The sequence below is a fragment of the Rhipicephalus sanguineus genome, chromosome 2 (assembly GCF_013339695.2).
Source record: "Rhipicephalus sanguineus isolate Rsan-2018 chromosome 2, BIME_Rsan_1.4, whole genome shotgun sequence".
Classification (NCBI taxonomy): domain Eukaryota; kingdom Metazoa; phylum Arthropoda; class Arachnida; order Ixodida; family Ixodidae; genus Rhipicephalus; species Rhipicephalus sanguineus.
Genome location: NC_051177.1, coordinates 121,849,733 through 121,921,821, shown reverse-complemented (window position 1 = coordinate 121,921,821; position 72,089 = coordinate 121,849,733). Strand labels below are relative to the sequence as shown.

Genomic DNA, 72,089 nt, shown 5'->3' with positions numbered 1-72,089 from the left:
GGGCGGAGCTCTGAGACAGCAAGACACCGGATTGGTGGGAGCTACTGTCACCGCTTCCTTAGTGCCGCAGTGTTAGCTGACGCGAGGCTATAAAAGCTGAAGACTTTTGTGCAAATGCTATATCCCTCTTTCTTGTGATTATGTAAATAAACCACTGTTCTCTTTTATGCATGCGCTTTAAAAGATGGACCATGCATGGGAACGATGGCGGGGGCCAGCTACCGATGACGAGACCTGCCGGATTCGACTCCTAACAATACCAATGATGTACTCACCTTAGATGTGGACAACCCTGTACCTTATCTGTATTATTGCTATGATCTCAATAATAAAGCACGTTCCTACTCTTTTCGCTGCATTAAAACTAAACTCGGAATCCCGCTCGAGAACATTACAGTCAAAGGTCCTTTTTCACAAACCCTTTCTCTTTCGTTCTTGTTTTTCTGTTTGTTTGTTTGTTTGTTTGTTTGTTTGTTTGTTTGTTTGTTTGAATAAAGCTTGAATATAGTTAAATATCCACGCCCAAAGCCTTGGCGTACGAGGGCGGGCCCAAGATTCGGGAAAGCTTCTCAAAAGTAGCACCGTCCGTAAAAAAAAGAAAAAAGAAAAAAAGAAACACGTTGTGAAAAAACTACATTCGTATTTTTTGTCGCGCTGGGAAAAGTCACTCATACAAGAGAGGATATGACATCTATATAGTTTTCTGATCGAAACATTCGCAAATATTTTCACCGAAAGGTGTGGATTTCTATTCAATACAAAACCTCGCTTTCAGTTGGTGTTAAAGAAGAAAGAAGAAAATACATTATAGAATCGGGAAGTGGGAAATGCATGCGACGGGGATAACCCTGCATAATCGAAAAATATTTTTTTTTCTATCATTTTAGTTCGGAAGAGAAAGAACACTGCGTCCTGAATCGCCGTTAATGCCGAGGAACTGGCAGCGACTTTTTCTTTATTGTGTAGACTTGCTCCGTTAGGCGCTGGCTCTAAATCTGTGTTTTTCTTTATTATCGCGTCCTTTATCAGGAGCTGCGTAATATATTCAGTGAAACTGGATTTGAGGGTCGATTTAAGACCTCGGTGTAGCACTTCCACGCATCGCAGTTTGGCCCGAGATAACGTAATTAGAGCTTTTTAAAGGACCGACAACGAAAGCAGTAATAAAAAAGTAAGGACTAAATAGGGCACAGTGCACGCTCCGTTACTCGCCTAATTAGAATGCGTTCGCATCGCGCTATACGCTAAATCAGCGCTGCGCGGCGAGTTAATGCATTAGAGTCGAACTCACAGAGAGCGATTTCTCTCAGCTCATTAGGCGGGGAAAGCAAATTCGAGAAGACGGCAAACGTCGTCAGCTCCTAAATCTCAAAAACCATTTGCGCTTCTCTATATACGTCTACGTTTGTCTGATTTAGGAAGGGAATTAGATCAAATAAACGGAGCGTTGGTTCACTTCTGAATATTAGGGCACTGCACATTAAAACGTTCTGAACTGCGTATTTCTATCTGTTATGTTTATCTTACGTATACTCTGCAGTGATAGCGATGAAAGCTATTTCGGGCTAAGATAGCGATGGTGTGGAGCTGACGAAATGGTCTTGTCTTTAAGTCTAGATAAATGTTTGTAGAAATTAGAGAGCTTGGTGTACATATTCTGCGATATGCAAGTGAAACGTTTTAATAAGCGGCGCAGTGTTTACACAAGGGGGGTCGACGAGTGTTAACAGCCTGCGTTTATTCAGTTATACTGTAACCGACACTCCATAAGCATAAACAGAACAGTCGTATGTTAACTTAGCTGTCCCTGCTGGTTTCGAGAGTTACTACGCGCGTAAATGAAAGAGCCGCTGGTTGCCAGACTTACTCATTGACCGAACACTACTTCTGACGTTTATAGGAGCGCCACGGTCCTCACACGATGGTATCTTCCGTACGGTCATTTACGTAATCTGTAGGCGTAATAGCCCTATTATGCCTACAGATTACCTAAATGACCGTACGAAAGATGTCATCGGGTTTCCGCCGATAGCCTTATGCCTACAGGTTACCTTGTTATGCCTATACCTATTATGCCGATACCCTCATTATGCCTACATATTACCTCATCACATGCCTACATTGCATAACGTTGCAAAAGAACGTTTAAAGCCTATCTGCTTGGTAGCGCTGCTGTAGTCGCGAGTTTTCACGGCAATCACTGACTACATGGACGACTCGACACGGTGCGCAGTATTGCTGCTGCTATATACGGTACACGGTATGACAGCTCCGAGTATGAAAGTGTAAGTTTCCGTACGTGTGATGAATCGACTACGAACAAAGATGTTGAAACCGCCGCTTACAAATGGGAATTAGACAGGATGTTCATCCGGTATCCGGAAATTAGAACTTCCGCTCCCGCTTTGCTCCAGTGTCGCAGGTTGTGCTCCCGTTGTGGATTAGGAGGCACTGCTTTACGGTGGAGACCGGGCTAAGCTGCTCGGCATGATAAGGCACTGGCGCGCATGAGCACTGTCGGTGAAGTGGTTGCGCTTCCCACCCCACTCGTCGTGCCGACGCTTTGAAAAGGACATCAGACCCTGCGGTGGGGACATTAGCGCCATTACTTTGTACAACGTCTTTGCGGCCTGAATGCGGTATTAAACTAGTTTTCGGCCCGGAGTCCAGCTCGGCCAAACGTAACAGTTTGTAGCAGCGGTGAGATGGCGGACCCCCGGGAGCTCTGCAGCAAGTGTTATGATTTACTTGCAGAGGCAGGAAACAGGAAAAGGCACTGGAGGGAACTTTCGTCATGGTTACGTGCAACATTGGGTCTGAATAGCTTGCACTAAACGTAGATTTGTTGGCCGTACACTCTAAGAAAAAGAAGTATGTGTTACTCCTCTCGGCGATTCCTGGCTTGCCACGTACGTATGACCCTCCTTAGACAGACACGTTAACTCGCTTTTGCGCCCCACGACTCTCGGACGAGAGTATAATGACTCCCAAAAAGAGTTAACGGGTCTCTTCAAAGAGAATCGCAAGTCAGGACTCACAAAAAAGAGTCAAGGGACTCTTTTTTTTTTCGTTGTTGTTGTTCTTAGAGTGTAGAAGAAAAGCTCATTGTAGAGGTTTACAAAGCTCTTCGGAAGCCTAATTTTTTTCAGTTTTCCCTAATAAGTTAGCTGCAAATAAATGTTTCCACGTATGCTCCCCAATTAGTCAAATCAGAAGTCATTTATCTATCCGCTATAGGCTCGTAGGACAACGGTTGCAGCGTATAATTTATCAGCCGCAACTAAATCAGCCGCTTCCGTCTCCTCGGGTAAGCCGTATGAGGAACTTATTCCGGCATACTTGCCGTGGCTGTTCCACAATCTGTACAATGTCTCGCTGTTCCGGTTTACTCTCTCTTTTTTTTCTTACTAAATACACAAACCTCTTATCCCGAAGACCGCGCTCACGTATGGCGAGCGAACAAACGACTCCGCAAGCTGCGCCAACGTCATAATAAATTCATACGTGCAATTGCGACGCTACCGCGAATGCACCGGCGTTTCAGAAGAACGCGCTACGCAAACTGTGCAAAAAGAAATAACGAGAGAGCTTTTATCCGGCCTTCTCGTAACGTGCGTAGCGAGAGATTGGAAAGCTTGTTTGCCAAATATCAAGTTGCTCGGCAGGAAAGCCTGTTTCTCGGCGAATTTATACACAGCGCGCAGTCACGTACACGAGGAAATTGCCGGAGGAGAAAGCCAGCGATGTTTCTGTGACGCACAACGGCGCCCTGAGTGTTTCCGTGCAGTAAGTACATACATACGAGAGATTCTTGAGGGTGGAATCAAACGTTTGGAACTAGCGGCAACTCATCCAGTAAGCACTAGGCCTAGGCCACCCCCACACACTCGGCTACACGGAGCCGCTACGAGTTTCTTGAACAGATGGTCATGCGGATATATAAACTCGTGATGGGTGACATCGGCAGGGAAAGAAAGTATTTAAAATGTTGTACACAATGCGTACAAATGCAAAGGGAAAGCCGCATACGCGTGCTTTTTATTCCTAACTTGTGTACACGTGCTTACGTTTCCTCAGCGACCTGTCCTAGGTCGATGTACTACAGTGCTGAGCAGGGGCGTAGCCAGGGGGGGGGGGGGGCTTATGGGGCTTCAGACCCCCCCCCCCCCCCCGAAATTTTTCGTGCTCTCATACACCACCAACCAGCGGCGTCACCCGGGTGGTGGGATTTATTGGGCTTCAGCCTGATTATCATTTATTTAATTATTTATCTTTTTCTGACCCTCAAAATGTTAGCAGAAGCAAGTTTGATATCGGGCTCTACACAGATGGCTCAAAAGTAGATGACACAAAACATCAACTGCTAGCTTCTCCTTAGATTCCTCCGCCATGCTATATGTTTAAGTCTATAAACGATTTTAAGCAGAAACGAAGTTTACGTGGCTTGGCTGGACAGGTACCGATGGCTTAGCTACTCAGCGCTTCAAGAGGGTGCGTTTTGCCGAGTATGTGTCCTTTTCAGCAGAAGTGAGATTGGCAAGGGCCAACATGCGCGCACTAAGGCCCTCGTATCCAAGCCATTTCAAAAGTGGAAGCACGCCCTCGAAGTCTTCGGTGCACATGAAGTCACTAAATATCACACTGACGCTCATCTGGTAGCCGATAGTTTTCTTCAAACCTTCTCAGGATGTGTGCCCAGTGTTGTTGATCAACCGGACCATGGCAGGCTAATTAAAATAAGAGAGACCCGAAGGAAGTTACAGCCTATAGTTGAGACAGTTCTCTTTTGCGGGCGGCAAGGTGTGGCTCTCCGTGGACATATAGAGACAGTGGTCCCATGAATTCAAGCGCAGCCTCCTCTACAAATACAGGCAACTTCAGAGAGCTGCTTTGCATGCGCGCGGATTGTGGCGACACAGATTTAAAAAAGCATTTGGAAAGTTGCCCAAGTAAGGCCTCATATTTTAGTCCAGATGTACAAAACCACATTATAGAATTCTCTGCTGCAATCATCAAGGAAAGCCTAGTCGCAGAAGTAAACGCTGCAGGCTGCTTCTCCGTACTTGCTAATGAAACGACGGATGTTGCTGGTATCGAGCAGCTTACTGTTTGTGCAAGGTACCTTAATAAGGATGCGAACGGAATCGAAGAAGTGTTCTTAGGGTTTGTGCCAATTCACGACCAAATGGCCGGGCCCTCGCCGACACCATCATAAGGCGCCTTATAGAAATGGGAATTCACATGCAGTATTTCCGTGGTCAAGGCTACGATGGTGCAAGTTCGATGGCCGACAAAACGAATGGTGTTCAAGCTGCTGTTCGTGAGAAATATCCAGCCGCACTCTATGTACTCACTGCGCGTGTCACTACTTTAATCTAGTTGTGTGTGCGGCTTGCTCCATCACAGACATTCGAAACTGTTCTGTGACTCTGAAGGCGACGTCAGTCTTTTTCCGTAAAAAATCTTCTAGCCGCTCACACGTTTTGCGAAAAATGATACGTTTGAGCTGTCCTGAGTCTACAAGGCAGCGCCTTTTGGGACTATGCGAAACGCGCTGGACCGAGAAGCACGATGCAGTGCTTTCATTTGTGAGCCTCTTTGAGCCGTTGATCGCAGCACTAGAGGAGATTAAGTTTAGCGGAAACGGTGAAAGTCCAGTGCAGGCAAACAGTCTAATGTTGGCACTCTTTTCACCAGCGTTCCTTGTAAGCCTGCATGTGACAGAGCACGTGTTAGCACTGACTTTGCCACTGTCAAAGAAGCTGCAGACGAGGAGTATCGACATGAGCGCTGCCATTAAAGACATAGAAGTGGTACAGCAGACAATTGAAAGTGACCGCAAGAACACGAATGCTTCTTCCTGAAAAATATTTGCACAAGTACAGGCATTGGCAGAAAAATATGTGGAGATCACCAGCCGTCGAGCCGGTGTCCGGAAGCAAAACCTTGGGAGCAATGCATTCGAAAGCGCGGAAGAATATTTTCGCAGAACCCTGTTCATTCCGTTCATGGACCAGTTAAACCAACGGTTCTAAAAGCACAGGGCACTTCTAAAGGACTTTTCAATAATTGTACCATCCGCAATACCACCAATGCAAGATGATCGGGAGAAAGGAGCAGAAAATCTCCTGACCGTTTTTGCGCATGACGTCGGAACGAGGGCTGGTTTTGGAGAACTGCGACTATGGTGGACAAAGTGGGCGAACGAAGCAGCAAACCAGCGCCCCGGTACTGGAACCGATGCCCTCTCTCATTGTGACAGCGGGTTCTATGCGAATGTGTACAAGCTACTCCTGATTCTAGTCACCACTGCCAGCGCAGAGAGAACGTTACTTAAGAGGTTACTTAAGAGGTTACTTATGAGGTTACTTAAGAACTACTTACGCTTTACGATGTCTGAGGAACGCATGGTTGGCCAGGCACTTCTGTACGCCTACAGAAATGTCGACATCAGCGTGTTGGAAGCCATTGACCGTTTCGCTAAGCTTCCTCACCGGGTCAACGTTGTCCTTTGATACCGAGCAGGACAAAAATCAGCGCAAACGAAAGGAAAAGACACTGCTGTTCCAGAATTCAGGTCAATGAGCCCGTAATTCTGACGCAATATTATTGTTCATCACCATTTAAAGCCGTGAGAATTTTGTACCTTTTAGCAGTTAACACTGTGACCTAATATAAACATAAGAATACGGGCATCAGGTGGACATTACCAGCCAATCGACAGCTTCGCCTTGTTCACTGAGAGGTCAGCATACGCGGCGTTACCAAACAAATTCAACTATTGGGAAACCATACTAGCAGCATTGTTTGTTACTTTCATTTGTCGTTTTTGTTCTTCATTGCTTTTTGAACTAGAAGCGGCAACCTTCCTTTTATATTGAGTGCACAATAGTGGTTCGCACTTTTAAAACAGTTTTGAGATAGTTTGTTTCGTTATTTCTGCGCTCTTCCTTTATAGTTCTGTCCACATGGTGCGCCCGAGACAGCAGCTTGGCCCAAGGACATATCAGTTGGGCATTATGTAGTGATCTTTGCTTAGTTCCGTTTATTGATTGCATATTTAAATGTACATTTGTGAAGTTTTGCGTAAGCATACTGCGCACTGTTTCCGGTGACATGTTTTGCCAGTATTCGAGGTGTACTTTCCCATTCTTGCTTTTCCCTAGCCGCACCATTTGTGCAAAAAGATGAACATTTTGCGTAAACAATCTACATTAAAATATTTGATCTCGTCCTGGTTATTTTGTGGACTTCATTTTTTTTTTGTTATCAGGCGCTTCTTCAGTTCAAAACTGATGCAGTTCCGAAGTTTACGTGATATTTACCCTACCTGTTACACACACACACACACACACACACACACACACACACACACACACACACACACACACACACACACACACACAAATATTGAAAAGATTGATGACAGTTATTCTAGGAAAGATTTTGCGGGCATGCCAACATAATATTTTAACGAAAAAAACACATTTCTTACTAGTTCTTAACAGAGGGCAGCATTCAAGAAGTGATTTGCAGCATCTAATACAAATTGTCACTGGTAATACATGTTAATGGTAATACCAGTAACAATGTATGTAACATGGTAATACATGTACATACCCACGCCTTTTTTTGGAAAATTATGAAACCGGACGACAAAACCACAGTCTCTCTTTGTGACACTTCTGGATCCCCCGTTGCCGATTGCGACGTTCCATCCGTCAACTCTGCATTTTGTTCCGTCTTTACTAACGAACCTAACAACGAACTTCCTGATTTTCCGCATTTTGCTTTTCCGCCAATGCCAAAGATTGAATTCAATTCACAGGGAATCGTAAAAGTTATTACCCAATTAAAGAACTCTTCGTCATGCCGTATAGATGGCATAAACGCCAAAATTCTGAAAAAATACTAAACATGTATGCAGTTCCATATTGCCAATCATTTTTCAGCAGTCACTCGACACAGGTGAAGTCCCATTAGACTGGAGAGTTGGGAAGGTCATTCCGGTCTTCAAGAAAGGTGACCGCTCATTTGCAGGTAATTACCGACCAATCTCGCTCACTAGTGTTTGTTCAAAGATCATGGAACACGTCATCTTTTCTCATGTTGCTACATTTTTATCATCCGTAAACTTCTTTCACCCAAACCAACATGGCTTTCGTAAAGCTCACTCATGCGAGACCCAACTAACATTATTCCTGCACGACATTCAGCTTCATATGGACCGTAACATCCCAATTGACACACTGTTCTTAGATTTTGAAAAAAGCCTTCGATAAGGTACCCCACTCCCGTCTCCTTTTAAAAACCTTGCGTCTAAGCCTTCATCGGCATGTTTTTAACTGGATTAAAGCATTCCTAACAAACCGTAAACAATTCGTGCATGTTAATGATCACTCCTCCAACCTCTCCCATGTCTTGTCCGGCGTGCCCCAGGGTACCGTCCTAGGGTCTCTTATATTCCTAATATACATTAACGATATTCCGCTTTCCGTTGAATCTAACATCCGTCTTTTTGCTGGTGATTGTGTCCTCTACCGCCCTATAAATAACCCCACCGATGTCTCCCCTCTACAGCATGACCTCTCACGCATTCAGCAGTGGTGTACCACCTGGTTGATGTCCCTTAATGTGAAAAAAAAAAAAACATTACTAATTTCTTTCCATCGTAGCCGAAACCACACGCCGGCTACTTACACAATCAACAACTGTGATATAGCTGCTACTGACTAGATTAAATAACTGGGTGTCCATCTTTCGAGTGACCTATCTTGGGGCGACCATATAAATCACATAATTCACTCCGCTAACCGCGCTCTCGGGTACATACGCCGTGACATTTCCATGGCACCACCTTCCGTTAAACTACTCGCTTATAAAACCATTGTCAGACCAAAACTTGAGTATGCATCTGCTGTTTTTGACCCCCACCAAACTAATCATATCGAAATACTTGAGTCAGTACAGAACCGAGCAACCAGGTTCATTGTTTCAGATTATTCCCGCTACTCGAGCGTCTCCGCCCTCAAATCCCAGTTAAATCTTTCTACCCTCGCTCTTCGTCGTCGTATTGCACGTCTCTGCCTTTTTCACAGATTCTTTTATTCAACCCCACGTGTCAACCACCTCATCCAGCCGGTCCATCAAGGTCATCGCACAAGTCATCCAAATGCTGTGATTCCGCCACGTGCCCATGCATCTCATTTCAGCAGCCCTTCTTTTTGCACACCGCCCGAGACTGGAATGACCTTCCGAGCGAAGCAGCAGTCATCCGTGATTTTGCGCGCTTCAAAAATGCCATCCAGGAAGCAGACTCAACCACATCCTAACATACACCTTCATCGATACCGCCATTTTATGACACCCACCCCTCATGTAAAGCCCGATACGGGACCTTTGAGGATATAATAAATAAATAAATAAATAAATAAATAAATAAATAAATAGATAAATAAATAAATAAATAAATAAATAAATAAATAAATAAATAAATGTTATTCATATACTTGGTCGTTCTAAAAATTCATGTGAGGAGGTCGCGCTGCAACGTGAGCCCCGCCCGAACAAAATTCCTGGCTACGCCACTGGTGCTGAGGGATGTACACAGCCTGTATAGCTTGAGTGGGGGAGATGGAAAACAGCTTTACTGTGTACTCACAGCGACCTTATCAAAATATTAAACCACCTCACGTGTAACGTCGTCCCTCTGACATACATACATACATACATACATACATACATACATACATACATACATACATACATACATACATACATACATACATACATACATACAGCTAGCTAGCCAGACAGTCAAGCCACAAAAGTGCAACAGTAACAAAAACAGTAGTGACAACTGTACGCACGTTACCAATACCACGGCCGCTACATAAAAAAAACAGGTGCGGCCTGCTGCGTCGCGTCGCCGTCAATGGGCGAGCGCGGGTCGGTTGGGCGGCAGCTGTTTTGGGTGAGGGCGCCACAAGCACGGTCCGCAAGGCAGACGCTGGTTCCTTTACTATGTGGTCGCCTCAGGATTTATGCGTGTCCGTGTGCTTTCTCGTGTCTTTCTTGTGTGATCGCGCGTGTGAGCAGCTTGCCTCATGTTTCCTGCGCATGAGTACGGTTTTATGGTGTGCGCGTGTGGCAGACGGTTTTTTTAACGGTGTGATGACGCGAACCTGTTGTGTGCCGCTGTGCAACTCGAACGTGTGAAAAGACGCTACTGTGAAGTACCACGTATTCCCATGCGATCTACAGTGTCGGGAAGCGTAATATTCTGTCACAAAGGAGTGCTAAAACAGCCGCGCGCCGCCGCATCCTGACTACAGCATCAAGCCACTGCGCTGACAGCTACCCCCAACGGGTGCGCGCAACGAAAAAAAAAAAAGACAAGCATCAAAAGGCGCCCGGGGCGAACCGCTACCCTCTCCACCGAGAACGCCGTCGCGGTCGCGACAGCCTAATAGCCACGCAGATCGGGAGAATTCAAGAAATCAAAGTGGAACCGACCGATTCCGCAGACGAACCGGCGAGACGAATCCCTTTCCCCTAGCTGTCGCTGCGCTACGTGCTACGAGCCGAACAATCACTTGGAGTGTTCGCGAAACCGGGAAGGATCCAAACGAGAGTCGACGGAGGGTAGGACGGTAGGGTGAAGTCGGCGAAAAAATTTTGTTCGTGTTAGTCGTGTAGTGCGGTCAGTTGATCTTGGATAATCGAGTGATGACACCGTGGGAGCACTGTTTAGAAGAGTGTCGCCGAATGACGGTGACCAGAGCTGGATATTGTTTGAGTGTTCCATGGAAGAGAAATATACGAGAAACGTTCGAAGAATTGTGGGCTGCACACGTTTGGTGAATATTCAAGGCCTTTAAGTGTTCTTGGATAGTTCGTAATGGATGAGAGTGCATTTGTAGCACGGTAAGTTTGTTCCTGTTGTTTTAAACACCATCTAAGTGATGTTGTGAGTTGCAATTGATACCTGCCGAGTGTGGATGTTTGCGTGGTGCTTGTACTGCCTTAACTCAGAATATATTTTGTTTGTGTTGTCAACTCCGGGCTCTAACTATTGCTTTGGACCACAACCGGCATTAGTTGGCGCACTAAAAGGACCTACATTTAAATTGTGTGTGCTTTCGTGGTGCGTTTCGGTGGACCGATAAGTCAGCCCTTGGAACTTTCCCGGCGACTGCCTGCCCATTAACGGGATCAGTGACTGAGTGACACTTTTCATTTCAGTTGAGTCAAACGGGCAGCATTCATGGAGAGTATTGAGGCCCACTCTACAAAACATTGGTACTCCAGGGCAAACTGTTCACATATGTGGGGTAATCGGCAGTTCTAATAACGACTTCAATATTCAACCTGTAATGTGCAACTATAAAACGCCTTATCTACGGCCTGATTGGAGTAAGTGTCGGGCGTACAAACGCGGCTGTCGAAGCGCTTCTCCGTGAACAGCTGGACCGTTGTGGTGGCGCCAGAGCGGGCGCAAGGAGAACTAGGCCCCGGACGCCGTTTCGGCGCCACGCAGCAGGCCGCACCTGTTTTTTATGTAGCGGCCGTGCCAATACACCTACGAAAATGACTACCATATACACAATATATGCTGATAGACTAATTCGTGAGCCATGATACTGTCGCGAAAGGCAGTGGCACGCAGGAGGCTTTTTCTTTCTCAACTGCTGGTAGAGACTATCTTTTTCGACTACTGTGGAGAAGAACCCTGGAAGAAGAATCCGAGCCGACGAGGGGAAGCCGCATCCGTATGGTCCATTTGCGCCCCGAGACCCAAGCGAGCAGGCCCACCACAGGGGGGGTCCGGGACCACCGGAGGCCGGAATTCGAGAGCGTGCGTGCGCGTCGTCGCCGCTCGCTGGAATATGCTGCTTACAGAAAGTGCGCTAGTTTTGTTGCGAAGCAGGATTCACGCGACCACGTAAACTCGTGTTGGGAATGGTTACCTTCGGCTTGCCTGATTATTCCAAGTAAGCCGATTTCCAGTGGAAAACAGTGGTTCTCCCCGTGGATACGGCAAAACTCCATTTAAGCAGCGACTCAGGCCCTTTTCTGGGTGAGCGGATTCGGGGTCCACAGCGCATCTCACCACCAGACACCAGTCGTGCAAGCCGACGGGGTATGTCATCATTTTCTACGTTTTGTATTCGTGTGTTTCGTAAACTGAAGTCGTGTTAGATGAATAAACCCCCACTGAGTGCTCTCCGAAATCATCGTGTTGACTCCTCATCGCTTGCCTGTGCGGAGTTGCTCCCACACTTCTTCGTCTCCCTGGCCTTCCGATGCGCCTAGCTTCAAACAGCTCTAACGTTTCGCTTCAGTATTGACGAAGCAGCGCACAAAAGACACATTCACACTGACATAAAGAAGCGCTTGTGTTTGCGTCTTCGTTATGTGTGTGTGAATGTGTCTTTTCTGCGCTGCTTCGTCAATATACCACAAATACAACCTCGCAACTACCATCCCCGCCCACAATTTCCCACTCTTTTAGATAAACAGTAGCTTGTCCTGATAAACGTTACCGTGTTGGCATCAAGCTGTGCGATCGCGGCTTCTCCAGGCTACGAAATCTTCCTGAATCACCGCCGTTCCGACAAATATGTGAAAATAATCATGCAGGGTGCCAGAGCATTGGGGTGCTTGTGCACTCAACACATTCACGCCAAAGCCAGCTCCACCGCGTGTTCACATAAAAATCGACAGCACGCTCAGTAGAAGCTGCATACGCGCGTCGGTTTCGCTCTGGCAAGAAAGAAGCGAGCAAAAGCGGATCGGGCACCGACACAAGTATACAGGCACTACGCGTTGTTGTCCCGGGAGTGTCGTGTCTCGGCAGCCGATGTAAACACTCACCTTCCGGGCGTGTGTATGTACTGTGCTAAACAGCGATTGACGGGCCTCTGAGCGTACTGCGTGTGTACGCTCGCGGTGAAATTCCACCGCGACCGGCTCTGCGCCTAGAAACGCGTGCGTATATATACAGCAGGGGTGTAACCAAGAGGGGGATTGGGGGGCTTTAACCCCTCCCCCCCCCCCCGAACATTTTCAGTTTTGCTTGCGTATATATACACGCACACCTACATACGCACGCACGTACATAAAGTATGAATGAACCCCCCCCCCCCCGAAAAAAATTTCTCGTTACGCCCCTGATATACAGGATCGACATTCTGAAAAGAGTAAATTTGTGTTTGTTTGTTTCTTTGTTTGCTTCTTTCTTTCCTCCCCACCATGGCACATACCCACGCTAGGGGATTGGCCAAGACTTCGTCATCTGAACATTCGGGCAACAATTTCAAGAAGACATAATAAATAAATAAATAAATAAATGAAAATAAACAAATACTGCAATTATTGCGCAATTGGCAAGCAGACCAGACAGCTGTATTAACCTGACCAGAACAATTTTAAAGGGTATAGTACTTGATTTCACCGCTTTTATTGTAGCGTTAGCTACACTGGCCTAGCCGAGCCAGTTTCGCGTGGATCCTCAAGAGGCGTGCTGCACATGCGCGACGATCAGTGATGTCACGCACCGGAGCCGGCACCTCGCGCGCACTCCGCCGCCGCCGTGCGCGACTCGCCGCCGCCGGTCAGCGCTTTCCAGAGGAGTGATGTCGTAGCCTTGGCAGACGTATTGGCGCCGGCGCGCGCGCATCTGTTCGCCTTCGCTGTGCAGTCACCGTCTGACACTGCGCTGGAGCCACTTGATAGCGCCTCTGACTGGCTTTTGCCAGTGTGGTATAGCCATGGAGAAGGAGAGCGCAAATGCTGCTCAACCGCGCAGAAGAGCGGAGAAGCTTAACTCATCGGATCCCGAAGTAGTTGCCTGGCAAAATAAATATGCATGTGCCACATAATACATATACCGTGTGTGTGTCATTGGAGCAGCAGTAAGCATGATAATCAAGCTAATCCTAGACAACCAGGAAAGCTAAGAATAATTAGCTGAACCTTTGCTAACGCTACGTTATCCTGGCATAGCCGAGCTAAGCCACTGCAACATTTTAGATGCGAAGTATCTTATGGCGGAGTTCAATCCGGTGGTGGTGGTGGTGGTGGTGGTGTGCGGCGTGACCGCCCTTACTGCGCATGCGCATACCCTCTCCCCTCCCTCTCTCCCACCCCCACTCCACTTTCCCTCTCCCCTCCCCCTGTCCACTTTCCTTTTCCACTCCCCCTCTCCACTTTCCCTCTCCCCTCCCCCTTTCCACTCTTCCTCTGAAACGCGGGCTAGACATGCCGAAATTCTCTCTTGCGCAACGCCGCGATGAACACCAGCGCATGCGCGTCCCCTCCCCCTCTCTCTCCTCTCTTACGCTGCCCCCTCTCGCACGCCTGCCGACTGCGTTCCCCGCTCGCCCTGTGAGAATTAACGGCCAGGTTAAGGGAAGACAAAACGCGCGTAGCGTTCCTCCTCGCGTTCCACGACGCGAGGTCGGTAGCATGCCCAAAGAACGCCAACGGAACGCGATCGTGCAAGTGCTCCGGCTTCGCATCGCCTCATGGTCCCCTTTAGCGGGAAATGGTGTAATTTTTTCTAATACTTTACAGGTATTTGGAAAAGTGTGTATTAAAAGGCAGTGACACCAATTTTCGAAGCTGAGTTTACTCCCTCCTGTAAATCTCCAGTGTACAGAAACCAGTCTGAGCAAGTGTGAAGCTCAGTAAATGCTGATAAGATATTTAATTTTGATATTCAAGTGAATTTTAGCGTGGCGCAGCTGCTGGAATCGACACTAGCATGATGGCAGGCAACAGTGTCAGTTCTGGGGACTTCACGCAGCAGCATGGCTAGTTATGCCAACGTCAGTTACTAAAAAACACAACATGGCCGCTTGCGTCTCACTAAAAGCATCCATAATGGCCGCTTGTGCGTAACCAACGGAGCCACACAGCGGAGCGGCCTTGGAAACGTCACGATATTTTGCGCGAGCACGTGACCAGACGCTCATACAGCGTCGTGACGTCAGGGAGCAGTAGGAACCGAACTAGCTTTTAAAAAACATGTTGTAATTAATTTTTCAGGGTGCACTCACGCTTACCAGTACATTTTCTAGGCTCTTGAGAACTGTGTCCTTCATTCGACACACACACACACACACACACACACACACACACACACACACACACACACACACACACACACACACACACACACACACACACACACACACACACACACACACACACACACGCACGCACACACACACACACACACACACACACAAAAAAGATTTGGCAGATCCCACGTACCGTGGGAATCGATGTTATGCGAAGCATGCGCAGGAAGGTGACTCTGTCGCAATTTTTCACATTGAGTGAAACGTTACGGAATGACGCTAGAGAAATGCGCAAATGATATAAGCACACACATATTTTGAAGAGTCGCACATGTATTATATAAGCAGTTTACAGCTGCTTAGCGATGCCAACAGCAGCATAGGTGTTACCAACACCAAACGCAGTAAGCTGATATGTAGTGGTTATATTCTTCGATACTTTATAGCGCGAATTCGACTAGGACATTGAAGGAAAACAGATGCACAGGACAGGCGCTACACGCAACTAAGCTTTATTCAGAAAAGTTTCCATAGATATATACACCGCCGAGTGGCACGCGCAGACGCCCTGCACATACGTTACAGTCACAATTGCAATGAAAAAATCCGTAAACAGGGGGTGGGTGCTCGAGCCAACGTTTCGACAAGTGGACTTGTCTTCTTCAAGGCTGGAACTGATTTCCTTAGCTATCGAGTGTATATGCTTTGTGCCCTCTCCAAAAGAGGGGAGAAGGGGGGGGGGGAGGGGAGGGGAGGGGGAGAGGCCACCGCGACGACTGGGTGAGTCATAAGGAACGAAAAAAAAAAACCGGGGGCGGGGGGGGGGGGAACGGGAGGGTGTACGTTTCACTGAATGATTGTCAATGGAAGCACGTGGCATTTTAACAATAGCAGGTTCAAAATGCCTAGAAGAAGGGATTAACTCTCATTCGTTTTCGTTGTGTATGTACCATATCGAATAGATTCCAGAGCCCCCTTAGAAACGTTAATGCCAGCTGGCTGGAGTGTATTGAACTTGTGAATAAGGTATGACTCTGTATATTTTCTGTCTCTTGGGGACCGGAAGTTTGACTGAAGTATGTAAAGTTTGAGATCTTCGAAGTTGTGACCTGCTACATTAAGATGCTGTGCCACTGCTTTGGGTAACTTTTTCGCTGTGTCCGCGCGATGCCCGTTTAATCTAACATTAACAGGTTGTCCCGTTTCGCCAATGTACCGTTTTTGACAATATGAACACTCGATCATGTAGATAACGTTTGAACTAGTGCAGGTAAAACTAGATTTTATATGATGGACGTAATCACTTCCGGTGCTTCTAACTATAACGTCATCTTGAAGGTGCTTACAAGTCTTACATCTTGGACGAGAACAAAGTGTTATGTGGGCAGAAGAATGAGGGTTTACTTTCGCGTGCACTAACATGTCCTTAAAATTTTTATTGTGGCGATACACGACCTTTGGTACTCCGGGAAACGCTTTTCTAAGGCGCTCGTTGCTTGCCAGTATTGGGTAATACTTACGGAGGATATTATTTATGTTTGGTAGCGCATTTGAGTATTTGGTTATAAATGCTGGCGGCTGGTTAAACTGTGCTACGGGGGCCCTTTGAGCTAGTGATGATTTCCTATCTAGTTGACATGCTTCGTTGAAGACCTTGTTTAGAGAATCTTGTGGGTAATTTCTTTTAACTAATGTTTCTTTTAGGTTGCTCAAGTGGTGAACGTAGTCGCTGTCATCGCTACAGATCCTTCTTATACGCCTCGCCTGTCCTACAAATATCCCTTGTTTGCAGTGTCGCGGGTGATGACTAGTGTAATCTAGGTATTGCTGGCTGTCTGTTGGTTTTCTGTAAAGCGTCGTCTTTAATTTTCCTGCTTCAATCGATACCGTCGTGTCTAGGAAGTTGATTTCACTGGATGAATGGTGCATGGTGAATTTAATACTAGAGTGAAACTTGTTACAGTGGTCAATGAATGCGTTTAGTGCACTTACGCCATGTTCCCATATGATAAATATGTCGTCTATGTAACGGAGATAGGTGGAAGGCTTCACTGGACATGACTCCAACAGCTCCGATTCTAAGTGTCCCATAAAAATCTTGGCGTATGTTGGCGCAAAAGGGGTTCCCATACTAGTGCCGAAAGTTTGCAGGTAGTAGGACGAATCAAATTCAAAATAATTTAGCGTCAGGACTAGTTTAAGTAACGATAGGTAAACTTCAGCATTATGTGCTTGCTTGCTTTCTATGAGTGATTTTGAGACCGCTTCAATCCCTTCAGCGATAGGTATATTCGTATACAAGGAGCAGACATCTAATGTTACCAGAATGGCCTGATCAGAGAGTGTTTGTGTTTCGTTAATAGAATCTATTATTCGAAGGAAATGAGGTGTATCTTGAACAAAAGACGGTAGGTTAGATGGTATTAAATGCGAAGCATTTCTTAGCGAACTTCTGCGAGTTTGAGTGTATCTATCTATCTATCTATCTATCTATCTATCTATCTATCTATCTATCTATCTATCTATCTATCTATCTATCTATCTATCTATCTATCTATCTATCTATCTATCTATCTATCTATCATCTATCTATCTATCTATCTATCTATCTATCTATCTATCTATCTATCTATCTATCTATCTATCTATCTATCTATCTATCTATCTATCTATCTATCTATCTATCTATCTATCTATCTATCTATCTATCTATCTATCTATCTATCTATCTATCTATCTATCTATCTATCTATCTATCTATCTATCTATCTATCTATCTATCTATCTATCTATCTCTATCTATCTATCTATCTATCTATCTATCTATCTATCTATCTATCTATCTATCTATCTATCTATCTATCTATCTATCTATCTATCTATCTATCTATCTATCTATCTATCTATCTATCTATCTATCTATCTATCTATCTATCTATCTATCTATCTATCTATCTATCTATCTATCTATCTATCTATCTATCTATCTATCTATCTATCTATCTATCTATCTATCTATCTATCTATCTATCTATCCTATCTATCTATCTATCTATCTATCTATCTATATATCTAATCTATCTATCTATCTATCACTATCTATCTATCTATCTATCTATCTATCTATCTGATCTACTATCTATCTATCGATCTATCTATCTATCTATCTATCTATCTATCTATCTATCTATCTATCTAATCTACTATCTATCTATCTATCTATCTATCTATCTAGCTATCTATCTATCTATCTATCTATCTATCCTATCTATCTATCATTCTATCTAATCTATCTATCTATCTATCTACTATCTATCCTATCTATCCTAGCTACTATCTATCTATCTATCTATCTATATCTCCTAGGCCGCCTACGACTTTGTGCTCTCCTGTGCCGTTTCGTTATCGCATGTATACCAAAGTGGTATGGGAATAAACATGACCGTATTACGACAATAAAGTGAACAGTCATAACAGGGAAAATCATGACATGCATGTCATGAACAGCACTGACTTAATTCCACGGCCTTGGGGCTCTTGCGGCCATTCGTTAGTTTCAGATATGCCAAAACTGGTATGACGTGACAGGAGTTCGTGGCGAACATAATGACAGGTCCTAACGTGCAAATCATGACACGCATGTCATGTGCGGCATGATTTACATGACATGGTTTCGGGGCGCTCGCGGCCGTTTAAATGAATGGATATATACGAAAACTGGTATGACGAGACATTTCGACATGACGAACATAACTGACACGTGGTAACATGAAAAACATGACACGCGTGTCATGCACGTCATGATTTACATTCTACGCTCATGACGCACTCGCCGCCGTTTCGCTAGGTTGATATACACCAAAATTGGTATTGCGCGATGTCACTGTATGAAGAACATGAATAACAACAGGTGGTAACGTGAAAACCATGACATGTATGTCATGTATGTCATCATTTACATGCTCATGGTGCATTCGCGGATGTTTCACTGGCTTGATATACGCCAAAATTGGTATTGCGCGACGCGCCTGTATGACGAACGTAAATGAGAGGTGGTAACATGAAAATCGTGACAGGCAAGTCATGTGCGACATGATTTACATGCCACGCTCATGATGCGCTCGCGGCCGTTTCGCTCGCTTGATATACACCAAAATTGGTATTGCGCGACGTGACTGTATGACAAACACATACGACAGGTGGTAACTTGAAAATTATGATATGCATATCATTTACGGCATGATTTACATGCCACGCTCATTTTCCGATCGCGGCCGTTTCGCTAGCTTGATATACACCAAAATTGGCATTGCGTGACGCGAATGTATGACGAACATAAGTAGGTGGTAACATGATAACCATGACATGCATGTCATGTGTGGCATGATTTACATGCCACGCTCATGGTTGACTCGCGGTCGTTTCGCTCGTTTGATACACACCAAAATTGGTATTGTGCGATGTGACTGTATGACGAACATAAATGACAGGTCCTAACATGCGAATTACGTTATGCATGTCATGTACGGTATGATTTACATGACACTGTTATGGTGTGCTTCCGGCCGTTTAGATAACTGGATATATACCAAAATTGGTATGGCATGACAGGAGTGCGTGATGAACATAAGTGACCGGTCATGCAGTGTATATACCAGAATATACGTTTCATTGGCATGGTATATACCACATTGTACATGCACGCGTGCATGGCAAACCTGCGACATATGGTGAACTAGATGCCATGGCATGAATGATTTCATTTGGCTCAAAAATAAACAAAGATGTATGCAGCTCTTTGCTGGCTGCTTCGCATTACATCGATTCCCACAGTGCGTGGGATCTGCCGGATTTTTTTTAGATAAATGATGATTTAGAAATGTTGATAGCGACTCAGTAGGTGTATTATTGCTAGATACTATATGCCTGCCCGGGATTTGCGCGATAAGCAGTTCATCTATGGATACGTTATGGATCTTCGGAAGAAGGTAGAAGCGGCCTGCTTGCTTGTTTTTAGGCATCAGGAAGCGGTGCTCACAGTGTGTGATTAATTCCCTAGCTAGAAAATCCGTGATCGTATGTTGTATGCTATTACTATATTCTTGAGTCGGGTCCGTGGCTAATTTTCGATAGTGCGTGTTGTTGCTGAGTTGTCTGATAGCTTCGTTTTTATATTTTTCTATAGGCCAGATTACTATACTACCTCCTTTATCCGCTGGTTTTATGACAATGTCCTGTTTACGGATTTTTTTCACCGCAGCTTTCATCTTCCACTTCCTGCCGTTTTTTGGAGTCACAATTGCAGTTGTTAGAGTTGCGTTACATTTGTTATGCTTATACTTATCCGTTATGACGGAGAACGCACGCACGTTTCACGAACCTGTGTGCATATGTGGAAGGGGTTCTTGGCAGTTTTTGAATAAGGTCATCATCACCGTGATCAGTGAGCACCAGCAGCTGGACAGGACTTTTCATGGGATCCGTTCGTGATCGCCGCTATGAACGGTCTAAGTGTACGAAGAAATGATCTATGATGCCTTCTGTCCTGGACGTGGCACCGAAGTCTTTTGTTATGCCCTGTTCACATCCAAGCCGTCTTTCATGCCGGCTAAGAACCAGGCGTTGTTGGGTTTTGATAAATCAATGTTGTAGTCACCGGTAATCATGAGGGACATGGTCCTCTCGGCAGAGTTAATGTAGGAAGCATTGACCCCTGTTTTTGCGTAATCCACGTGGTCGACATTGTGGACCACCTGGACGAGTGGATGGTAGCCCAGCGTCTTCCAGGGGTGCTCTGTCTTCAGCTCCCTAACTTTCCTTGCGCCGGCCACTGTGGTGTAGTGGTTACGGTGCTCGGCTGCTGACCCGATGGTCACGGGTTCGATCCCGGCCGCGGGGGTCGCATTTCGAGTGAGGCAAAATGCTAGAGGCCCGTGTACTGTGAAATGTCAGTGCAGGTTAAGGAATACCAGATGGTTAAAATATCCGGAGCCCTTCACTATGGCGTCTCTCATAATGATATCGTGGTTTTGGGACGTAAAACCCGAACAATTACTATTATTATCACTTTCCTTCCGTGTCAATGTGTATCTTCGCGGTTACTCCGTTGATTGAGACTCCGTTATCACCTGTGGCACATACCCGCATAACATGAACTGTGGTATGCGGGTATGTGCCACACGTGACTGATGGAAAGGGTTTCATGACGTACGCGACAGGTATTCTGCGTTATTCATGTCATGACCAGTGAATCGTGCTCGTCATACGCTCATCCTATGCCATGCAAATTTTGGTATATTACAAACTACGGAGACGACCGGGAGAGCGCCCAGACGTAGGAGATAGATAGATAGATAGATAGATACGTATATAGAAAGGCCCAAAGTGCCTGAGGCTTCCTAAGAAATGCTTGGCATTTTAAAAAAATGGTATGCGTTCATTCAGGAGCATCGCTCTCTGAAATGCGGCTCACGCATTTCCATCGCTATTTGCCGCTTTTCGGGAAAGCCGAATAAATAATGCATAACGTCGCAAAAAAACTGTATGTAAAAAATTCGGCAGATCCCACGCGTTGTTGGAATCGGTTTCATGCGAAGAAGTCAGCGAGTACATCTATGCTGTATTTTATGGCTTTGAGCCAATCGTTACGAGGTAGATCGACGTGTTTTTGTAAGTGTGGTAGCTGTGTACACATCGTGGGCTTATCAGGCACGTCGACAACACTGGCGTTTAAAGGGTAACACGGTGTGACGTAACGTCAGCCCTTACGTTAGAGTACATGCATCAGTATTATCAAAACTAAGGGCAATTTATGGTTCAGTCATGTGAACATCATAGGTAACTTTCGTTGATGTATTCCTCAAGGGTCGAGCAATGCTTCGATATAGCTTGCTGAATCATAGGAATACAAATCTAATGTTTATTACACTGCTATAAAAGCAGAGCCAACCCTGAAACGACAGACGTTAGTCTGATATGACGCCTGTATCGTAGGAGTACATATGTGATGTTTTTTGCTTTCTTGTAAAATTAGATAGCCAGCACCACAACCACAATTGGCATTGCATCGACATTACGCCTGCATAGGCTGTTTTTCCAAACCAGTTTATAGACCTGGCGTCGCTCTGTGGTAGAATACCTGATTGCCACGTAGAATGCTTGGGTTCGATTCCTGCTGGGATCCTGATACTTATTGTTTGCATTCGTCGGGTCAACGCTGCCGATGTCTGCTTTTCTTAACGCTCTCGCATTTAAGTTACCAATGTCTGTTCTCGCCGTTCCTGGGTAGATATAAACTGTCAATCACCTGTGGTGCATACCCGTACACCGCGGCCCGTGGTAAACGGGTATGTGCCGCACGTGTCTGGACGAAAGGGTTTGACGACGTACGGTACAGGATTTTCACGTTATTCGTGTCATGACCCGACAATCATATTCGTCAAATCTTGTTACCCTCCCATGCCAATATTGGTCTACACCAAGATAAGGGGGCGATCATGAGAACACCCAAACGTAGGCGGCTAGATAGATAGATAGATAGATAGATAGATAGATAGATAGATAGATAGATAGATAGATAGATAGATAGATAGATAGATAGATAGATAGATAGATAGATAGAAACGCTCGAAGTGCCAAGGTTCCGCTAAGAAATGCTTCGCATTTAATAATTAAATCGGTTATTACAGCAAATAGAATAAGTTCGCCTTGGTATTTCAGTGCCACCTTAGCAGCTCCTTTTTCAGTACCTCAACGATATTTGTCTGAAGAAGAAAACGAGCACACAATATTTACACGTTATCGTAACAGCATGTGGCTGAAAGCTGGCCAATTGATACAAAGAAATTATGAAACAGCGTTGCAGCGCACAAAACGATGTGAACGAGCAGAGATAAGAGAGATGATAAAATTAAAGTAACGGAATATTATGTAGATTAAGAGCAGAGAAAGACTCCAAAAACGCCCGGCGTTTTGAAGGAAGCGAATTCCGTAACGGTTAGCTTAGTAACATGTTAAAGCACGTCATCAATGGCACGTGAACCCGATAAAATAACTTATAAGGCCGTGTGTTATATTATCCGCCATAAAAGACAGCCTGAGTACAGATCGAATAAAGACGCGCAGATTTGAGACAATAACATAATTAGTAACCGTCACACGTTGCAGAGAAATGACCGCATAAATTTTCCGCTCAATCGAGGAAAAAGTTTTTCCATGACGCTGCGGTTGACGTCGACTTAACTACATTGAAACTCCAAATGTCCAACTCCCTATAGTATTATCATTGATCATCGCTAAAAGAACTGGTCGACAATCACATCAGTCCACCGAGATTACGGCTGCAGTAGCAGTATTGCTCGAGCTGGTGTCCACGCATGCAGTAGGTCTGTGCCTTGTACTCGTCAACGCGACTAATATCCTCCACCTTGATTATATTGCCAGCATTAAAGCGTACTGTGCTTTCTAAGACGACGTTGCCAGGCGACAACATGACGTCGATTAAGTAATGACTCGTGTTTCTTGCCAGATCCTCCGGCGTCGCCTGCAGCAACGTGACGTCGATCACCCGAATCAGTTGGTACTTAGCACACTTTCGAGTTTCCCGCGCTAAGAGCTCGTTGACGTCAGAAACAACCTTATGTGCCATTGCCCGTGCCAGAGTACGGGATACGGCAGCATCGCCCTGCACATTGCACGAGCACCATTTACACTTAATGGACGCGTCGACGCACGTCCTCTGCTCCGGTATCTCGTTAAGCAAGCTAAGTCCGTACGCAGTACGCGGTCGCTTACGGACGGGATAGTAGACCAGCTCGACGAACGTCGCGTGCAAGTCGAATGGCGTCGTCAGGCGGTGCTGGTTGACACGAAGGCTCCGAGCTGCTTCAGGATTCTTTTCTAGGAACCACGGTGGAAAGACGAGGAAGGCGAAAGGCTGAATGTCTTCCAGCCTCCCGATGTACGTAGTACGGATGTCTCCTTTCCGCATTCCGTGGTCACTGAAGAAGGCGAGCACTGTGTGGTTGAGTGCGCCAGAAGCATACAGAGCTTCGAGCACTTGCCGGAAGGGCTCGTCTGCATAGGCTGCGTTGTTGAGCCTTTCGTGTGTTATGTCGACGAACCAGGCGAATACGAAGAACGGTCGCTTCGACATTACATTGACGAAGTTGGCAAGATAGCCGAGAAGTTCTTTGGACTGCGTTGTGGGTCCCAAACAGCTTTGATCATCTTCTACGGTCTTGCCTAAGTCTTCCATTAGCATGACGACGTGTCGGGGGTAGTAGTCGGTTTGTTGGCGCCGGAATCCTTTGGTCGAGCGCGAAGAAAACAAGCTCAGATGCACCCATTCTTCGAACATCATGGTCCGATAGCCACGTAATGAATATTGACGCCAGACTAACCTTGAACTCAGCTTGTCGTAGAATCCGAACACATTTGCCTGGTCCGCTTCGAAGGCCTTAAGACCTGCGAGGAAGGCAACTCCGTTTGGATACGTGTTTTCCCCCACTTTGTTGTATCCATGAAGTTCGAACGCGCCTAGTTTCTCTCGCACAAACTTCGCAGTCTCCGGCAAATGCCTGTCGAAGTTCAGGTAGGAAACCGAGTCCAGACCGAGCATTATAACGCTGAGGTTGTGCGGCGTCCGTCTGCGCGCCCTTCGGCATCGCTTCTCCACGTTATTCTTGAGGAGCGGGTTCAACAGAAACTGTCTGTGAAATGAACTCTCCGGAGACTTCTTTGTGGCGCATTCTACAACGATAAACTCCTCCTTAAGAACCGTATCGAATGACAACCTCTTTCTTCTTCCTTTCATGTAATGTTTGTCTGGAACAGCTACGGATGCGTTACGGTAGATTTCGTTGTAAAAGCAGACGAGGTCCTCCGGAAGCACGTCGTGTTTCTCCAATTCCCTCGGAAGTACGGATGGAAAGCCGTTCCTGGAACATAGAAGACTTGCGTGTCCAAACAAGATAAAAATAATAGAAAGCGGAAGACTTTAGTGATCAATGGTTTAAAGAAAAAGATGTGCTCTGCAGCCTTCTACAGCGACAGTTCTTATTCAATCTCTGACTATATTTGGGAGCTTGTTGAAGAGCACAGCAAGATTTTGAACATGCCCAATGCCTAGGCACTTCTAAGCATGACGCTTCGAAAACTAGGGTAGAAGTGGGAATTTTCGGTTTTTTTAATCCTGTGCTTCTCAACTCCCCTACACCAAGCAAAAGTCTGCATAACTTTCCGCCTCGGGCAGGTATTTGTGTTCGCTCTGCGCTTCAGTCGCACTTCGAAACCAGTGATCATTGGTTGGGGGAGCGCGCATCTCAAGAGATGGCGTGCTCTCTTGCACGCTTTCTCTACGTAACAGAGCGTATGGCTCTCGAGGTGTGACATGCGATTTTATGGCACTTGAAATTTTCACGGAACATCCCGACAATGGCGAATTTTCTATTGCAATGTTCATAGACTTAAAATCGCAATACAAGCGGCCTATCGCCAGGATGACATTTCTTTGACAAAGAGAGCAATGTGCGAAATAACTACACGAATGGGTTAAGAGAGTTATTAGCAGTGTAAACACTGTGCTTGAAACTGCCTAGCAAAAAGACCCTATACAGGCTTCATGTCGGGAAGGAACCACATTAACATATGCAATATAGCGTGGTAGAAGAGTAAAATGATAACCAGGCGTCACACGACGCGTATTCTGTAACCAGGCGTCACAAAATGCGAATTGCGCAATGAGTGGGTTGTTAAATGCTTCCAACCCATTACAAAGGGATCTGCCATAATTCTTCTTCGTCATCAGCCGCAGCATCAACAAAGTGCACATAATGCCTTACAAATGTTTAGCTGGTACCTCGCTTCTCCCCAGAATGCCGAATAATGGCGTAGTGGGTGCTTCCCAGCTGCACAAAAATTATGAAATATGGCATTGTAGGTACCTTGCTACTGTATACTTGTATTAGTAGCCCCAAGAGCGTTTACAACGGGCTCTAGAAATGCCGCTCTTCCAGCTTTCGCTGTGACTGTGCCGTGCTTTCCGCGCAGGCCTGGCGTTTCTTTTTTTACATTGCATCGTTATTATCCCTCTCATCTGGAAACCGCAAGTTGCCCGCGCATTATCCTCTATTGTTTATATATATTTCTTCCGAACCTAATGGTTTGAATGTTTATAACTATGCAGTGAACAACGTTGGAGAAATTGCCCCTCCTTTCCTCACTACTTTCTCGGTCGGTTGTTCTTTCGTTTTTTTTTTTGTTTTTTTTTGTGGAGCAGCATGGTAGCTGTGGTGTCTATGTAGATGTCGGATAAGGCATTGACTCGTGTTTCAAGTACTCCATGGCGACGCAGTGCTTTCAAGACTGCTTGTATATCTGTCGCATAGAACACACTTCCATATTATGTGAAAACCTTTAAAGTGGTTTGTTGTATTGACGATATTTTCAAATTAAGTGATCGTTCACATGGCGGTGATCAGTCGTAGAGTATCTTTTCCTGAAGCAAGCTTGCATTTTGGGTTGATTGATGTCAAGCATTTCTGTCGCCCTATTCGAAATTACCTTCGTGAATATTCTGCAGAATATTAAAAGTAAGCTGATGCGTCTACAATTCTTCAAATATTTTACGCCTCCACCTTGTGTATAAATTCAACATTCGTCTTTGTCCATCACACTGGTACAGCCGACCAAATCTTTAAGCGCTAGCGGCGAAATTTCTGTGCGTCAGCGCCATATGATAGAGCTAAGTTACTCTCAGGGTGAGGGTAAGCGCTTACCCACCAACACGCGGCGGGAATAGTTTTACTCGTATCTCATGATCAGAAGATGAATGTTGCAGCAAGCAATCGAGGAAATAAAACTTAATATGCCTCACACGCATCCACTCATGAGACAAGCCGAAAGAACGTGGTTTGTCTGAAGTGCGCTAATGTGGGCAGGGGTGACGTCCTTGAGAACGAACAGCGTGACAGAGCTTGATGTGTCCAGCGCGCTTTGTGGCGTATAGTCTCACTTCCGCCCTGTTTGCTGCTTGGTTCCGTCATATGACGCTGAAGCACAAAGAAGTCGCCGCTCGCCCACGCTTTAGTGAAATATTTGGAGGGCAGTAGAGCTTAACTTTTGCGACACTGCGTATTGAGTCACAAGCTTTTGTAGCGTTAGCTACACTGGCCGAGCCGGAGTGGTTTCGCGTGCACGTACAAGAGCCGTGCTGCGCATGTGCGAGGAGCAGTGATGTCACACAGCTGGTGCACCGGAACGCTGGAATACTCTAACGCTATGATTCCCTGGCTGCGGGCGGGCTGATCGCGTCCCTGTCGCGTGTGCAGCGTCGACTGACCGAGTGCGTCCACTGCTGCCACTGCATGAACGCGCAAACTGCGCCACGGGCGATAGCGTCCCTCTCCGTCGGGCAAGGCCTGTTACGTCACGGAGGGAGTGCGCAGGCCTGCCGTCTCTATGGCCCCAATGCCGGCGCTGCGCCGGCCGTTGGGGCCATAGAGACGGCAGCGTGTTACTACACTGACTACCTTTGTGGCAAAAGAGAAACGTCGTTGACCAAAAAATAAATATGCATGTGTCACATAATGCGTACACCATGTGCGTGTCATTGAAGCAGCAGTAAGCATGATAATCAAGCTAATCCTAACCAGGAGAGCTAAGAATAATCAGCTGAACCTTAGCTCACGATACGTATATCCTGGCATAGCCGAGCTAAGCCACTACAATTTTTTTAAGCATGTTATGCCCTCTTTCCTTGTTCAGATCGACCGTTTTACTGTCTTCTCCGCCCGCTTTTCCGCTGGAGATGTCATGTGGGGCTCTTTTAATTTCATCGATCGTTGCACATGGAACTTCACTATTCTGTCCTGCCTTTATATACCTCTTTCTAGGTTGCATGAATGACTTTCAAGCTGTCAGTTTAGAATAGGAGCATTGTGTCACCTTAACATTGAAATTGATAATAACATTTTCTTGCTTATATCGCACGGCATGCGTTTTGGTCCTTCCTACACATAGATGGGAGTCATAATAGAACCTTACACAGAACGAACGTCACAGTAACGGTGGCAATTCGCCAGGACAGTCCTTGTCGTTCCTCTATGGCAACAAAATTCCTAACAACCTTTCCCTCGTTAAGTAACAAGAGTGCCGCACCTCAAGGTGAGAAAGTTTGGTTTTCCTGGACACTGGGCGCGCTTGAAGCTGCGCGGGATGAAAGGCTTGACCGTAGGGTCGAATGGGTCGAACCTGGGAATCGTGCAGCCCGAAGTTCGAATGCGGTAGCCTATTGGAACTGGCCGCTCCCATTGCTCGCCGTATGAGCGTGAACCCGCCGACGAAGACGTGAAAAAGGAAGTCCACAGGAAGTGGCCAGCGCCACACAGGAGGACTGCTCTGAGCGCCCATACCAACAGCCACTCGCACCGCAACTTCAGCAGCAAGGGCGTGATCGACATGGGGCTCATGCGCTAATGCCGCACGCAGAATCGCTTGAATGACGTCTTCCTGAAATAGCGTCGGGAAAAGGGTTTCGAATAAGCGTCGTGTTTGAACAAGAAGGCCTTTCTCAATATCATATATGGGTCACTTCAGAAAGGCATTTGACGTCAGGTTTCGAGAAACATACCGATACTGATCTCAAGAATGGCTGAAATCAGGACGCCGATTCTGAAAGGTAGAGATTTTGTTCCACGGTTATGTTTTAACTCACGGTGACCGCGTGTAGTACCTCAGGAAAAAAATGCTTGAGACCAACCAGTCAAGTATGTGCGGCTCATGAACATACTTATTAAGCAAATTATTTTTTAAAGAACATTAACGCAGTTATTATTAACAGTATGTCGTCAAACAACGGGTTGCAGATATTGGCTCATAGCTGACACAAACCAGGAGCGGCGTTTGGATCAGATGCACTTCTTGCCACGGGGTGTCGCCACTTGCCGGCGCCCTTCTCTACAGTGTGCTAAGATTACACATCAGCAACACTATAGAGCGCACAGAAATCACAAGGGGCAAGTGCGATGGTGTTAAATGAGGCGCGCTGACGTAGCTTCTTTCCCCCGTGTCATCGCTCCCTGTGTAGCTTCCAGACCGCTCGTCGGCACGAAAGAAGAGAGAAAGTGCTCAAAGCGCGCTACAAATCCCTGCAATTCCTTTCGTTCTTGACTGATTCGAGTAATTTTGCGACCATCGATCCGTGGGGCAATAAACTCCAATATTGAGGTCATTCGATGATTACATGGAAAAGTTGTTCAGGACCCCTTTAAGGCGAGCACGAAAGGTGGTTCACGCCTTCTTGCTATGCTCAGTTCGCTACGCTACGGTAACAAGGAAGAATAGGAGTGAGCTCATCATGACGTATACCGGCAGCGCAACCACACACAGACTGGGAAAAGAAGGAACAAAAAAACGAAGTGCTGTGTTGTGTTTTCGTGTTCCTTCTTTTCTCTGTCTGTGTGGGGCTTACGCGGCAGGTCCATCATGAAGTACAACCAACTCACCCAAGTTTCAGTCTCGTTTATAGCTCATCAGCAACATATTGCATAATTGAAGAAATGCTCCAGGTACATTTTACGAAAACCTTACCGGCTCGACAAGCCACGGGTCTGTCGTTCGAAGAAATCACCAGCTCGAGACGCAAGCTGACGCGTTTGGTGATGCTGATGATAACAGTAAATATAACACGTGCACAAGCCCACTGTTCGCGATCGGTCACAACCGGGCGGAATCATGGTAAATAAATATGTGAACGATATTATAAAAGTACCACTGAGGCCTTAAAAATTAACACAGACAGGTTTTAAGGCGAGAGCCTTAAATGCACATGTTTCAAGGCCGTATGAGGTCCAGAAATAATCGGCCCTTGCACTCCGTGAATGTGGTCGATCAGCGAAGCTGAGTAATGTCTCTATACAACGACGACGGCGGTGGCAGCACAGGGTACACTAAGCCACTTTCGCTGTAAAAAAACATAGCGTAGCTTGCACTGGAGGTGCAATGCCAAAGAGACAACGGAGCTGATAGGCGCCTATGTAGCCCTGGCTGTTGCTGTGCTGCTAAGTTTAGCAAATTTTCTCTTTCTTTCTTCTTCTTTCTGTCTCTCCATTTTTTGTGCACACCTTTCTGTGTCTGTTTATTTCTATTTATTCGCTTCTCTATCTCTTTCTACATTTCTGTCTGTCTCTCGGTCTTTCTATCTTTGTTTCTCTATCTTCCCTTTCTTTCCCTCTCTCTGTATTTCTCGCTTCCTCTATCTTTTGATCTCTTTCTCTTGCTCTTTCTTTCTTTCTTGAATTCTCTATCTTTGTCTCCTTCTTCTTTCTGGCTTTCGTTTTCTCTTTTTCTCTTCGTACTATGCTATGCTTTGCTCTGTCACCTCCTGCCTTCCCTTCTCCTCACCCTCACATCTGTCATCCTCATACTCACTTTCCTTGCCACCTCCTTGCTATACTGTACTATACAAGGCTATGCTCCGCGAGCGGGTCAGGATAGCCGATTGGTTAAGACGCTCGCCTTGGGACTGTGGGTACACGGGTTCGAATCTCGTCTAGCGAAGAAACTCTCCCCCCCCTAGAATTTCTCTCTTTTCCTATTATTATTTCTCTTTTAAAGACGATAGTCTTTTAAACGCAGAAATTTTGGTCTGTCTTTCTGTTTGTCGGCACGTCCCTCGATTCAGCCACTCGGCCAAAGTTGAACCACTTGCCCAAGGGCCAGCTATCGTGAACGGCTGACTAGGTTCATACTTGTGTACATTGTTGATCAAAAAGCAAACATTACGCATATCTGAGGCGCAACATCACTAGGTAAGTATTAGGTGGTGTGTTCCTTTAATAGAAAATACATAGATACGTAATTCTAGAGACCCTAGTTTCTTAAGCTGCGCTGAAAATGCGACTGCGCCGAAACTTGGCTTCCTCCGTGCCCTCTGCACGAGCTCATTGTTGTGTTTCGGTTTCGGTTCAGTACTGCACTGTACGAGTGCCATGGGGCGCCGCTCTGGCATTCCTGCTTTACCCAGGCGACGTGAATATAAAAGAGTGTGTGGAGAGTACTCGTTGAGTGCGGACGTTTCTTCTGCTTCGGCGCTTCGCGCCAAACCGCGTGTTCGGGCTGGCTGGCGTCCCCGCCGGTCTTCGCCTGCTGCTGCGCCGGGACTACCAGCCCGCAACACAGCATTCACGTTTCCCGACGTATTGCCAGATGGCGTTCATATCTCACGCACCGCCTCTTCTATCGTCTTTAGACGACATTTGCAGCGAAGCACGCAGATACGCGGCCAATTTTCTCGCTCTCTTTCTTTCTCTTTCTCTGTACTCGTTGTCTCGCCCATCAGAATTATTGCATCCTGCGCCGGAGCAATCGGCGCACGTGTTGAGGGAGCCAAATAGAAGATGAGGAAGAAGACGACGACGATTAAGAAGAGGACGTAGAAAGCGCGTGTCGGTTCATGATGCTGATAGTTTTCTGTTACCGGCAGCCGAGATTACGCCCAGCTTAAGCAGCTCCACTGTTTAAAAAAATTAAATGCTGTTCTACTCAACGTGAAATGCGTAGGAAGTCTGCAGCAGTGATTCGCCTGCCCTTAGGCGACGCTGGCGTTCACGGGCAAGCTTGCGCTGGCGTCACAAACGTGTAGCCTGCTTGGCATACAGGGCGGGAAAGGAAGCCGTAATTTGTGGTGCAGTGGCGTCCTCTCGCCTCTTCCTTTGACTCCTCTTCACACTCACATAACTCCTTCTCACTCTCACTTCCATTTCCCGCTCCCTTGCTACAATATTCCATACACTGCTAAGCCAGCCGTACCCTCCCCTCCTTCTCTTCCTCCTTCTCACCTCACATCGCTCATCCTCACCCTCACCTCCCTTTCCCACCTCCTTGCTATACTATACTATACATGCCTATGCCGCACTTTACACTCCTCCTTTCTCTCCTCCTCGCCCTCACATATATCCTCTTCCTCACTTCCATTTCCCACCCCCTTGCTAAACTATGCTACAAATGACTCTACTTACTATGCATGGTTGTCATATGCTTTACCCTATCCCATCCTCCTTTCTCTCCTCCTTTCGCTCCTCCTCACTTGCCTTTCCCGCCCCTTGCTATACTATACTGTACTTAATACTTCTGCCAGCGTGACAAGCGAAAGGACCCGTTAGACGCCGATAGCCGGGGCCCCTAAAGGTTCCGCCCTTAAAGATCATGTAAACCCCTTGCTATACTATACTATACATGCATATGCCATGCTTTACACTCCTCCTTTCTCTCCTCCTCGCCCTCACGTATACCCTCTTCCTCACTTCCATTTCCCACCCCTTGCTAAACTATGCTACAAATGGCTCTACTTACTATGCATGGTTGTCATATGCTTTACCCTATCCCATCCTCCTTTCTCTCCTCCTTTTGCTCCTCCTCACCCTCACTTGCCTTTCCCGCCCCTTGCTACACTATACTGTACTTAATAGTTCTGCCAGCGTGACAAGGGAAAGGACCCGTTAGACACCGATAGCCGGGGCCCCTAAAGTGTTCCGCCCTTAAAGAGCATGCCAACGTGCTTTGCCCTAATTCTATTTCGTCCACGTCGTCTTTGCGCCGTTCCCTTTAGCCGCAGGGAAGCATAAGGCCGTGAAGAGGAAGAGACGCGTGCTCCACGCCGGTCTTGCGGCGATGACCCTGCCAAGCATGCACGGTCTTAACCGGGGAAGGCGCGCCAGTCGCGTTCGCTTCTAGTCGGGGAACGGTCCAGTTTGGCGGATTCTGCTCCGCAAACAACTGCTCTCGCATTTCGAAAACTCCATTGCAGCATGCCTGTACGTCGCCGCGTGGGCTCATAGCTTCATTCCACATCGCTATGGGTCTGACTAGGCTTTCGCCTTTACATTCTGACAAAGTTTGAAGAATTACCTGCAATTTTTTAAGCAGCGAAGCTGTTGTAGCTCGCCGTAGTTTGTCTGGTGTCGCAAAAAGCTCCACAGGTTGGTATGCGCCACAGGAATCGGTCAAGCCCGGCTACCGAGTACAGCAGGTGCGAACGTTAAACAGAAACTCGCTCGGCGAAGTGGAGCACGTGAAACACGTGAAAGAGAGAGAGAGAGAATGAAAGAGACAGAGAAAGAAAGAGGCAAAAAGAGAGAGGGGCAGAAAGAAAGCATTATAGAGAAAAAGAAAAATAGGGAGAAATAAAGCGAATAAAGGCACAAAAAGATAGCAAGACGGAGAACGACAGATACAGAAAGAAACAGACAAAAAAGACAAATAAACAGAAATAAAGAGAAACAAAAAATAGAGAGAACGAAGATAGAGAGAGATAATGAAAGGGAAGAAAGAGAAATAATGATATAAAGAAAGCGAAAGAGAAAGAAATAGAAAAGAAAAAAATTGAAACAAACAGGTACAAAAAAGAGACACATGATGCAGAGAGAAAGATAAAGAGAAGAAAGCAAGAAAAATTCGGCAGATGCCACATACCGTGGGAATCGATGTTATGCGAAGCATGCGGCGGGAAGGTGACTGTGGCGTAATTTTTTGCATCGAGCGAAATGTTACAGAATGACGCTAAAGATATGTGCAAATGGTATACACATGGTATATACATGTCAAAGAGTCGCACATGTGTTATATAACAAGTTGTTTACAGTTGCGTAACGATGCCAACAGCAACATGGTTATAACAGCAGCAGACGCCGTAAGCTGATATGTAGTGCGTATACTTGTCCTTTATGATGGAGAACGCATGCACGTTTCACGAACCCGTGTGCATGTGTGGAAGAGGTTCTTGGGAGTTCTCAGGTAGATGGCGGCGAGCGGAAGGACTTTGTTATTGTGATGTGCGTCACGCAGACCTTGCCAATTCCGCTGCTTGTCTGTGTGTGTTCCGTGTCTGGCGGCCGGTGAAGTGGGATGCGGCCTGCGTTAAGTTGCGCGTCTCCGGGTTCTCATATGTGCCCACGCCTCCGCACCTGCAATGAAGCCGCTTGCTGTGAACGACACAGTGGGCTCATCGCTCCAGGTTTCCGAAAGTGCTGAAACGCCAGTTTCTGTGAGCAGAGCGTCTTTTTCGAGGTCGTGCACGTGCGCATGCACAGACTGTACGTTGAGAGCGGCGAGCCTGAGGTGATTGCTGTGGTTGTGGCATCGACTGAAGGTGGCAGCCCAGTCCAAGACAATGTCTGGAGGCCTGTTTGCTAGCCGGGTTATGTCGTCGAGAGACTGTCTGTTGGTAGTGCCGGCGACATGTCGGAACATGACGTCGCCTTTTGCGTTGGTGAAGTATAGGCCGCCGAGGCTGGTAGTCCTGGAAAGTGCTACGTAGACCAACTTCAGTGGTTGGCACTTATCGCATCCGTAGACTACCTGGGTGTATGTAGTATACAGTTAAAGGGATTATCTTGCTGGATCGAAGGGAATGAAAAAGTGCTAAGGAGACATATGGGTGCATGTGTGATGGTTAGACCGATCATACGGTTGCAACGAGTCTGGATCTATAAAGTGTGGACGCTTCCGACGAGGTTCGATTGGGCTGTGATCTTCTAAAGTTTGAACAACAATAACAGATTTATTTTGTGTATTTAACTCACAAAGCGCAGGTATTCCGGCTTGTCCGGTCGAAGCCGCGAGCGGTGTAGCCTCTCCTCCCCCTGCCCGGGCAAGTCGGAAAGTTATGACTCTGCCTGTGGAGGTTCTGCAGTATGCGTTCACACAAAATATTACATCGAGAGACTCCACGTTCCGGCAAGTACTGCTTCAATCACCTGCGCTTCAACAACCTCTGAATGCAAAAAGTAAGTGCGGAAGCAAACATTCTTCGGGTAACCTCCAGGAAAAAAAGCGCGCACGCATGTGCGTGCGTGTGTGTGTGTGTGTGTGTGTGTGTGTGTGTGTGTGTGTGTGTGTGTGTGTGTGTGTGTGTGTGTGTGTGTGTGTGTGTGTGTGTGTGTGTGTGTGTGTGTGTGTCAGAAATGCTTAGTTTAAGAAAAAAGATTAGGAGACCTTCCCCTACGGGAAAAATGGGACTTCTTTCTTTCTTTCTTTCTTTCTTTCTTTCTTTCTTTCTTTCTTTCTTTCTTTCTTTCTTTATTTATTTATTTATTTATTTATTTATTTATTTCCTTTCTTTTTTTCTTTCTCTTTCTTTCGCATTGCACAACGTTCCATCCTAACTTTTTCCTTCCTCCGTGCCGGCAAACGGACCTTCACCCACGTGTTTAGCAGCGCAGCACTTCACTTGCTGCGGGCAGCAACGAAGGTCAAGCGTTCATATCCAGGCAGCAATGAAATGCGGCAGCGTGAAATGACAGGTCACCTCGGTAAAAGAGAAGATTGCCGTATCAGAAACGGCCGATCGCCGACAAGCTCGCGATTGAGAGAGCATCGAGTATTGGAAAACGGCGCGTACAAACGCGCTTGTGACCGCCGCGCCTTCGAGGGCCACATTTGTGTACACCCTCATTCCCGTACACTCGGCAGCGACCGGTTTTCCGTGAACTACGCGGCCGCCGCTACCGAAATCTGTGACTCATAAAAGCTTCGCTTAAAAAACAAGGGAAGGAAATAAACGAGAGAAAAGCCACCTGGAAACACAGCAAGGAGATGCGAGACCGCGTACAAACAGCTGCAAACTGCGTAATCGAGCCCACACACACTTCACGAGCCACATTTCTTGTATTTTTTTTCTCCTTCACTTCTCAATCCTCGATGCCGGTGGAGGAACTCTCCTCTCGTATCTCAGATGGTATACACAGCCTTGCAGCATCTCTGCGCACGGTGGCGGCCGTCACGAATATCCGGAGAGGCTTCCAGCTGTCTGACTAATGCTCAGCGGGTGTCGTCGGCGACAACATTCTTGCGAGTCGAGTCGTCTTCTCTGCGCCCGCTCTTTGTCGACTTCGGCAAGTAAGTCACGTAGACGGGTCTGTATGGAGCATCGACGACATTGAGTCACGTACACGGGTATATAAAGTACCTATGCGGCAACCGACATCGGTATACACCCCCCTCCGCCCCATACCACCCAACAAGCAACTGTTGTTTGGCCCTGGAACAGGCGCCTCCTTTCAGTCGGATTCAATCAAAAAGTTTTCCGTGTGGTTCTAAGGAGAAGGCGTCTGTCAAAATTCCACTGAAGTCAGAATCAATGCGCTCATGATTTTCTGCGCCACTCGTGTTGACGCCCCCACCGGGGAACACCGACGTTCAATTTTGGCGTTTGATGAGCCATGTAAGGCTTTTACATTAAAACCGAACAGTAGGAGTATCGAAGACGATGAAAATGGGGAGGTGGCCCAATTTTCTTACGCATACTCAGACAGCTGCAGTGATGTTCCTCCAAATTTCTTGAATAATTTCGTTCACGTGTTTATTTATCGTAATTACACAAGCTTAGCCACCTATCTCCAATAGTGGGCTTGTGGCATTGTCAATGCTGTCATCATCATCATTAAACGCATCAGCTTCTGTCGCGTGCTGGTGACACCGAACGACGTACTCCTGGTTTTTCGAGCTGGTAAGGTCTTACTAACTTATCGGGAGCATTTCTCGAAGTAATCGCCCAACAGATGATGATCCATCCCTCATTGTTTCCTGGTTCCGATGGCGTAGCTGACTGAGAATTACAAGAAGGCTTGAAGCATCTTTACTACTCGTCGTAATGTTGTGCCAATATCGCTCTAGACAGAGCATTCATTCTTGTGTCATCCTTTGTCCCGTGAGAAAAGTTTCTACCCTGCATTTTCCTTTCAAATGAAGCTTTCATGCCCCACAAAATGGTATTGTAGATGTTACCGAAAAAAGAAAGAAAAAACTCAGTTTGACCGCAAGGGCGAAGCAATGAATGCGATAGCAACAAATTGTAGTGTTACACGAAGTGAGGCTGGCAGCTAACTGTTTTGCATCCAATCTCGCGTAACTACAAGACGCTGGTGTAAGAGAATACGGCCGCTCCAGTGAAAGGTGCTCTGCGCATAGTCACTTCGCTTTGAGAGCGCAGCACGTAGACGAGCCGCCCGCTGTGATGGCTTTCGAGATAGCGCGCGCGCCAGCGATCGCGACCGCGCCCTTATTTTCAAAGTTCAGAGTGGCTGCCCGCGCGACAACCCTCCCGCCCCCGCCCCCCACCTCGTGTGTTTTCATGGTCGTTAAAGACGGGTGGGGCGCTTCCTGTCTGCTTCGACGGCAGGTCTCCCGAGCGGGGTGATGTTATCGCATGCACCCTCCGAGCGACGGAAATGGGCCGGCTCGTTTGATCTCTGCTTCGGCCGCGTTCGTCGCCCTCGCTCGCGCGCTTTTACCCGCGGTAGAACATACAATGCGCGGGGGGATCTTATCAATTGTATTTCATACCAGAAGGACATGACGGCGACGGCAAAAACCCATCTAGACTGTCCATATAATTGCTATCGCAATAAAAAAGAAAAAGAAGGCGCCGTACAGGAATACGGGTGTCCACAAGTAAAGCCCTCGTAATCGGCTTGGCACATGCGTATTTGTATGCGTCGTTTTCCAACAAATGATGCTCTCTCGATCACGGGCTTGTCGGCGATCAGCCTTTTCTGATACGGCAATCTGATCTTTTATTCGGATGACTTGCCATTTCACGTTGCTACTTATCATTTCTGCCTGGATATGAACGCATGACCGTCGTTGTTGCCTGTAGCAACTGATGTGTTGCGCTGCTAACACGTTCATGACTGTCCGATTCCCGGCATGGAGGAAGGACACAGTTAGGAGGAAGCATTGCGGAATGCGAAAGAAAGAAAGAAAGAAAGAAAGAAAGAAAGAAAGAAAGAAAGAAAGAAAGAAAGAAAGAAAGAAAGAAAGAAAGAAAGAAAGAAAGATGCACGTCAAGCACGCACACTCCAATTTTCCACATTTTGTCCCTATTTTCCCTATAGAGCAATGGCTCCTGAATTTTTATTTACCGACAGTAGGTTCATTAGTACTAATTACGCTAATTTCTTTACGAAAATAATCCTGGTTGAAATAAAAGTGTGGCCACCAAATGGCCGTCTGCCAATTTTACCACGATAGCAATTACAGGGACACTACTTCCTGAGATGTTCCGCACAATGTCCAAGTGCAGTAAGATTTTGGCGCACCCCGCGCGCAGTACGCTGTGGAATTGAAACAGAACGTGCGCGCCAGTGCACCGCCTTCGCTCACGTGGGGGAGGAGAGAGATGGCAAGCGCACAACCTCAATTGAGGCGTCTCTCCTCTAGTCATCTCGGCCTTGGGTGGTCAGGACATTGCTCCACGCAGCAAAGGCTGCGTGGAGCAACCTTATGGACTTCATACCTCACTGCAATTTTGGAGTGCGCGCTTTCAATACAGCACGCATGTATTTTTTCCCTCCTGTTATGACCGCAGCCGCAAAATATCGTGATAAACGCTCAGCTTGCGTTGAATATTGCCACGCGCGCTTCTTTTGCTGTGTTTGTGTAACTGGTCCGTTGCACGTGTGATCGCTGTCTTGCGCGGGCCGCGCTAGAATGTCTGAAACGTTCCCGATCGTAGTAGATCATGTTGTCAAGATTGCGCACATGGCGCAATCTTGTATATTTGTGTATTTTTAAAATTTGTATATATTTTTTTCAGGCGAACAATTTTTTTTTCGCAACACTAACTTCGAAACCATTGTTTTGGGTGTAATGCCTAAACCTATAACAACTTTCATCAAAATCGGGAATGGTGACCGGGACCTCGTGTTCGATCTTATCTGGACACATCCAGTGGCAGACACATCTACAAGTGTCTCTTTTGTACGACATGTTGACAGGACGCTGATTTCCAAACCTATTTTCCAATACTACTGCAGGTGGGCGTCATTCGAGCGATTCCTGGCACACAATGTCATGAGATGAACACCATGGCGATCACGTACTATCTACCGAAGTTGCGGCGCAAGTGGCGGTTGGGAACGGCGCTCTGCAGCGTACTTATCATGTACAGCGCTGGCCACTGCCTGATAGTCTCTTTTCTCGTGTCATCGCTAACAGGATCACCATCATACGGCGATCAGTGGGAGCGACCTGTTCCGGTAGGCTACCGCATTCAAACTTCGGGTTGCACGACGCCCAGGTTCGACCCATTCGACCCAACGGTCAGGCCTTTCATCCGGCGCAACTTCAAGCGCGCCCAGTGCCCAGGGAAACCCAACTTTCTCACCATAAGGTGCAGTACCCCATTATTTAGCGATGGAAGATTCGTTAGAAAGATTATCATTACTGCTCTAACAATTAATAATAATATGTGGGGTTTGTACGTCCCAAAACCACGATATGAGCATGAGCGACGTCGTAGTGGAATGCTCCGGAAATCTGGACCATCTGGTGTTCTTTAACGTACACTGACATCGAACTGTACACAGGCCTCTAACATTTCGCCTCCACCGAATTGCGACCGCCGCGGCCGGAATCAAACCCGCGACCGTCGGGTCAGCAGCCGAGCACCATAGCCACTGATCAGCCGAGGGGGACACTGATGTAACATTTACAACGACACTCAAGGCGAATTCGCATTGAAAATCGGTCCAGCATGCGCACCATAATCCACTGTAACGATGAAATGTCTTCCATCGTAACGGTGGATATTGTAGTGGACATGATGGATGCATGGTGAGTGATGTCACTAACTGTTGGCGTTTAACGTCCCAAAACCACGACATTATTATGAGGGACGCGGTAGTGGAGGGCTCCCGAAATTTCGGCCGCCCGGGGTTCTTCGTGCATCTAAATCTAAGTACACGGGCCTCCACCACTTTAGCCTCCATCGAAAATGCGGCCGCCGCGGCCGGGATTCGATCCCGTGACCTATGGTGAGTGATGTTCTGTCCCCCTCCGACGAAGTGAGAAACCTTTCGCTCTGCGGTTAGTTGACTACCTTGAACTATGACTGAAAGAGAGTAGTTCACCACAACAGATGCACAAGGTACACTCTAAGAAGAAAAAAAAAAGAATCCTTTGACTCCTTGTTGAGAGTTCTGGCTTGCCGCGTGTATGACTCGCTTTAAAGAGACACGTGAACTCTCCTAGGAAATCATTATACTCTCTTCGGAGAGTCATCGTAACCAAAAGAGAGTTAACATGTCTCTTTAAAGAGAGTCATATACGTGGCAAGTCAGGGCTCATCGAAAGGTGTCACACATACTCTTTTTTTTCCTTAGTGCGTAGGCGTCTCCTCCGGCCCGTAAAGATGCTTATCGTGTGCAGCTGTTGCTGTGACCTGCAGCTATCTTTCGGTCCCCCTTCTGGGTAGATAATTTAGGACGCATAGGTTTCTCATTTGCTTAGTGTGGGGGGTGGGGGGCGGCGATAGCAGGATTGGTTGTGCCTTCAGTGAATGTCCCCTACAGTATCCTTCATAGTGGTGGTATATGGTAATGGATGATGATGTATTTGATGTTACCCTCACTCCCCAATAAAACCTTCCGCATGCCATTCCAATAATTTCATATGTTTTCTTTCGGAGTTCATATAGAGTCCGTATACACCCCATATATTTCTCCGTAATGATCATGCGGAAACATATGGAACTATTGGAATAGCATACGGAAGGTTTCAGTACGGCTGCGACGTTCTAGTGTGATTCCTATCGCACCCGCGTCGCCTAAGCTCTCAGAGGTGCGATGAAATGCGCGCGAAGACGAGATGAGAGTATACTGGTGAACGGTTTCGGGCACGCGTATATCCGAGGGTGTTTAGTACCAACAGCCATAAGCAGCCGCCACCTCACTCTTGCTGCTTGTCTGCACCAACCCAGTCGCAAGTAGTTCAGTCATATCAGTCTAGACAGTCACGCTAGCACTGTCACAGCAGGGTATACGGTCATCGAGGGCCATCTGTTCTTGTTTGCCTGCGCACGCGTGACACCACGACAGCGTGATTAGTAAGCGAAGGCTTACTACTCATACTATCGAATTTTTACTGATCTTACTAAGCGAATGTTTACCGCTACTTATAATGCTGACACATCTATGAACCTAAATTCGCGAAGTTTAGGGGGTGTACGAATGGTGAATTTTGGAGCCGAATCCGATACGAATCGAACCTCTGCGCAACAGTTGCACAACGCGCGTTGGAAGGAGCAACGCGCAGCTGTTGCTATGTGCCGCAGTGCCATCGCGTGATTACTGAGAGAGTGTGAGGGGGAGAGGCCACAGTTGGCACCGTTCCAGGGCACGGACGGACGGACGCCGCGAGCATGAGACATTAAAGGCTTTCGCCTGATGCAGCATGTCCAAGTGCTGCGTCCAGTCAGCGACGGTCTTCTAGCTGTCACACCGCTCTCTCTGATTACGCTCTCACCGTTAACCAGTACAGCTACCACAAAGGTGGTAGATGATCATGGATCATGGTGGTAGCGGATCATGGTTCATTGATCATGGACGTTAGTCGTCGGGATGGAGATGTGCCACCAGGCGTCAACGTGGGTGCATCCACGTTAAACTATCGCTGCCAAACACCAAGAGACATTGTGGAAGCTCTCTCATATCAATGTACTGTAAACATTCAACTACTTCTGTAAAGACACGTTTTACTTTCGTGTTATACCGATTCCTATGATGGAGGGACCAGCCATGTTTTTTTTTTCTTTTAAGGTAGCTTTATAAAAATATATTCAATACATTCCCAGGGACCACAATACTCTTTCTAGGGTTCCCGACACCAGTGGTCTTATTTAAGGTAACAGTCCAAAAAAATTCGTCTCAGTACTCCTCGAAAACCCTATCACGCCCCGCGGTCGACGGATCGAGAGAAAGCGTGCAAGGGAGTACGCCATTTTCGGGAAGGACAGCGCTATCTCTCGACCAATGATCATTGGCCCCGAAGTGCGTCTGAAGGGCTGAGCAAAAAACAATATCTGTCGGAGGTGGCCAATTATAGAGGTAAAAGGCATCGTGATGGGGAGTGGACAAGCACAGCATAAAAAGGGCCGACCTGCATCCCTAGCGTACTTTCGAAGTTTAGTGCGTAAATGTTCTGAGGCATTAAGGGACCCTGAAATGGTTTTTTGAAGTTTTGTCAGCGTTTAGGCAAGAGCATCCCCAACTCATTCGCACCAGAATTTAAGCGACGCACCGTGTACCAAGACCGCTACGGACAATTATATATATACCTTCCTCCTCACCACTGCCTTGCACCCTCAACTCACAGACACGCTGGCATCGCCGGCGATCGCAGCGCTCTCATGAGTGCACTCGACGGTTCGCCCAGTTATGGCCTCCGATACTGCGCGCCGACAGGTTGCGCGCATTCTCGGAGGCCCGGTGTGCCCGGCAGCAAGCCGTCTGGCAACGAAGACGAAGCTCGCGGAGTGGTTGATATCTGCTCCGACAGGTGCCGCCACACTACCAGCCGATCTTATTTTATTCTCCTGTACGGCGACAACCTGCAAAAGCATGCGGGCAAACAAAAAGGATTCGAGAACGACCACCGATAAGCGTAAACTCGGGCAAGGTGCTTGTGTCTTCAGGGGTGAAGCTACAGCCACAGACACGTGGATCGTGGCGTTGAAGAGGTAGCGAGAGCGCGATGTTCATTGCAGCGACGAGCTGAAGGGATTCCGCTCGCCAGAAGCCTCACAAACATTGCACGATGTCGCAGCTTTACACGTCGCCAATTGCTAGATATGTGGTACACAACACAGCTAGTGCAATTCATTGTGTTCAAGAAAAGAAACCACGAGATAAACACTGTGGTTCAGCTCACGTCAACACGGAGCACGTTATAACACAGGCAGACGATGCTCGCTGCTCACAGGAGGTTCAGTGACGTGGACTAGACATATCCAATCAGATCAGCCGCCTGCGCGACGTCGCACTTTCAATACGACGCGCACTGGAAGTGGGCGGTTTGAAACGCACTTAGCTGAGCCGCTGGGCTCGGTGGCGATTCGTAGCTTTAAAGCCTATAATAAATTAGACAGTTTACGCACAGAGCTTAAATCGGTCTGTGAATGATCCTCGTACAAAATCGTCAAAACCGTTTCAGGGTCTCTTTAAGCATATGGTAAAGCTATATTACGCTGTAATGAAAACACATCTTTTCTTAGCGTTCGAACAAGTACTGTTGCTGTAAAAGCCTGCAGACACATTTTTCAACAGTGTAGCTGCGTAAGCTTGAGTTCCAGCCATGGCTGCCGACCACTGAAAATTCGGAGCAGCTGTGGAAAGCGAAGTGGAAACATAGCGTAGCCATGCATAGTACAGTATAGCAAGGGTGTGGGAAAGGGAAGCGAGGGCGAGGAGGAGGAAAAGGAGGATGGGAATGCCACCAGCTCCGCTCTTTCCTCAGTCTTCGCACCACTAATGCGCAGCCCCAGTTTTTTTTTTTTTCCAACAACCGTTGATCCCTTAAGCTTGCTACAATACTTTGTATTGTTTGAACTCGCGAATCTTGTATGTTGCAGGAACGGGTTTCCATCCATACTGCCGCAGCAATTGAAGCAACACGGCGTGCTTCCAGAGGACGTCGTCTGCTTCTACAAGAAAATCTACCGTAACGCATCCCTAGCTGTTCCAGATAAACATTACATGAAAGGGAGAAGAAAGAGGTTGTCGTTCGACAAGGCGCTGAAAGAGGAGTTTATCCTCGTCGAATGCGCCACAAAGAAGTCTCCGGAGAGTTCATTTCACAGACAGTTTCTGTTGAACCCGCTCCTCAAGAAGAATGTGGAGAAGCGATGCCGAAGGGTGCGCAGACGGACGCCACACAATCTCAGCGTTATAATGCTCGGTCTCGACTCGGTTTCCTACCTGAACTTCGACAGGCACCTACCGGAGACTGCGAAGTTTGTGCGGGAGAAACTCGGCGCTTTCGAGCTCCATGGATACAACAAAGTTGGGGAGAACTCATTACCGAACGCACTTGCCTTCTTAGCAGGTGTTAAGGATGTCGAAGCGTACCAGGCACTGGAGTTCGGATTCTACGACAAACTTAGTTCAAGGTTAATATGGCGTCAATATTCATTGCGCGGCTACCGGACCATGATGTTCGAAGAATGGGCGCTGCCGGGTTACTTTTGTGCGTTCCAACGCAATGGATTCCGGCACCAACAAACCGACTACTACCCCCGTCACGTCGTCATGCTAATGGAAGACTTAGGCAAGACTGTAGAAGATGATCAAAGCTGTTTGGGACCCACAACGCAGTCCAAAGAACTTCTCGGCTATCTTGCCAACTTCGTCAACGTAATGTCGAAGCGGTCGTTCTTCGCATTCGCCTGGTTCACCGACATAACACACGAAAGGCTCAACAACGCAGCCTATGCAGACGAGCCCTTCCGGCAAGCGCTCGAAATTCTGCACGCTTCCGGCGCACTCAACCACACAGTGCTCGCCTTCTTCAGCGACCACGGAATGCGGAGAGGAGACATCCGTGCGACGTACATTGGAAGGCTGGAAGACATTCAGCCTTTCGCCTTCCTCGTCTTTCCGCCGTGGTTCCTAGAGAAGCATCCCGAAGCAGCTCAGAGCCTTCGTGTCAACCAGCACCGCCTGACAACGCCCTTCGACTTGCACGCGACGTTCGTCGAGCTGCTCGACTATCCTGTTCGCCAGCGACCGCGTACTGCGTACGGACTTAGCTTGCTTAATGAGATACCCGATCACAGGACGTGCGCCGATGCGTCCGTTAAGTATAAGTGGTGCTCGTGCAATGTCCAGGGCGATGTTGCCGTACCCCGTACTCTGGCACGAGCAATGGCGAATCAGGTTGTTTCTGACGTCAACGAGGTCTTAGCGCGGGAAACGCGAAAGTGTGCTAAGTACCGACTGCTCCAGGTTATCGACGTCACATTGCTGCAGGCGACGCCGGCTGATCTCGCAAGGAATACGAGTCATTACTTGGTCGACGTCACGCTGTCGCCTGGCAACGTCCTCTTGGAAAGCACAGTACGTGTTGGGGCTGACAATGCAATCAAGGTGGAGGATATCAGCCGCGGCGACGGGTACAAGGCACAGACCTACTGCATACGTGGACACAAGAATGAGCAATACTGCTACTGCCGCCGTACTTACGGTGGACAGATGTGATTGTCGCGCACTTTTTATCGATGAACCGCATCAATTATAAGTCTATAGAAAGTTTGACGTTTGTAATTTCAAAGTAGTTAGGACATTGCGAACCGCACGTTATGAATATGGTCCTCCTCGATTTAGTGGAAACTTTTACGCGGTCGTTCCTCATCAATGTGGGGTAGTTACTAATTACGCTATTGTCTCAGGTATGCGCATCTTCAAACAATCTGTACTCAAGCTGTCTTTTGTGATGGATAATATGACACACGGCCTCATAGGTTATTTCATTGCGTTAACGCACCATTGAGGTCGTACTCGCACATGTTACAAGGAAACGTTACGAAATTGGAGTGGCTTCCTTCAAAAATTTAATTGGTTATAGTAACCAAAGGAGGAAGGTAAGTGAAAAATATTTAAGATGTAATATTTAGAGCGGTCTTAAATGCATGTTAACATAATATTTTGCGAATACAACAAATAGAATGAGTTGGCCTTGCTGTTTCAGTGCCACCTTAGCAGTTCCTTTTTCAATACTTCGACGATATTTGTCTCATGAAGAGAAGCAGCATAAAATATTAAGATAGACGTACAAATAAACATGAACGAGCACAGAACAAAGATGATAAATTTTCATGTAATGAAGCAGCATGTGGATTACGAGCAGAGAAATACACGAAAAACGCCAGGCGCGAGTTCTTTTGCACTAACATGTGCATGGTCACGGCTAAAAGGCTAAAACAAGGGTCGGGGAAGGATTGTCACGCACAAAAACATTAAAAAATACGAGAGCATACAGGGCCGAAGATGTAGAAAGTATATCGTTAAGCGTTTTGTTGTGTTAAGTCGGAGTATCTATTTTAATCATGAGCTCTCCCGGCTTTTGGAACATTTTTACAGCTGGGATAGTTGGTTGTGAATTGTTGGCATTACGTGGGTGCGATATCCGTCTGCCTCGTTGGCAACGTTTGTGAGAGGCGCTTCATGTCGTGACCTATCGCCAATAGTAGACTTGTGCTAATATCGTTAATGGTTTCATCATTATCATCATTAAACCCATGAGTTGGTGTGTCGAGCTAGTGGGTATCATCTATTCCGGGTACATGGCCGGAAAGGTTTGTTTTCAAAAGAACTGCCGATTCACTGGCAAGGACGTCGTTTTATGCGTCAATCCTTCGTGTTCTACCACCAACAGCGCAGAGCACGGCGGAGAAATTCCGTTTGCTTACATTCACAAAAAAATTGGCGAAGCTTGCCCTGAGCACTAAGCCGCGCAAGCCTTGAAACGGCGAAACTGGGCGATTCTGAAGACTAATCTGGTTGCTTCTAGGTTGTTTCTAGGCCTTAGCTAGGTGATGAGGGTTGTTTCTAGGTTGCTTCTAGGTCGTTTCTGAGGTTTAGCTAGGTTATGCTAGGTTGTTTCCACGTGGATTCTCAGCGCAGATATGTTCGACTTAAACCACGCACACATACACCACATGGATGTCCAACCAGAGACAAACTCGCGCTGAGACCAAGCGTTCGCACCTCTCATAGATCTACGGGCACGTCGTCGTTGGCGTAGGCCTTCCATCGCTTTTGGGTCTTCTCGCAGCCGCCGTTGCCTTTCCCGTTCCCTAGTGTTGGGCTAACTGTTCCCTTCTTCCGTTTTAGCGGACCAATGGTGAGTAGTGGGACTTACCCAATTTCTGTGGCACATACTCGTTTATGGTGATGATGGTCTTTTGATAGGCCACACAAATTTCTGTCGCACACACCTGCTTGTTGAGCTAACTGTTGTCTTCTTCATTTTGAGTGGACCAGTGGTGAGTAGTGGGATTTACCTAATTCCTGCGGCGCATACCGCATAGGCCACACAGGGCAGGCCACACAGGATAGGCCGCACAAGTTACGGCTGCCTTAAACAGCTTTGCTGTTAAAAAGGACTGTCAGACCCAGGACAGCTTCTGCAGATTTTAAACCCGTTGTACTGCGCTGGTGTACCGATTCCTGCAACTCAAAGTTGACGGAGGCCGCCATAGCGAAATGACATTGCCGCTTTCCCTCCCCATATTTTTTATTTGCCCTGGTCAGGGCTCGTGGCTTCCTTCTATGCCCTTTATGTATATTCAGGAGAAAACGAATCCCCGCTTCTTTCTATGTTGTCACCACTTTACTATTTCCAAGAACGATAATTCTGGAACCACATCTAAGAAATCTAAGCCTGCAGTGAACAGAACCGGTTATTCATTCATGTGTAGAAGAGCTTCCTATAGAGTCTGACAGAATGCCATGTTAAATTGTGTCACCTTTGAATATTTTATTGTTGATGACTTGCAATTTAAAGTTAAATAAATGTGGGCAGTTTGCACTAAGTCGCGCAAAGCTTGGCATAGTGAAGCAGGGGCCCATCGCCGCTCGTACTCCCCGTCGACCTACACGTCTAGCTTCGAGATCCGCTGCTTCCTCCTCGGGAGTACGCACTTTCCTAGGATGCCCCATGACTCTCTGGACACAATCGGGCACAGCCAGGCTATGCACTATAGAGCGGAGGTTTCGCGCGATATCTCCATCGGTGGGCGTGGCTTAGCTACTGCGCATGCGCGGCTTGGCCAAGTGGTGCGGTATCTGGTCGCTAGACGACGCGATGCTTGTTTCCTCTTTCTTTCTATCTTTTTTCTATCTCTCTACTTCTTTCTCTCTCTTTCGTTGATGTCCTGTCTGTCTCTCTTTCTTTCTGCATCTCTTTCTCTCTATCTCCATCTTTCTAAATCTTTCTGTGCTACGCTTTACTCTCTCCCCTCTTGCTTTCCCTCCTCCACACCATCACATATCTCCTCCTCACGCTCACTTCCCTTTCGCACACCCTTGCTACACTATACAAGGCAAGGCCATGTGCTATGCCCTGCTAGCGTGCCTGGTGGCCGAGTGGTTAGGACGCTTGCCTTCGGAGCGAGGGCACGCGGGTTCGAATCCTGCCTCGGGAAGAATTTTTCTCTTTCTTTATATCTTCCTTCTCGTCTCTCTGTTTGTTTCTCTCTCTGTGTACTCCTTCCCTAACTCATCAGGGTTATTACAGGTCACGCCGTACCGGTGAGTAGTGGGATTTCCGCAATTATGTGGCACATAACCGTTTATGATGATGATGATAGTGGCAGGGTCGACACTTTGTGCCGAGCTAGAAGAGCTCCGCTGTTAAAATTATTTATTTGCCTATAGCATCCCAGGAATTTCAACCGCTTAATACATACAAACCTTTCACGGCATGTTAATGCAAATCCACTTCTTGGCCGATCTCTTATATTAGGTATGGGCTAAATTGCTAAGGAGAAGAAGAAGAAGACGCCGACTTCGAACGACGGACTCCTGATTTCTCCGGTTGGTAAGGCTTTGGTTTGACAAATCGGCAGCATATTGCTTACGCATTTATTGCTGATGAGCTATATTATTTTTCGTCGTTCGCGCGGAGTGGCTAGCTTGGCATTACCAGAAGGTTCTAAGTATTTGCCATACGCAACCCGAACTTGCACCATGATCGCTCGAGTCTGAGGCCTTCCTCACTGTTCTGCACGAACGACAAAGCCCAAATAATTGTTCACGTCCTGCGTACAGCAAGATATGATTCAACACTGCGTTTTTCTATCATTTATCGACAGTAGCGCGAGTATCATTAACGATATCTCTTATTTATTCCGAACCTAATAGAAGTGTGGATATCAAGTGATCGGGTGCTCATTTTACTGCAACGGCAGTTACAGGGGGACTGTATGACGGTCCTTGGAATGTCCAAGCGTGACATTACCCTAATCTCACCGCGAGTGCGGTGCACTGTGCAATCGAGAGAAAAGGTCTCTTCGATTTGGCTTGCACTGCCTGCACTATTTCTAGAAAGTGCCGTGGCGGTGCGAAGCGGTGTGTGAGCGCGCTGTTCAGACTGTCTAGATACATTTTACTGGTTCAACGGAAAATTGCACTGGTTTCGGCCTTCTATGAAAGTGCGTGCGAGGGCATACAACAATAAAAAACGAAAGTATCTGAGGTTCATTGACCGACGCTAAGACGACTTGACGGGAATGTTCAGTTATCCTGGAAAGTGTATGCTCGTAAATATGTGTTCAAAGGGTTTTACTGGCGTCGCACGCTAGACTATATACTCTGTTCCAGAAGTTCCGTGCAGCACTGTGGAAGGGTCGTGTAGCCTTGGCTCTGCTGCACGGAACTTCTGGAACAGAGTATAGGGAACGAACGTGACAATTCTTGTAAACCATTCAGACACACATATACGCACGCTCGCCTGATGAATACATTTTTAAACTCAAAAGTATTTCTAGAAGACTTCCTATCGCCTCGGCTTGACGATTTCGCAAAGGCGAACTGAGAGAGCAGCATCGCGAGTCGCGCCACATCTTTATTACTTTTTTTTGTATCATTCATATTGCCGTCAAGTACGGTGAATTTTTCTGCTCACGAGACATGTAAAAAGATCCGCCTTAATAGCTGCCGAAAAGACGTGGCTAAAATTACCCGTCGGAGTCAGCAGTTTAACTTGCTTTTGCACGTCCTGAACAACAACACGCAGCGTCGTCTGCTCTAAGCTTGGGAGGAGGAAGGGGCGCACGCCATGCTGCACTTCTTTGCACCTCCTCTTCAGCAAGTGCAGGCCGGCAGAGAGCTCGTGCAGAACTACGCTTGCACCTTGACAAAACGAAGGAACCGGTGCAGAGGGCGCGCGCGGCACCAGCAAAACGAGGAGGACGGTGCTGCACCCGTTGTGCCACCGGTGCAGCCAAATCGAAGAGACCTAAAGTGCATCGGGTGCATCGAGGGGGGGGGGAGACGGCGCACAAGGTCAGGGGAGAGGGTATACGAGCTTGGCGGAGGAGTGCTTGCAGGTCAAATGGACGCCTCTCCTTTTGTCATCCCGGTCTAGGGCGGTCAGCAAATTGTCCCGCGGTCCAAATGCCGCAAAAGGTGGCGCGCGTACCCCAGCTTTATGCAAGTATTCTGAGGCGAGCTTTAGTTTGTGTGAGTGCCTCCGCAGGCATTACCCGGGTTTCCGCCTCCACAGTGTTGCAGCTCGCATTAACTCAAGAAAGCGAAAAACCACGCCAAGCGACGAAGCGCAAAGGCGATGTGTTAAAAAAAAATGGAAAGGAACCACACTAGACAGGGAGGTCTTTCCTGTTTAGTTTTATTTGTTTATTTTCTTGCTTCGCCGCTTTGGCGCTCCTTTTGCATCATAAAAAACTAAGTATTCCGTTGTCTACAAATTCATTTTCGTGAACTGGCTCACGCTACGATACCAAATAAAGAAGTCGCGTTTCATTCCTGGGCTTTATAACCGGTTATGATGTAAATTACCTCGTACCCATGCGCTCATAATCGCACTCTGTCAAAACGTTCCTTTTAAGCATGGAAAGCCAACTCGGTAATTGTTTTTATTTATAGAGCCCCTAAACCAACCAGAGGTGGAAATTTAGCTGTGGTGCTGCAGTTGTGCACGAGTCTACAACGAACACGTAGCCATGAAATTTTTCCAAGCGGCTCCGTGATAGTGGAGTCACGCGCCCGTTTGGTGATCTAAAAGGGGTCCTCGCTCGTTTCGCTCTTTCCTTAGATATATGCTCCGTTTGTCGACTCGTCTCGGCTCCTGGCCGAGTGCCCCTCCTCACCGTGCGAGGAGGAAGAGCGGCGAGCGCGTGTACCTGCGTGCAGAAAGATTCTTTTTGTGGATGACATGAGCAGACCACAATGTTGACGTCACGGCCAACGCTGAGGGGCTGAATATTTCCGAAAGGCCCGCAGAGGTGAAGGGATTGTGTCTAGGAATTTGTGGGGCGCCCTCGGCTCGCAGCGCTGCCGCATTTGCCATTGTTGGTCGCGACGGCATTCTGAACTCGATGCGCGAGTTTAATTATCGGAGGTGGTTTTTGGACCCTTTAAAAAACTGAAGGCTTCAACGGTTCCATCCGCATAGAACTCATTTATGGAGACAGAACCAGTTTTCGCAGTGATGATCAGATTATGACCACGGGATAGCGGTATTCTTGGGATAAATTATGCATATAAGTGCTTATTTCATATATAAATATAAGTCATGGCCAACAACACGTTTAGGAATCATCTATAGGTCTTTTACTGAGGGTCATTCCTTCGAATTTTTTAATTAAAACAAATCTGATACTTCCCATTTGCAGGCTTGGCATTTGCTTATAGTTTGCGCTAAACCAGGGGTGTCAACTTCACTTCAGCTAGCGGGCCACAGCCACAGAATTCAGTCCCGCAAGGGCCGGGGCAGTAAAGAAGGTAGAAGGAGGGAGGATGGGGGTGGGTAATTTGTACGAAATGTCGGCTAACGATGCCATTTGAAAAAAGACCTTTCCCATATCTCATGTGTGCGTCATTTCTGAGGGGGATTTGGCGCCGCGATTCAAGCAAGATATCGATACCGATCTCTGAAATGACAAAAATATGGACGCCAATTCTAAAATGTATATTTGTTTCACGGTTATGTATAAACACATGGTGACCATGAGGGTGACTCACGAAAAAAATATATATGCTTCAGGGCCTTCATGGCTGTGTAGGTCATGAACATACTTATAAAAAATATGGGACGAAGACAGTCATCGGTGGGCCGGGCTGCTAGCAAGAGGTCCGCGGGCCGCGTGATTGAGACCCCTGCGCTGAACAATTATTTGGTGCCATAAATTGTAGATTTAGTCAAAATGATATATGCAGAAACACCTAAGACTTCATATTGTTCGTTCTAAGTGGTCTGTTAAATTTTCATCCACATCTCCCGCCTTTCAATTAAACCATGCCAAATTCATCCTTATATATGTGGCAGCTCTTCTCATAATTCGTTTCCGCGGTCTAGTCACATTTCTCCATGCCTAGGAACATTATTTTTCGAATGGCTTGATCAGCGAAGGCGACCGTACATCCCCATGAACTGATGACAGCTATATCTCGAAAGGTCTCTTTTATGCTGATACGACGTTTACCAAGGCGAAAACCTGAGATGCCTCGTAAAACATGAAAGTTGAGAGTCGACCGTCGTCCCGCGGCGCCGCCCTCAACACGAGTGATACAAACAATCATCACGTGGTGACGTCACAGATCGCCAAAATTTGACGCCACCATGACGTCATCGTGATGTCACATAGCCTGACATCACATTACGTCATCAGGTGGGCCGATAACGTAGACAGTGTAAAACCAGGTGAGGTGCAAAAAGCTTGCAATGCCTTCGATGCTGAAGGCAGTGCCAGACCACGTTATAGGCACAGAAAGGTTCCGGACGGGTGCGGAGAGAGGATGAATACATCAACTGAGAAAAAAAAAGAATATCGCCTTTGCCTTCGATTTGTGTTAATCGAATGCATAAGGGACCCTGAGAGTTTTTTTTTTTTCATAAACGTTTCCTAAAACTCCTGCAGGAGGACTTTTATGAGCAATTCCTGGTACAACGCTAACAGATGGTCCCCATGGCGATCACGCCCTTCCTGCGGAAGTTGAGGCGCAAGTTCCGATTGGTATCGGTGCTCAGAGCAGTCCTCCTCTGCGGCGCTGGCCATTGCCTGTGGACTTCCTTTTTCAAGTCATCGTCAGGGGATTCACGTTCGTACGGCGAGCAGTGGGAGCGACCTGTTCCAATAGGCTACCGCATTCGCACTTCGGGCTGCACGCTTCCAAGGTTCGACCCATTCGATCCGACGGTCAAGCCTTTCATCCGGCGCAGCTTCAAGCGCGCCCAGTGTCCAGGAAAACCCAACTTTCTCACCTTAAGGTGTGGCACTCTTGCTATTCAACGAAGGAAGGGTTGTCAGGAATTTTATTGCGATATGGCAAGGACAAGGCCACTCCTGGCGAGTTGCCACCGTTACCGTGACGTTTTTTCTGAACTGTTATTCCCATCTGTTTATAGAAAGGACTAAAATTACGGCGATAAGATATAAGTTCGAGGTAAGCGGATGCCAGCAGCACCAAAACGGGAGAAACCAAGACGCGAAAACATAAGCAGGAAGAGGAAGGATGCTGGAACAGGAAGGAGCATCTTTCCTGTTCCTGTCTATGTCTGTGTCGCTCGGTTTCTCCTGCATATTTTTGTGTGTGTGTGTGTGCTGCTGGGATTGATAATAATTGTTAGGGTTTTACGTCCCAAAACCACGATGTGATTATGAGAGACGCCGTAGTGGAGGGCTCCGGAAATTTCGACCACCTGGGGTTCTTTAACGTGAACTTAAATCTAAGTACACGGGCCTTAGCATTTTCGCCTCCATCGAAAATGCGTTCGCCGAGGCCGGCATTCGATCCCGCGACCTGCGGGTCCGAAGTCAAGCACCATAACCACTAGACCACCGTGGCGGGTTTGCTGCTTCGCTCCCAGAACACGTGCGCCGATTTTTGCGGCGTGGGATGCACTAACTCTGATGGGCGAGAGAACGAGTACAGAAAGAGAGAATGAAAGGGAGAGAGACAGCGAGAGAGATAAAGAAAGAGATAGAAAGAAAGAGAAAGAGAGAAATTATTGGCGAGGCGGGATTCACACCCGCGTGCCCACGATCAGAAGACGAGCGTCCTACCTACTCGACTATCCAGGCACGCTAGCAGCATAGCATAGCATAGTATAGTATAGTATATAGTATAGTATAGTATAGTATAGTATAGTATAGTATAGTATAGTATAGTATAGTATAGTATAGTATTAGCAAGGTGGTGGAAAAGGTAAATGAGGGTTAGGCGGAGAGATGTGAGGGTGCGAAGAAGGGAAAGGAGAGGAGAGGAGAGCACGATTAAAAAGAGAGAGAAAGAGATAAGAAAGAGAAACAGAGAAATAGTTGCAAGCGAAGAAATAGAGAAAAAGAAGGCGCTAGAACGACTACAGAGAGAGAGAGAGACAGAGAAAGAAATAGGACAAAGCGATAAAAAGAAATTGACACAAACAAAATTGAAAAAAGAAAAGAGAGCAAGCAGAGCCAGTATGGTATAGCAAGGGCAATGAAAGAGAGAGGCGAGAGTGTAAAAAAAGCCAAGCCAAGCCAGGAGTAGCTAAATGCCAACCAGCTCTGCGGTGACCCAGCCTTGCACGACTTTGTGTAAGCTGCGCTAATTTTGGTTGGGTCTAGGTGGTACATATAAATTTATCTTGTTTTGCATTTGCATTAAAAATGGGTACTTGCGTGTTGTTTCCTGCAAGCGTACTTGGGTTTCTTTTATTGTGTTAGGCTTCATCGTGCAAGGTTTTCACTATGCTGCAGCGGCATTGCATCAGTCGGTTGCTGCCTTCATCTTGTAATGACTGAAGATGGGTTTACGGCTGCATTCAGCTTCGGAAGTGTAACTTTTGCACCAAGGAGGTTGAAAAAAAACTTCTGGAGTGGAGGCGGCGAGCCGCCACTGAAGCCGACGACCGCCATATTGCTCCAGGCAGAAAACGTGTCGGTCGTCGCTTGAGCCCGCGCGGAAGTTCCACAGATGGCGAATTTCTCCGCTCCTTTGGTGACAAGTGAGTGTTGTGGATGTCTCACTTGTTGGACTGCGATCTACTCGATAACCACATTTACAATTTGTCGAAGATTACCAAGCTGTACATAAAAAACGCCGGGCCTGCGCGCAGCACAGTCACAGCGAAAGCTGGAAGAGCGGCCTTTCTAGAGCCCGTTCTAAACTCTCTAGGGGAAACTAATACAAGTACACTTTCAAGGTACCCACTACGTCGCAAATCATAATTTTTGTGAAGTACGGAAGCAATCACTATGCCATTATTCGTCTTTCTGCGGATAAGCGAGGTACCGCTACACATCTGTAAGGCATTATGTGAACTTTGCTGGTGCTGCCTGTGGTTCCTGGATGAAGAATTATGGCTGAGCCTTTTGTAATGGATTTGAAGTAATTAACGATCCGGTCACTCGTTGCGCAATTAGCATTATGTGACGCCTGGTCGTTATTTTACTCTTCTGACACGCTATATTACACATTTAACGCAATTCCTTGCCCGACATGACGCCTGTAAGGATGTTTTTGCAAAGGAGTTCCAGTCACTAGCGTGGCTCTGTGGTAGAATACTCGACTTCCATGGAGAGGATTCGGGTTCAAATCCCATATGAGCCTGTTTATTTTTATTTATTTCATTTTTCTTATTTCGCACGATAGTAGTTACGGACACCGGCGGTGGCAGCGGACAACCACCCCACAGCCGTTGTGATTTGATAAAAGCTTTCGCTGTAAAATCAGGCTTCACCACATTTCAAAAGAAATCAACCGGAAGAAAATTCGGAAGATCCCACGCGTTGTGGGAATTTGTTTCATGCGAAGCAGTCAGCGAGTACTTCTGTACTGTATTTTATGGCTTTGAGCCAAGCGTTACGAGGTGGATCAACCTGTTTTTGTAAGTGTAGTAGCTGTGTGCACATCGTGGGCTTACCAGGCACGTCAACAACACTGGCGTTTAAAGGGTAACTTATGGTGGCGCGTAACGCCAGCCCTCACGTTAGAGTACATAGGTCAGTATTATCGAAACTAAGTGCACATTATGGTGCACCCATGTGGATATCAAGCGTAACTTTCGTTAATGTATTCCTCTGGGTCGAGCAATGCTTCAATATAGCGTGCTGAAACACAGGAATACAAATGTAATGTTTAATACACTGCTATAAAAGCGGAGCCAACACTGGAACCGCAGACGTTAATCTGATATGACGCCTGTATCGTAGGAGTACATACGTACTGTGCATTGCTTTCTTGCAAAATTAGATAGCCAGCACCACAACCACATTTGACGTTGCACCGGCATTACGCCTGCATAGGCTGTTTTTCCGAACCAGTCTATATACCCGACGTACCTTTGTGGTAGAATACTTGATTGCCACGCAGAATGCTTGGGTTAGATTCCTGCTGTGATCTTAATATTTATTCTTTCCATTCGTCGGGTCAACGCTGCCGATGTCGGTTTTTCTTATCGCTCTCGCATTTAAAGTACCAATGTCTGTTCTCGCGGTTCCTGGGTAGGTATAAACTGTCAATCACATGTGGCGCATACCCGTACACCACGGCCAGTGGTAAACGGCTATGTGCCACACGTGTCTGGAGGAAAGGGTTTGACGGCCTACGCGACAGAATTTTCCCGTTATTCATGTCATGATACGACAGTCATATCCGTCAAATCCTCTTACCCTCCCATGCCGATTTTGGTCTGCACCAAGTAAAGGAGGCGATCATGAGAGCACCTCGGCGTTGGTGGCTAGGTAGATAGATTCGTAGATAAAAACGCTGAATGTGCCAAAGGTTCGCTAAGAAATGCCTCGCATTTAAAACTCCCAGAGCGGAGTGAGAACGCGGCTGACAATTAAGGACTGTTGTTTTGAAAAAAATTATAGACGAGTGTAAACAAGAGCTGAAGCAAGCTAGTCAATTAATCTGCTTTCGTGTCTTCTTTTTGCTGTGTTTACTTTTTAAGGGTGCGTGTTTCATATGGTTAGTTTCGTGATTGTCTGCGTTATGCGTAAACCAGAGCAGCAGCAAACTGGTCAACTAGTTTGCTTTTGTATCTTTTGCTGTGTTTAGTTTTTAAGGGCACGTGTTTCATACGGTTAGTTTCGTGACTGTGTGCATTATGATGCATTTTGAAGTTATTTTGGATTTGTTGCTTTATCGATTCACGTATAAACCACATTGTATATTCTTCTTTTTTCTTTTGAAATTGTGTAAAAGCCGGGTGTGAATAAAATTTTATGTACGACTTATTAACTCCTCCATGTGCTTCATTTCGGGAATGCTGGAAGCGAATTCTACGCGTTATCAGGCACGCTTCAGCCCATGTATTCTGGTGGAAAAAACTGCCTTCTTCAATCCTGCAGGACAACAAAAAAATTCGGTCAAATAAGTGACACTAACTATCCAGTTCTCACGCTGAAACGCCCCCGCGGAAGCTCACAATTACGCTGTCCGCGCTCAAGCTGCGCTGCCTCTTGCCCGGAGCAAGATGGCTGCCAACCGGTTTCCCAGGCTTCACCCGCTCGCGTGGGCGCGTATAGGGGACCTCCACTCCAGAAGTTTTTTTTAAACCTCCTTGTTTTGCACACGTTTCAAAGAATAACAACACATGCAAGTGATTGTGTAAATTGTCCTTGCAGATGCAGTGTTTAACACTAATGTTTCTCTACTTTTAGCGTTAGGGTCTATGTTGTGATAACTTATTTCTCTTTTTCAATACATCATTAGATGTGTGTGTGGTGTTCAGTTGAGCATTGTTTAATGCGTATGGCTCAGTTTTAAGTAGACGCTGGTGACAGAGTACTACTTTAAATGCAGTAGTTAATAGTGTAGTTCAGCGCAGACTTAGGAAATATCTCGAATGTTCTAGTCGCGGCTGTGCACGAGCTTACCTCAGTTTGGTATTTGTGGCATTTTTTTGTCGATTAAAAGTAATCGTAACGTTTCTTTCTTAAAGTTAGTGAATATTGGTTTCAAATAAGATGTCGTGGTATTCCAGAGCAGTTTTGAAGAGGGTTGCCATACTATTCGAAAGCTATTCGAAAAGTATTCGATTCGTATTCGATTATTCTTCCATTCGGTTCTAAAATTCACCTTTCGCACAGCCCCAATATCAAGCATGCATGATTATCGCATGACATCTGTTTGTTTTCTGTGCGCAAGGGGTAACGTGATGGTATGATCACTATGTATACTGCTGACAAAACTATGAACTTTCGTTCGTACAGCTGTGCCCCGCCACGGTGGTCTAGTGGTTATGGCGCTCGACTGCTGGCCCGAAGGTCGCGGGATCGAATCCCGACCGCGGCGGCTGCATTTTCGATGGAGGCGAAAATCTTTGAGGCTCGTGTACTTAGATTTAAGTTCACGTTAAAGAATCCCAGGTGGTCGAAATTTCCGGAGCCCTCCGCTACGGCGTCTCTCATAATCATATCGTGGTTTTGGGACGTTAAACCCCAGATATTCAGATTAGTTCGTACAGCTGTCTTGCCCTTGCTTCTAGTGTCAGTGAGGTGCTGCTCTGTCTAAACCATTAATTTTGATGGCTATAACAATTCCATGAACACTTCAGGTGAAAGTTTGCCATAGCCGTGACGGTCTGTACATATAGTCCTCGAGCGATAGGGACATATATCAGACCCCGCGCGCTTTAGTTTGTGTGATCGAACGAAACCTTGCGTGGGAGCGCGTCATCTCGCGAACACGGCACGCTCCATCGACCTGTGATCACTGGCTTCGAAGAGTGTCTTAACCGCAAAGAAACGATATCTATCTCATGTGACGATTTGTACGGGTAAAATGTATGATGATTGGGAGTTGATATGCACAGAATAAAAACAGACGATTCACATCTATACATATAGTCACGAAGCCTTGTGCCTAGAAGCGCCAAGTCATTAATCAATGCAAAGTCTTGTTGCACTCTGCAACAAACGAACAAATGTGGTCATAGTAATTCAACAATAAATGTTGCTATATGGGAAGATGTGCACACATCTTTTTCTTCAACAACCGTTGATCACTTCGTACCTGAATCTTCCTATTAACATTTATCTTTTTTTTTCTACACGCAAATCTTGCATGTTCCAGAAACGGGTTTCCATCCATACTTCCACGGGGCTTGGAGGAACACGGCGTGCTTCCAGAGGACCTCGTTTGCTTCTACAACGAAATATACCGTAACGCATACGGGGCTGCTCCAGACAAGCGTTACATGAAAGGAAAAAGAAAGAATCTGTCGTTCGACAGGGCGCTGGAAGAGGAGTTTGTCCTTGTAGAATGCGCCACAAAGAAGTCTCCGGAGAGTTCATTTCACAGACAGTTCCTGTTGAACCCACTCCTCAAGAAGAACGTGGAGCAGCGATGCCGAAGGGCGCGCAGACGGACGCCACACAACCTCAGCGTTATAATGCTCGGTCTCGACTCGGTTTCGTACTTGAACTTGGACAGGTACTTACCGGAGACTGCGAAGTTTGTGCGAGAGAAACTAGGCGCTTTCGAGCTCCATGGATACAACAAAGTTGGGGAGAACACATATCCAAACGGAGTTGCCTACCTCGCAGGTCTTAAGGTCTTCGAAGCGGATCAGGAAAAAGAGTTCGGATTTTACGATAAGCTGAGTTCAAGATTAATCTGGCGTCAATATTCATCACGCGGCTACAGGACCATGATGATAGAAGATTGGGTGCGTCTAGGATTATTTTCTACGCTCTCGACCAATGGTTTCCGGCGCCAACAAACCGACTACTACCCGCGACACGTCGTCATGCTCATGGAAGAGCTAAACAAGCCCGTAGAAGATGATCTGAGCTGCTTGGGACCCACAACACACACCCAAGAACTTCTCGATTATCTTGCCAAGTTCGTGAAAGTAATGTTGAAGCGGCCGTTCTTCGTATTCGCCTGGTTCGTCGACATAACACACGAAAGGCTCAACAACGCAGCCTATGCAGACGAGCCCTTCCGGCAACTGCTCGAAGCTCTTCTCGCTTCCGGCACACTCAACCACACAGTGCTCGCTTTCTTCAGCGACCACGGAATGCGCAAAGGAAACATTCGTACGACGTACATTGGAAGGCTGGAAGACATTCAGCCTTTCGCCTTCCTCGTCTTTCCGCCGTGGTTCCTGGAGAAGAATCCCGAGGCAGCTCGGAGCCTTCGTGTCAACCAGCATCGCCTGACGACGCCCTTCGACTTGCACGCGACGCTCGTCGAGCTGCTGGACTATCCCGTCCGCAAGAGACCGCGTACTGCATACGGGCTTAGCTTGTTTAACGAGATACCGGAACAGAGGACGTGCGACGATGCGTCTATTAAGCATAAGTGGTGCTCGTGCAATGTTCAGGTTGATGCTGCCGTATCCGGTACTCTGGCCCGGGCAATGGCACATAAGGTTGTTTCTCACGTCAACGAGGTCTTAGCGCGAGTGACGCGAAAATGTGCTGAGTACCAATTGATCCGGGTTATCGACGTCACGTTGCTGCAGGCGACAGCGGCTGATCTCGCAAGGAACACAACTCATTATTTGGTCGATGTCATGCTGTCGCCTGGAAATGTCATCTTAGAAAGCATGGTACACGTTCTTGGTGGCAATGTAGTTAAGGTTGAGGATGCTAGCCGCTGCGACAGTTACAAGCGACACATCTACTGCATGCATCATGGACACCAGCTTGTGGAATTCTGCTACTGCCGCCGTAATTACGGTGGACAAATGTGATGTTCGTCTTGCTTATTATATGTTATCATTATCCTGCTCAATTATAAAGCTATTTACAGACCTACCACTTGCATATTAAGATAAGACCTCAGGTGAACGCCGCGAAAGCAACGTTGCGCATTATAGAGAGAATTTTTCTCTAACTTACTGCACAGTTTTGTATGGCCGCTTCTCTGAAGTGTGGGATGGTTACCAAGTGTGCTATCAGGGCTGGGCAAAGATACTTTGAAATTGTATCGCGATACGATACAAGATACTCAGGCAAGAAGTACTTGAGATACAGATACAAGATACTGCCGCAATAATTGTATCCGATACGATAATTCCCAATTGTATCTTAAGATACTTCGATACATTTGCAAATTTGCTCTTATATATCGATATAAGTAGGAAACGCTTATGAACAAAAATCTTTAATCGGAATTTTCTTAACTGCGACCAACTTTGTTTAATTTTGAGAAAATATCGCTTTGTGTAACCAGATTTCTATCTTACTTGCTCAAAATATATTAGTTTCATTCCGAAACAACTCAGCTTAACATGAGAGCTCTTTATACGCTGCGCTGTCAAGTGTTCTTGTTTGACACTTTCGTAATTAATGGGTGCCGCTTCTCTACTTGCCGACGAGCTAGCGGGTTGCCATCTGAATACGAGAACGTCAATAAGAAGCCTCCGCACCAGGGGCGTAGCCAGAAATATTTTTCGGGGGGGGGGGGGGGGGGTTCAACCATACTTTATGTATGTTCGTGCGTGCGTTTGTATGTGTGCGTGCCTATATACGCAAGCAAAACTGAAAAATTTCGGGGGGGGGGGGGGGTTTGAACCCCCCCAACTTCCCCCTTGGCTACGCCCCTGCTCCGCACGATGGCGCAAATACCGCTGTGGAGTTCTACCTTGTCCGTAAGCGTATTACCGTTTTCGCAATACCGGATCACCTGAAATGCAGCAACAACGCTGGTAGCGATATTTTTTCGTGACGCATCATGTTTCCATTCAGGGCTTAAAACTGGAACTATTTTTATATTTTACTTATCTGCTGGCGTAAAGCATTCGTTAGCAACATATTCACTAACACGCAATCTTTTGAAATTCCTTCTCCGAGAGAACTAGTGCCGTCGAGAATTGTCTCAGGTGTATTGTAGTGGCACAAAGCGTTGCAGGATACCACTGCTATTGCCACTCATGGCTCCGACTGCAACAGTGAAAAACTTTACGGTGACATCAAAAAAGAAAACTAATATATCTTAGTCAAATAGCAAGGCGGTTCCGTATCAGTCACAGTGAATACGTTTACAGGTCGTTTCACGTAACTATAGAACCAAATATGTAAAACAGTGGTTAAATGGACACTAAAGACCAAAACGATTTTTCTCGTAATAGTAAAGTACTCTTTCACGATACCAAAAACACCATGCTTGCTGCGAGAAGACGCTTAGTAAGCGAGAAAACGCGCAAGAAACAATATGTGGCTAGCGACGCCCCCTTGGAGTTCCTGCATCATTCGCAATGACGTCACATTTTTTGACGGCGCCCTTTACGCAGTTCCTAAACGGTAAAAATGAAGTACACTGTCCTCTGAGGGGGCCATAGCGTAACCATATCAAGTTTGAGGAAACTTTGTTGAGCCAATGGCGCCAAAATACGATAAGTACGCTTTGAAATTCGTGACGTCACGCGTGGAGATTATGGCGCGAAATTTAAAAATGAAACTTTGAACTTCATTTTCCCCTTTATTAATACACAAATGATGGTGAAGTTAACGACATTATAGTTCTGAAAGTACAATTTATCAATCTAAACCGATTCATTGTTTCTCTTTAGTGTCCCTTTAACCGCGACTGAATGAAACCAATGTAGTATGGTTTACCGTTATGTGGCGCTCCTTATAATATGTTTTATATTGCGCTTAATTGGTTGATTAACTAAGGTCAGTTGCGATTAACTGAGGTCAAAAATGATTTTTAATATTCATTTAGGACCATGTGGGTGCTGTGACGTCGTAGAGGGCATTCCAAAATGACCGGTCCTATTTTTGGTGGCGACGTACATGCTGCGTGGTGATTTTTTTTTCCGATTTTGAAAGGAAGCGCACGAAATATCAAATGAAACCACGTGACTGCGCCGATCGTGCCCTATCCTACTTCAGCACTCTCAAACGTGCTTCGAGCAAAACAACAGGTGCGCGAACGGTCAGCACATCGAGGACGATGGCGTTTCCTTGCCGTGTGCGGTCCTCAGAAATGTTGACGCACTGTGAAGTCGATGCATAAGACTGCAGCCGGTCATTTCGCCATGGTCCACGCACTGGTTGTTTTGATCGAAGCGGGTTTGAGAGCGCTGCAGTACGGCAGCGCACGAGGGCAATCACGTGGTCATGTTTCGCGGGCTTTCTTTGAATGGATGCAAACGGAGGACAGAAAAAATAGCACTGATGCTGACCATCAAACTGTGATCAAAATAACCTCTTGAATAATTGAGCAGCAAGAACAAAGGTACAGTACGCCAAGACATCTTATGTTACGTAAGTGCTTGTTCTACGGCATCTAGCATCAGCACCGGTGGAGCGACAGTTTTTAGAATCTCATTTGCATATAACTCAATCTCATCGTATGTAAGTCTAGCTTGCATTCACGAGATTTTTAAAATCGTTTTCGTGTGAAAGCCGCAAGACGCAAAGAAACCCCATTCTTGCATTCTTCAGACTTCGTAACGAAGCACCACGCAAGGGAAACTTCGATAACGACACTATACGAGCATCAGAATTTTTGCAAAAGGTGCCGCACGCGTTAGAGTATGTAGAACAGTACAGTGTTTACGAGGAAGTGTCATGGTACCGACACAAGTAAAAAGAAAAAAATTCGAGAAAGCGAAGTTCCACTGCTCGTAGACGTTCGCGGGCTTGTTTTTGTCGAGATCGCGCGAGCGCCACCCCGTGACCGTGCTCCACCAATAGGGACGCGCTGACTTCATCGCCTGCCCTCGCTGGAGAACTCTGGCAGATATATGAAAGAATGTCATTGTCGTTAGTTTTATTCAAGTAGCTTAGTAGCAGCAGTATCAGCTTGAGAAGCGTAGTTCAGCCACCGTTATTTCGGTCGGTGTTGTTTCTATAGCAGTATCTTGTATCTTAAGATACACGATACAACACGATACATTATTGAATGTATCGAAGATACAGATACAGATACTCGTCTTGCGAGACGTATCACGATACAGATACAAGATACCCATAGAGTATCTAAGATGGTATCTAAGATACATGTATCTTCGACATTGCCCAGCACTGTGTGCTATGTTCTCAAATTTGAGCGCCTCTGAATGATTGTTATGCAATGTGGCTGATGTGTAAAGCGATACTTTCCGCATCGGTTGAGCTCTCCCTCACGTATCATTCAAACCGTATTTGGACGTGTTACAGAACAAAAATAAAAGCCAGTTCAATGCCTGTAAGTAAACAGCTCAAGCACCGCTACCTTGCGAACGACGAGTGAGTTTTTGCATGTTTCTTCATCGTCATCTTCTTCTTTCTTTCACCTTCCTTTCTTCCTTGATCTCTTGATATATGTTTCTTTAATATTTCTTTCTTACTTTATCTCTTTCTGTATTGTCCTCTCCCCCGCTTTCCCTCCTCCACGCATCACACCTCATCACTCTCACTTTTCATTCCTGCCCTTTGCTGTACTATACTGTATAGGACTATGCCATACTATGCTATCTCACCTCCTCCTTTTAATGCGATAGCGTCAAAGAGCTCGTTTCGCAGAAATTCCGGTGTCGGCGTCAGTGACGTCGGTTGTGAGCGAAATCGTCATCCTGTTCGTGACCGAAAAATCGAGAAAGATCCAAATAATATAAATAGTAAAAATCTTCGGTTCGAGTTCGAATCGAACCCAGGCCGTCTGCTTGGCAAGCCGGTGTTCAACCACAGAGCCACGATATTGCTTCAAACTGCTTCGAAAAAAAAAAAAAACGCTATATGAATGTCATGTAGCAGAAGTCTCTTAAAAGGGACACTAAAGGCAAATATTAAGTCGACGTTGATTGTTTAAATAGCGGTCCAGAAACATCGTAGTGGTACTTTTATGCCAAGGAAGTGCTTATTTTGAAATAAAATCACGTTTTAGTGGTCCGCATCGCGTTAGCGCACTTCAAATCACCCACCTGAAAGCGGTATTTCGCACGTCACTGTTGCCGTGCCCAACGTTGCCCACCTTTACTGCGCGGCGGCGTGCACTGGCGGCGTGCACCATTCGGGCATCCAGCAACATCACATGCATGCGGCATTTTGTCGAACTTTCTGTCAGAGCGACTTTCACGAGCGCGCAAAACACACGCGGCAGTACGCGATACCGAAACTACCACTGAGACGCGACCGCGTGATCGAAGCCGGGCGCCGGGCGAAGCGCAGTTCGGCGAAAACGGAACTTTTGAACCACGCGCGCCGTTTCCCATGGTAACGCCAAAAAGGTTCTTTTTTCCACGAATCAAACAGAAACGAACAAGCAGCATTTTATTACGTCTGTTGATGCACGGAAGGTTCTTTTTTTATTGCAGCTAGTTTGATTACTAGTGATTAATTGTATTCGGACTCTCCCACGTCATCGGGATCACTTCCAAAATGTCCCACAGTAGGGCACTGCTGTTGATAATACTGCCGTTTTAGACGTGGTCATACATTGAGCTTTCACGATGACATAAATTGTTATTTGCCTTTAGTGTCCCTTTAACGCATGTACTATTGCGTGGCAGAAGCGTAAAATCGCGCCAGGCGTCAAAAAATGCTAATTGCGCAACGAGTGGGTATTTTAAAGGCCCGCGCCCTTCTCAATTCTTCGATACATATCATTTCATACTTCGGAGGTCCAGGTTTCGATACCCTAGAGCCTCAGAAGATTCAGGGTTCGAGTCCCTATATATATATATATATATATATATATATATATATATATATATATATATATATATATATATATATATATATATATATGGAAGGTGGAGGGTTCGAGACTGGACGTATTTGGTGAGTGGTGAGTTCGAGTCGTTATTCACTGTATACCACCATACGTTGCGCATGTATTTCGTATACAGCCCTATGCATTCCTATGGGACTTCTTTTACAGACCACCAAGTTGCCAATTATCCACATTTCCTATGTTCTAACAAATGATGTTAGTATAACCATCTTGATTCCATCTTCCCAAAGTCACAAATCCTCCAGTTATCAAATCCTTCTCTTTTTCTTTAGTAATAACTAAGAAGGCGTTACATTATTTTACGACGTACGTCACGTTATTATGATTCTGCCGGTGTACTCGGCAAAGCATGCTTCAGCATTAAAAAACCTGAAATTACTGAAGTCGTGAATCGCTGAATGCCCAGTAGCCAACTCATTTTTACAAAAACGCTCAGGTGCTCAAGAGGCAATTGCGCCAAAAAAAAAAAAAAAAATGAATGCACGTTTCGTTTTCTCTCGATGCTGCAATATTTCCATGTATATTATATGCACGACGCTGCATTTGTTGCATAACCATTACGCGAACAACGCGGTACGTCAAACGCTTTTATTAGGAAGTGTTTGGGACTTGAAAAATATTTCGGTATACAAGTCACTTCGTTGCAAAGATGGTGCACCATCATCGTCGTCGTTATCATCATAATCATAATCATCATCACCACCCTATTTTAAGCCCACTGCAGGATGAAGACCTCTATCAATCATCCTCAATTCAGAAGGTCTCGCGCGAGCTCATTCCGGCTTGTAGCACAGCGCCAGAACGTAGGAAAAAAAAAAAGACGAAACACAAACAAGCAAAAGCGATCATTTGAAAGTCAGCACTGTTTTTCTACTACGGCCTTTCTTCCTAAGCCAGAATGAACCAAAACCAGCTCGCCCAAGGTTCTTGAAGCTTGGGCGAGTTGGACGAAAATGCTAGGGGCCCGCGTATTTATACGTCTCTTAATGCGATCTCATTCCATTTTATACCCGCAAATTTCTTAATTTCAACGCGTCACCTAAACCCCCATGCAGTCCTCGACTGCGTTTCCCATCCCTTGCTACCCGTCCCATCGTTTAAACCACCGATTATCTATTTAACCATTATTATCTTTTTTTTTTCGCTTAATGTTAACAAAAATGTCGGCTGTACCCTTGTTTGTTTTCTGATCCACTCCGATGTCGTCTCCTGTCTCTTAATGTTGCGTCTATCGTTTTCTTTTCCGTCGCATGCTGCGTGGTCTTTATCTCCCCAAATATCTTTCTGATCCACGGCAAGTTTTTGCCCAACACGTTAGTACTGGCAAAATGCACAACGTAACTCTCGAAATGTAGCAAGTCTGTAAAGAATCCTTCGCTACGCAGGCCACTTCGTTCTGTTAGAGGCATTTTAAGCGCGCAGCACTTCAAGGGCCCGTCTTGTCGTCCACCCATAGATCTCATGTGGCGTGATCACGATCAAAACCAAGCGGTAAATACAGGCCTAAAACAAGGCTAGCAGTGCTCAAAACCGGGTTAAACTAAACGAACGCTTTCTAAAATAATATAATTAACAGAAATAACCAAGAAGTAATCTCGATAATTAACTTAAAATCGCTAAAAACACGTCGGAAACATGCGGCGGACTCCGGCACCGCGCAAGAGAGGGCGCCACCGCCTCGTCAGGCGTAGTCAGGCGTAGAGTCACTGTATATGCTACCTGTAGGTAGCACATACAGTAACTCTAGTCAGGACTCAGGCGTAGTCAGGTGCACCCCATTGCTCCTCTCACCGGAGCTCCTGCGGCGCTACATCTGAAGGGGGAAACAGCCTGAGGGAACACGCCGCAGACGAGACGTATATCAACTGCCGTAACAAGCAAGAAGTCGATAAAGCGCAGCAAAAAGCAAAAGCGCAGCAAAACGTAGCGTGGACGTAGCATGCCGAGTTTGCGAGTCTCCCTGACAAGATTCTACTCGTACCAGGGAATACCTACGTGCTTATCTCAAACATTGACGTCATCGACGATTTGGTAAACGGAGCAACGGAAACTCTACTAACGGGAATCGCGAGGTTCCCGTGCTACTCACTTCCTCAGGTTTCACGGTAGTTGAGCTGCATTATTGTTTATCTGAGCTTTAGACTGGCTTTTACCGCATAATGGTTATTCTGCCGTCGGGTCCCCCGCTCCAACGTCTGAACTAACATTTCGGTCACGTCGTAGTGCTCGCCTTTTCAGATCCGGTCTCCAACCAAATGTGCCGGAGGGTGAAAAAAAAAAGAGAAAGAGACGCTGTTTATTTCGGTATTTGAGATGACAAAAGCCTACCGAATAACCTGTTGCACAGACGAATGGTTCAGAGATGAATCGGCACGCTTCTAAGGAACGCGGAACGCTAAGATTAATGCTTCCACAAGTATATAGCTTCAAGCCAAAACTCTGTTCTTGTCAGTAAAAAAAGAAAGGAAAAAGGAAAAGAACAAGAATGAGAACGAGGATCAATGCGACCGGAGATGTTTATCACAGAGCAATGCTCACGTAGGTCACGTTTACTTTCTTTTAATATTATTTTTATTTTATTTTTTCGCTCCATTATAACGGCTTGAACAACCACACCGGCGTTATATAGCTAGCTAACCTGCTTGCCAAACTACCAGAGCAACGCGCGCGACCTTTCGAAGAGGGGCCGCATACTTTTGTTTATGCGGTTAACTAAGCGCGTCGAGCTACACAGCGCTATCCCTCCGTGTAGGTGAAAGATGTGCCATGCCATACACTATACCTACGTGCCGACTGCCGATGCCGCGTGTTCCGCAGCTCCTAATACCCACCGGAATGCACTCGGCACCCCGCGGATCCTTTCTGAAGGATCCGACAGAGGGCGCTATCGATTACGGGTCGAGAACGAGCCGCACTCCCGCTCGGCGTGCCACTGATTCTGCTTATTTATTAATCTTTTTTACGTGACCGCGGGTCATCTTTTCCCTTCGGTAAAGTCAGCCCAGCTGCTGTCATTTCGACGTTGTTTCGTGTTCGCTATCACAGATATAAGTGCTGTCATACTGTGCGCGACTTGTGTCAAACGTTTTTCCACTTCTAGTGCTTGACGTGTCAAGAGGTGCGGGTAAAGATGTGGAGAATGACAATGAAAAGATGATAATGAAGTGGCCACGCGAACGCCCCCTCGTGATGCCTGTACTTACCCGTTGCACTCGAGAATATTTCTATGTTCGAAAATTCACGGACTCGAAGCAAACAGACAAACAAATAAGTAAGTAAATAAAAGCAGATAGATAGATAGATAGATAGATAGATAGATAGATAGATAGATAGATAGATAGATAGATAGATAGATAGATAGATAGATAGATAGATAGATAGATAGATAGATAGATAGATAGATAGATAGATAGATAGATAGATAGATAGATAGATAGATAGATAGATAGATAGATAGATAGATAGATAGATAGATAGATTTTTTTCATAATAATAATTGTTGGAGTTCTACGACCCAAAACCGTGATATGATTATGAGAGACGCCGTAGTGGAGAGTTTCGGAAATTTCGACCACCTGGGGTTCTTTGAAGCGCCCCTAAATCTAAGCACATGGGCCTCTATCATTTCGCCTCCATCTAAACGCGGCCGCCGCCACCGGGATACGACCCAGCGGCCTTCGGGTTATCATTCGAGTAGCATAACCAACAGTCCATCGCGACGAGTAGTTGTTCATTCATGGCGGTGGTGACTCCTCCTTGAAGGAACCACTGGGCACAGACAACGCCCCCGCCATCTCTACGTGGCACTCCAATCTGTTTTAACGTAGTGAACTTACTCTTGTTGATTCCATGGTTTATTTCGTCAACTTTTTGACCCGACGTTTCGGCGAGCTAACAATGCGACCAACGACGTTAACACACCTTCTCACAATTTCCTTGTGCACCACGTTATATCCCAGTTCCAGATGCGTATTAACGCTCAAATTTCTCGAGCGAGATTTGTTGTCATGCAAAAAATAAGGAAAAAGAAGAAACCGGCTTTCTTGTCTGCTACTTAGACTTTTGTTTGCAGCGTTACGCGAAATAAGTTTAAAAAAAAAAACACGTTTTCTTAACATATCGGTCTTCTAACTGTATCACTCTCTCTTGTCATACGAAAGTACGTGCAATGGGAAAACTTTCTTTTTGCAGCAACACTTCCAAGAGTATTCACGAGCTGAGAGGTCTGTGAGGTGAGCCCATAAGAAGCACAAACGACATTAGATTTCTCGTGGCGTACTTAAGCTCCGAGAATACCGGCGGGATATGCTTGTTTCTGCATGTTCTAACGAAAACAGAAAGACGAAGCTCAAAGAAGTTAACAACAGTAACGAAGCTCTCGACGGCGCATCGAGGCAGGGCCGTGCTCTATAGGCGGCCCCACGAGTGCGCATACTGTATGACACGATCGATGTCTAACAAACGATTAGGATAAGAGACGATAAATCTGACCTCAACGCGCCGGGAGCTTGCAGTCATTTTTTTGGCTCAGTTGCTGTCGTTATTGACAATGTTTGTTGTTTTCCCTCGCGTCTACGAGCACGGGAATGCGAGCGATTGTAGAGAAATGCCGACGCGTCGTACGGCGGTGTCTTGTAATCCGCTCTGCGAGTTGTCAGGGCTAACGAAGTGTGCCCTTTGAAACGCGCCCTCAGCGCACTCTATACGCACGCTCGAAATGACGGATGATATGCATGGCAAAAAGAAAAGAAAAAAAAACACGAGAACGTGTGCGCCGCGGTTGGGGGCTCGAGGTGCAGTCTCGGTTTTGTCTGAGAGAACGAAAAAAAAAAATAAAACGAAGGAATTAAACAAGACAGAGAGTGGAGTTCGGGAAACGCGACGTGAGCAGGAAGGAGGAGGACTTGGATGCATAGCAGGGCCACGGAGGCAACAAAGCAAAATATTCGAATAAGCCGCTAATTATTCTGTCGTTGCCCCCCACTTTACACGTTCTTACTTTTGCGAAATGCCTCGAAGCGCCTTGGCGACGCAAGCCGCGAGCGAGCTATAGAGTTAACGCATTATACATGGCTTATATATACAAAAGCAGAGCGGACGCGTGCACCTTATGGTTCGCAGTTGCTTCTCTCTCTTTTCAAATCTTGATCGTCTCGTTTATTCTGCCTTCTTCATTCATTTCCTTCCCGGTTTGTCACGTCCCATTAATTTCCGGGTCGCCGCGCCCGTTTCGTCGTCCAGTTTCGTTTCCATTTTATTCCTGTCTCTCCGTCGTTAAGCCCTGAGCGCGGTGCCGTGTTTCCCGCTTGAAATCTTTCTCTCAAATCTTTTTTTTTCGGTCTCTCTCGCGTAGCAACTTTGTTGCTGCGTGTTTCTCTTTTCGCGCGTTAATTTTTTCTTTTTTCTCTCGGCTCTCTCGTAGTTTTACTTCAGCTTCCAATACCACCGCGCGTCATTTAAAGAAGGTTGAAAAGGAGGATCGTTCCGGGTCGGCGCGCTTGATACTGTGATGGCATCCGACAAATCCTCCGATGAGTGCTCGTGTAGAATGGAGGGGAGGAAAGAGGGATTGAGAGAGGGGAGGGAGAGAGTGGAGGAGTGCTCATAGAGAACGAAGAGAGAGAGATAGTGAATGAAAGGAGAGGGAGGCAGTGATTTAGCGACGCGTCGAAAGCGGTTTCGAGTGTCCCCGCGCGCGCGCGCGCGCGGTCTCTTTCTCTCAAGTCGCGACGCTCATCAAGCTGATTAGGATCTCGCGAACGATGGCTCATCAGTCTCTCCCGGTTGCTTTCGAGGAGGGAACGGGGGAATCCGAAGGAAACGACGCGAGGGGGCAAATGGCAAACACGAATACGGAGAGCTTCGCATGCAGTGTACACATGTATGTGTGTCGAGCAAGCGGCCGCCGCAGCCGGATTTTGGTGCGCGCATGAGCGAACTATGTAGAGGATGGAATGGTATTGCGGGCTGAAACGTCAGAAGCCGTGTATCCGGGTGGCGATCGGAAAGCGATTAAGATAGATTCGGCGACGCAGTGCGAGAGGGACTCTCGACTTGGACGTGTTTTGCAAGGCCAGGCATTTCTTTTTTCTTCTGTGTACACGCGAAAATAAACGACAATACCGCACGGTGCAGGGACACTGGCCTTTATTTTATTTATTTAATTATTTTGCACTACATGCATTTCTTTGTAGGCGTAAGAAACGCTTCGGTAAGAGCTGTCTTTTGTTGGTTACAGGCTTATGTACTTGCTGCGCGATAGGGCAGCTACCACAAACATAAAAAAATGTGGTTCTTATGTGTCTAATCGCTTGCGGTAAATTATGCAGCTTCAGTGCGCCACGTTTCAGGTCCGATACGTCTGTACGTGTCACCCCTCGGCGGTATACCGATTACAGAACGCACCGGATGCTTTTGAGGTAGCCGGACTGTTGAGAGGAGTAGTTCTTTCCTTGCGTCGTCATGTAGAGCCGACAAGATTATTCTACTATGACCAGCGACAACTTTTCGTTTTTGTTTCTTTTTTTTTGCCTCATTAAAGTTAAGCTAAGCAGCCTAGAAATCGACCTTATCGCGTCGCATTTCGAATCGCGCAATACCGGAAGGGCTAACGGGTTTGATATAAAGCTTATTTTCAGAACACATCTCGACACCGCACTTCCACATTTGTTACGGAAATACGGACAGTTGAAACTTTTGAGCTACGTTAAGGGGAAGCTGGTTCCGTAATGTCGCGTAGCTTCATACATGTCCGCAATCGCTAATAAACGTCACCATCAACAGCAGCAGAAATGTGGCAGAACCAACTCATCTGGCGACTTGTTTT

The 72,089-nt window shown here is 46.6% G+C and overlaps 3 protein-coding genes across 3 annotated transcripts; 2 read left to right on the top strand and 1 right to left on the bottom strand.

Moving 5' to 3' along the window:
• Positions 1 to 23,400: 23,400 nt before the first annotated feature.
• On the bottom strand, positions 23,401 to 28,546 carry LOC119381846 (uncharacterized). The gene is made up of 2 exons (XM_037649599.1): positions 28,245 to 28,546; positions 23,401 to 25,024 (listed from the first exon to the last, which is right to left on the bottom strand). Exons 1-2 carry the CDS (start codon positions 28,544 to 28,546, stop codon positions 23,401 to 23,403), a joined length of 1,926 nt encoding a protein of 641 aa, XP_037505527.1.
• A 10,404-nt stretch (positions 28,547 to 38,950) lies between these two features.
• LOC119381845 (uncharacterized) lies at positions 38,951 to 45,115 on the top strand. The gene is made up of 2 exons (XM_037649598.2): positions 38,951 to 39,255; positions 43,492 to 45,115. Exons 1-2 carry the CDS (start codon positions 38,951 to 38,953, stop codon positions 45,113 to 45,115), a joined length of 1,929 nt encoding a protein of 642 aa, XP_037505526.1.
• Positions 45,116 to 52,566: 7,451 nt separating this feature from the next.
• On the top strand, positions 52,567 to 60,290 carry LOC119381843 (uncharacterized). Its single transcript, XM_037649597.1, has 2 exons — positions 52,567 to 52,868; positions 58,664 to 60,290. Exons 1-2 carry the CDS (start codon positions 52,567 to 52,569, stop codon positions 60,288 to 60,290), a joined length of 1,929 nt encoding a protein of 642 aa, XP_037505525.1.
• The last annotated feature ends 11,799 nt before the right edge of the window (positions 60,291 to 72,089 follow it).

Coding starts and splice junctions, on each gene's coding strand:
- LOC119381846 (XM_037649599.1), bottom strand. CDS start 28,546: ATGTCGATCACGCCCTTGCTGCTGAAGTTGCGGTGCGAGTGGCTGTTG. Junction 25,025..28,244: donor CCAAACTTTCTCACCTTGAG/GTGCGGCACTCT, acceptor TCTATGTTCCAG/GAACGGCTTTCCATCCGTAC.
- LOC119381845 (XM_037649598.2), top strand. CDS start 38,951: ATGGCGATCACGTACTATCTACCGAAGTTGCGGCGCAAGTGGCGGTTG. Junction 39,256..43,491: donor CCCAACTTTCTCACCATAAG/GTGCAGTACCCC, acceptor TGTATGTTGCAG/GAACGGGTTTCCATCCATAC.
- LOC119381843 (XM_037649597.1), top strand. CDS start 52,567: ATGGCGATCACGCCCTTCCTGCGGAAGTTGAGGCGCAAGTTCCGATTG. Junction 52,869..58,663: donor CCCAACTTTCTCACCTTAAG/GTGTGGCACTCT, acceptor TGCATGTTCCAG/AAACGGGTTTCCATCCATAC.